Source organism: Myodes glareolus, chromosome 2 (genome assembly GCF_982192425.1).
Source record: "Myodes glareolus chromosome 2, mMyoGla1.1, whole genome shotgun sequence".
Lineage (NCBI taxonomy): Eukaryota > Metazoa > Chordata > Mammalia > Rodentia > Cricetidae > Myodes > Myodes glareolus.
Genome location: NC_142027.1, coordinates 83,091,255 through 83,163,343, shown reverse-complemented (window position 1 = coordinate 83,163,343; position 72,089 = coordinate 83,091,255). Strand labels below are relative to the sequence as shown.

The following is a 72,089-nucleotide window of genomic DNA, read 5'->3' as shown; positions in this document are numbered from 1 at the left end:
TAATTCATGATCCTAGAGAAACTAAATAAGAAGGTGAACCTGAAGAAAAACATATAGTTATCCTCTTGGATATTGGAAGTAGACCAGATTGCCAGGCAAACTTGGGTGCATGGGGAGGTGGGGGGTAGAAATAAGGGAGGATGGTTAGAGAGAAGGGAGAGGTTGAGGATTGGAGATGAATTTGGTGAATGGGATTGGGGGAGGGAGGAAGAATGGATATGGGAGCAGGGAGGTATATATATCAACTAAAGGAGCCATTTTAGGGATTGCAGGAGACTTGATTCTGGAGGGGTTCCCAGTCCCAAGGAGAGGTCTCCAGATTGTTCCCTGGGCATCTGAGGAGAGGGTGCCTGAACTGGCCGTGGTCATAACTACACTGATGAATATTTTCCATATTTTATTTATTTATTTATTAAAAATTTACACCTCGTCCCCTCCTCCCACTTCCCTCCCTTCCTCTCACTCCCTTCCTCCTCCCCCTAATTCTCCAGGAAAAATATGAAATACTTCATGAATTTGCATGTCATCCTTGTGCAGGGGCCATGCTAATCTCCTCTGTATCATTCCAATTTTAGTATATGTGCTGCCGAAGCAAGCACTGCATTGTTATTCTTTATTGTATGAATATGTGATATGTGTTGTTTTTTTGGTTAATGAATAAAGCTTCTTTGGCCTAAGGCAGGGCAGAATAATCTAAGTGGGAAAGCCAAACTGAATACAGGGATAAAGAAGATGGTGTCAAGGGAGATGCCAGCAGCTAATGGAGGAGTAAGATGCCAGAACATTACTCGTAAACCACAGGCCAAATGGTGATGCACAGATTAATAAAAATGAGTTAATTTGTATATAAAAACTAGTTAATAGTAAGCCTGAGCCATTGACCAAACAATTATAGTTAATATTAAGTCTCTGAGTGATTATTTTATAAGCACTACAGGAACAGGCAGGATGCAGAAAAGTCTACAAATACATTTGGCACCCAAGGTGGGGCACAAATTTCCACATGCTAGAAAAAAGTTTTAGAATGCATAAATGGAGCCAAAAACAGCTTCCGAATTGTGTCCTCATTTGGGGCCATGGTATAGATGCTACAGCATTTAGACTTGAACATAGCATGTGTGGTGAGTCCACAAGTAATATACAGCAAATGTGTAGCTCATAAAACAAATGACAGAGCCACGGGAAGTGTATTTGTACACTCCATATGAAAAACCCATTTAGCAGAGCTGTGGGAACATTTGTCTTTTGGATAAGACACTGTCAATTCCATAAAATCCAGAGAAATCATGGCATTTCTCCCTTCAAAATGGGGCTTATTCTGGAAATGTGTCAGCAGTGTAATTTCCTTTCCTCCTACACAGGCTATGGACTGATCTTCTCACATGTGATGCTGCCTTAGAGCAATAATATCCACTCTTTGTTTCAACAGCCAAATTTTCATAAAGGAAATTCCCCCACAGTTACCCTTACTAACAGACCTGGTAGGAATTTACAGAATAAAAAGGAAGACAAGCAGGTCTGGGCATGGGTGAGCCCAGGATTCAGAGAGGTTTAGTAACCTTATCAAATGGTTTGGAATGTGAGATATTTCCCCTTGCTTATCCTTCCTGGGTGCTGTCACTCTTTGCTGGAGCACTGATTTGTCAGATTCTACCTGATTTGTTATGATTCTGTAATGGACATTGATATCACTGTTTGTACCTATGGAATTTTTAACTATGTGTGTAAAAACTAAAAACACTATGTAGATAACCTTTTCTTTTTGTCTTTCACCCAAAGAATAAAGAACATGCAGTGGTATCCTACTGAGTTGATTTATTTCTTTTACACTGAGATCTGATTAGCCAGATTTTCACCTGCTATAGCAAATCTTAGCTGGATCATGAGAGGTTTAATGGGGATTAATCACGATAAGCATGGTGAATTCCTGCCACAGTACACAGAGGCATCTCCAAGCTACACAGTGCACTGTGTGGTGAATTTCACTTTTACTTCATAGACAACAAAGGTTTCTGGTTTGAGTGCATGCTATCTGGGGGCAGTATGGACTCGAGAGTTGGGTGGCTAAGCATGACTTTCTGTGCAACCTCTTCTATATTGTAAAGCTGAGCAAGGTTGAGCCAGCAGCCAAATTGGCCACTTTGGTTTTAGCCACACCCACTTAGCAGTTAAGCAATGATCAGGAAAAGATTGCAGATACAGAATAAAGACAGATTTTAAAACAAACAAAACATCTAAATGTGTCATAGTGTGTTTAAAAACTGTACATAGGCTTGGGAGAGATAGGAAAAAGAGTATGGTCAATTATAAAAAGAAGTAAACAATTTTAAAAGATAAAGTCTTTAAAGAAAAAGTAAAAGACCCATCAGAGAGCGTGCTCACAGCAACCCCTTCTCTTATTCGGGGATATAGGATCCCCCAACTCAGTCTGCTTTGGAGCTGAGGATATGGGGAAATAATGGGGAGTGCAAGAGTGCAGGGGTTCCTTTGTTTCACTGAGCTGTACTCTGCAAGCCCCCCTTTTGTCTGCAAAGTTTCTGGCTAGTGGCCCTGATTCTGTACCAGAATATCGATTACAGAGGTTCCAGGCTAGCAAGTGGCCCTAATTCTGTACCAGAAAGTCCATCAGAGAGCATTTAAAAAAAAGAGATGGGTAGGCGCCAATGCAAGAATTCCTTCAACAATCTGACAAGCAACATGATATCACCAGAACCCAGTGACATACAACAGGAAGACTTGAACACCCTATTCCAGAAGAAGTAGAAAAAAATTGACATTATGAAAGTGATAGAGTCCCTCAAACAGGAGGTAAAAAAACTTCCTTAAAAATGGATGAGAAGAATAACAAAAAGTTTGAAGAAATGAATAAATCCATAAGAGATACCCTAGGAAACCAAGAAATAACAATGAAACAGATAATGGAAACAGTTCAAGACTGGAAAACTGAAATGGAGGCAATGAAGAAAACACAAACTGAAGGCTGGCTAGATATGGAAAATTTAGATAAAAGAACAGAGATGACAGAGACAAGCATAACCAGCAGAATACAAGAGATTGAAGAAAGAATCTCAGATGCTGACGATACTATAGAGAAAAGAAATGCACTGATCAAAGAAAACAACAAATCCAGCAAATTCTCATCACAAAACTTCCAGTACATCTGGGACACAATAAAAAGATCAAACCTAAGAATAATAGGGGTGGAAGAAGGGGAAGAATTACAGCTCAAACGCCCAGAAAATATATTCAAAAAATTATAGAAGAAAATTTTCCTAACCTAAAGAAAGATATTCCTATGAAGGGTCATGAAACATACAGAACACCAAATAGACTGCATCAAAAGAATACATACCCTCACCATATAATTATCAAAACACAAAACATACAGAATAAAGAAAAAATATTAAGAGCTGCAAAGGAAAAAGGTCAAGTAATTTATCAGACTTATATTTGACTTCTCTATGGAAACCATGAAAGCCAGAAGGTCCTGGATAGATATGCTGCAGATACTAAGAGACCATGGATGCAAGCCCAGACTATTATACCCAGCCAAGCTTTCATTCATTATTAATGGAGAAAACAAAATATTCCAGGATAAAAACAAATTTAAACAATATGTAGTCACAAATCCAGGCTTACAGAAAGTAATAGAAGGAAAATCACAAACCAAGGAAGCCAACATGCACACAATAACTCAGACATCTAGAAACCCTTCACCAGCACAACTCAAAGGAGGAAAACACACAAACTCTACCACCAAAAATGATAAGACAAAATAACCGGAGTGAGCAATCACTGGTCATTAATATCATTAATATCAATGGAGTCAATTCACCTATAAAAAGTCACAGGCTAAGAGACTGGATGCAAAAACAGGATCCAACATTCTGCTGTTTACATGAAACACATCTCAACCACAAAGACAGTCATCTACTCAAAGTAAAGGGTTGATTTTTCAATCAAATGGACTTAAGAAACAAGTGGGTGTAGCCATACTAATTTCTAACAAAATTGACTTCAAATTAAAATTAATCAGAAGAGATGGAGATGGACATTTTATACTCATAACAAGAACAATTCATCAGGAGGAAGTCTCAATCCTGAATATCTATGCCCCTAATATAAAAGCACCCACTTATGTAAAAGAAACACTTCTAGAACTCAAGGCAGTCATCAAACTACACACACTAATAGTAGGAGACGTCAACACTTCTTTCTCACCAATGGACAGGTCAATCAGACAGAAACCTAACAAAGAAATAAAAGAATTAATGGAGGTAATGCATCAAATGGACTTACCAAACATCTATAGAACATTCCACCCAAATAGGAAAGAATATACTTTCCTCTCAGCATTTCATGGAACCTTCTCAAAAATTGACCACATACTTGGTAAGAAAACAAACTTCCACAGATACAAAAAATATTAATAACCACCTGTGTTTTACAGGATCACCATGGAATAAAATTAGAATTTAACAATAATTCTACCCCCAGAAAGCCTACAAATTCATGGAAGCTGAACAGTCAACTACTGAACCACCCCTGAGGCAGGAAAGAAATAAAGAAATTAAAGTCTTCATTGAATTCAATGAAAATAAAGACACAACATACTCAAACATATGGGACACTTAAGCAGTCCTAAGAGGAAAGTTCATAGGTCTAAGTGCCACATTGAAAAGACAGAGAAAGCTCACATTAGAGACATAACAGTTCTGCTGAAAGCTCTAGAAAAAAAAAGAATCAGACTCATCCAGGAGGAGTAGAAGACTGGGAATAATCAAACTGCGTGCTGAAATAAACAAAATCGAAACAGAGAAAACAATCCAAAGAATCAATGAAACAAAGACGTGGTTCTTTGAGAAAGTCAACAAGATTGACAAACCTTTATCCAAACTAATCAAAAAGCAGAGAGAGAACATGCAAATTAACAAGATCAGAAATGAAAAAGGGTACATAACAACAGACACTGAGAAAATTCAGAGAATCATTAGGTCTTACTACAAAAGCTTATATACCACAAAGTTGAAAAATGTGTAATAATTGGATTTGTTTTTAGATAAGTACCATTTACCAAAAATAAATCAAGACCAGGTGAATAATTTAAATAAACCTTTAAGTCTTGAGGAAATAAAAGCTGTCATAAAAACCCTTCCAACCAAAAGAAAAAAAAAGCCCAGGACCTGATGGCTTTATTGCTGAATTTTATTAGATCTTCCAAGAAGACCTGATACCTACACTCCTTAATGTGTTTCACATAATAGAAGCAGAAATGTCATTGCCAAACTCTTTTTATGAAGCTACAGTCACCCTGATTCCAAAACCATACAAAGACCCAACAAGGAAAGAGAATTACAGATCAATCTCACTCATGAACAACAATGCAAAAATTCTCAATAAGATTCTGGGAAAAGAATCCAAGAACACATTAAAAAAATTATCCAGTATGATCAAGTAAGCTTCATCCCAGAGAGGGGATGTAGGAGGTTCATCTGTCTGTATTACTTTCATTCTTTAAAAAAAGAGACTGCCTTGGCCTTTGATAGGGCAGCAGCTTAGATAGGCATAGTAGACAGAACAGAATGCTGGGAGAAAGAAGCAGAGTCAGAGACCACCCGCCATGAAGCTGCCATGTCAGACATGCTGAATCTTTCTCGGTAAGCCACGACCTTGTGGTGAGATACGGATTATTAGAAATTTGTTGAATCAATATGTGAGAGTTAGTCAATAAGAGTCTGGAGGTAATGGGCCAGGCAGTGTTTAAAAGAATACAGTTTTTATGTAATTATTTTGGGTGTAAAGCTAGCTGTGTGGGAGCCAGGATCCTGGCAAAAACACAACCCGCTGCTCCTTCTATGGAGTGGAGCCCCGTGTGGTAACTAACTTCATGTAAAACCTAAGAGGGCTTTAAAAGGAATTCTAGACACAAATATAGAGTTTAACACAGCTTTTTGCTGTTTGCTAGGATATGCCATAGAGAGATTTCCAGTAATAACGGCAGAAAAAAAGTTGCACCATTGTAAAATGAGGATTCCTGGGCCCTGCCACCAGTGCAAACTCTGGCTATGGAGCATTTCTGGGCCCGGATATTTGTGTGCCAACTTGGGTTTGGGAATCCAGTAGCTGAGACCATGCCCATGGCCTGGCTCTTCCTGCCTGAGTAGGCAGCAGGATCAGCTCTACTAGAAAGTGACAGTTTTGTAATACTTCACTCAACTGCTGACTAAGATGAATCTATCAGACAGGTTATACCATGAAAGACCTGATTAACAGCACCCCTTTAAAGCAGGAAGAAGTTTGGAGAGAAATAACTATGTCCATATTCTCAGATATTGTTTATAAATGTTCCTTTATATTTAAAGGGGGATATGATATAGATACGAATAATTTGCATTGGTATGGATTTCAAGGTCAATTTTGTTATATGTATTTCTGCTCTTGATTAAGGTAATATGATTATGTAGTTCATTTAAAAATGTAATCTATAATTAGGAAATATAGGTTGTTAAGGGATAATCATCAATAATAGTCAGGCTTGTAGTCATGTTAGTTAGATTTTCTAGATATGTAGAGACATATTTCAGTAAGATAGAAATTCTTCATATCTTTCAAAGACTACAGAATATGGAATTTTAAAGGTTTTAATAACTTAGGGCTATTCATGACAGTGAGACATGTCTGCTCCTGGCAGCATCAGCTACTTCAAGAGGAAGATGGGCATCAAAGAGGTTCCTTATGGAGTTGGTTAGCCATTTGGGCAAGAAACTGTTTTTCCCTGGACTGTTGCATAAACTGGACATAAAGAACCTGCAGAGACAGGACTGCTGAACTTGCCTAAAGGTGAGATGGTCTTTTGAGGTTCCTGATTCATGAAAGGGTCTGCAAGACATTCTGCAGGACACATCTGGTAGTAACTGAACTGCTTTTAAAATTTACTGCTTCATGGAAAAGTCTGCTGGATATTATGGGCCTGAAGGCTGAAGATGGATGCCCCAACAGTACAAAAGAACTTTGGGTGACTATATAGGCAGCGAGATGTCTCTGTCATTTCTAGAGTTTGGAAGTGGTTGACTTCTTGTTTACTTAGGTAATATTATATACTTCTTGTTTACTTAGGTAATATGATATCCTTCTGGAGTCTTTGATGGAGTTGAAGAATGGTTAGTTATAGTTATAGTTTTCCTTAGTTATGATAAAAGATAAAATACATATAAATATTTTAACTGTAATTCTTGCTTTATAACTGTAACTTTAATTCTTGCTTTATAGCTGTTTTGCTATATGTAATTTTATTATGTTAAAGTGAAAGCCTTTCTCTTTTGTTTAAACAGAAAAAGGGGAAATAAACTAGGAAGGTCAACTGTCTGTGTTTCTTTCATTGGTAAATAAAGAGACTGCCTTGGACTTTGATAGGGCAGCAACTTAGATAGATGGAGTAGACAGAACAGAATGCTGAGAGAAAGAAGCAGAGTCAGAGAGCCGCTCACCATAAAGCTGCCAGGTCAGACACGCTGAATCTTTCCTGGTAAACTACAACCTTGTGGTGAGATACAGGTTATTAGAAATTGGTTGAATCAATATGTGAGAGTTAGTCAATAAGAGTCTGGAGGTAATGGGACAGGCAGTGTTTAAAAGAATACAGTTTTTGTGTAATTATTTCAGATGTAAAGTTAGTCGTGTGGGAGTGGGGATCCTGGCAGGAACATGATCCGCTGCTCCTTCTACAGAGAGGCAGGTCTGGTTCAACATACAAAAATTCTATCAATGTAATCCATCATATAAATAAACTGAAGGGGAAAAAAACAAATAATCATTTTATTAGATGCGGAAAAAGCATTTGACAAATTTCAACACCCCTTTATGATAAAGGACTTGGAGATATTAGGGATACAAGGTGCATTCCTAAATATAATAAAAGCAAAATACAGCAAGCTAACATTAAATTAAATAGATTGAAACTCAAAACCATTCCACTAAAATAAGGAATGAAACAAGGCTGTCCACTTTCTCCATACCTCTTCAATATAGTGCTTGAAGACCTTGAGCTGTATCTCCCACCTTTCTTTTGTTTTGTGTTTTTTGAACATATTGATAACTATATGTATCTCTTGTAATTGTTTATTAATTTTCTGTATCATTTCTGGTTTTAATCAGTGAACTTCACTCTTCCTTCTTGGTTTGATTGGCATTTTTTGACTAAGCCAGGTACTGTGAATCTTCGTAGACATGGAATCTGCCAGATCTCTGTTTTTAAGGTGTGATATATTGGGCAGAACAGTACTTAGCCTTGTATGATTATCCACACCTTTGGACGTTACAGTCTCCAGAGCACTTTATGGGACTGGAGAGGTAGGTGGCTCGGTGATGAAAAGCATATGCTGCCCTTGTAGAGGACCTGGGTTTGGTTCCCAGCATCCACATCAGATGGCTCCTGTTATTCCAGTTTCATGAAAATCCTAAGCTCCCTGGAAATTGAAAGCTTGGGGCCCCTGTGATCACAAGTACCAGCACATGTCCACACATGGACTTGAAATACACATAATTAAAAGTAATAAGAATAATATGACAAAGGAGAGAATGCCACTCAATGAACTGAGAATTTCAAGGTTCTCCAGGTTGACTGATGGTCACAGTTAATGAGCAGCGATGGTGATGAGAATGGATGATGTCTTCTCTGATTCCTAAAGATTCTGACCCTGACCACAGAATGTTTCCTCATGCATGTATTGATCATCTCCTGAACACTCTGAACAATCTTAACACTGCAGATTTCCAGGGTTTGTACAGGGTTACCGGGTTTGTTTCTCCCTCCCCATTCTCTTTCTTATGTTTTGTTCTGTGTATGGACAACAGGTGAAGGTCAGAGGACAGTGTATGGGTGTCAACTTTCTTCCTCTACCACATGACTTCTGAGGATAATACTTGGGCCATCAGGTGCCATGCTTGGCTCCAAGTGCCTCTGCCTGCTGACCCATTTTGGTAAGCCCAAGAGCCACCATTTATTAACCTATTATTAGTCATGGATTCTAAGGCATGTGAGTTAAGAGAAAAAGGTGCTCAGGGGAAAAATGAGAATTTTCAAGCCTTGGTATGGGTTTCTCAAAGTTAGAGTGAATGAAAACTTTGCTGGTTATAATAGTCTGGGCTTGCATCCGTGGTCTCTAATTGTCTGCAGCACATCTATGCAGGACCTTCCATGTTTCCTTTGGGATGTTGGGTGTAATTCTGATAGGTTTATCTTTATATATTACTTGACTTTTTTCCTTTGTAGCAGAACAACTTCTTTATTACCAGCGGCAATAAATCCTAATCATAGGACACAGAGGGAAATCCCACATCATGCGTCCATCTCCTAAATACTGGAATTAAAGGCAATTGTCACCACACCTGACTCCCAGATACTTAATGTATACAAACCTATTATTTTCCAGAAACTTTCACAGCATGTCTTCTTTTTTTTTTGGCAAATACATTATTGGGGAATTCAAGTAACGTCTTGAGAACAGCTAGAATTCTGTCTAGTCTTGCACTCTGGGGAGAACCCTCTTCATGTCCTTAACATTGCTCAATAGTTCTATCACATGAAGCTTCTCGGTTGTATGTGGTCAGTTAAGGTCTTTGTTTAATATTTAATGAGAATTATGACAGCAAAGCAGTTCTGGTAAACATCAAATATGCCATCCTTGGCATGAAAATCCCTGCCTTTTAAGGTTCCTGTTGGGCAGCTGTGTTATTAGAAAATAGAGCCCATTCAAGAAGTGTCAGCATTTTTGATAGGTATGAGGACTGTTCCTAAGAGTATTTAATTCATAAAGTCTGGCAAATTGCTATTACTTGCCTAAAGATTTGTCTGAGTGTGGTCTGAACATTCTAAAGTTTATAAGGTCAATTGTGGTTTTAGGTTAAATATTTAACAAGCCAGGTTGTGATGAAACAACTCATGAGTGTCATCGTTGTTTTTGTCTTGTGAATCAGTCACTAGCTCTGCCTTCAGTTTATCTGCTCTGTCAACAATCTCAGAGGCTTTTGGGTCACAGAATTCTAGGAAACCACAGACCAAGCACTGATTTCTGAGTGCCAAGTCAGATAACAAAGAGTGTTAATGTCTTTCCACATTCAAGTGAGCTAAACTTGGGGCCTGGGGAGATGGATGAGACTTTAAGAGTACTTGCTTCTCTTCTAGAGGCTGCATGTTTGATTCGCAGCAAGTGCTTCCCATGCTCACAACTGGCTGTAATTCCAGCTTCTGGGGAATCTGATGTCTTATTCTAACCTTTGTGCAAAACAGTAGACACTCACACTCACATACAGAAACACATAAAAAATAAAAAGACTTAAAAGTAAAGAATGAGTTATGGATCTGGAATGGAGCCATGGGATCTGAACAGCTACTATGACTTTTTTTAAAATTTACTTATTTATTTATTTATAAAAATTTCAATTCCTTCCCTCCTCCAAATACCCTCCCATTCCCCCACACTCCCTCTCCAGTCCTAAGAGCAGACAGGGTTTCCTACCCTGTGGAAAGTTCAAGTTCCTCCACCCTCCCTCCAGGTCTAGGAAGATGAGCATGAAAAGAGACTAGGATCCCAAAAAAGCCAGTACATGCAGACGAGACAAGACCCAGTACCATTGTCAATGGCTTCTCAGTCAGCCCCCAGGTCAGCCACATTCAGAGAATCTGGTTTGATCACATGCTCGTTCAGTTCCAGTCCAGCTGGCCTTGGTGAGCTCTCATTAGATCAGTCCCCTTGTATCAGTGGGTGAACGTACCCATCATGGTCCTGACTACCTTTTTCATGTTCTCCCTCCTTCTACTCCTCAATTGGACCTTGGAGGCTAAGTCCAGTGCTCCAATGTGGGTCTCCGTCTCTATCTACATCCATCCTCGGAAGAAGGTTCCCTCTGATCCTGCCTTCCTTGCTCTCGTTCTCCCTCCTTCTGCTTCTCATTTGGACATAGGGAGTTAAGTCCAGTGTTCCAATATGTGTCTCTGTCTCTATCTCCATCCATCACCAGAGGAAGGTTCTATGGTGACATGCAAAATAATCATCAGTGTGGATATGGGCCAAGGCAAATTCAGGCACCCTCTTCTCTGCTGCCCAGGGAAAAATCTGGGGACCTCTCCTTGGGCCTGGGAACCCCTCCAGAATCAAGTCTCTTGCAAACCCTAAAATGGCAACCTTACTTGAGATATATACCTCCCTTCTCCCATATCCTTCCTTCCTCCCTCCCCGCCATCATATTCCCCAAAGTCATTCCCACTCCTCCACCTCTCCCTTCTCTCTAACCACCTTCCCTTACTTCTACCCCCCCATGCACCAATGTTTGCCTGGCAATCTTATCTACTTCCAATATGCAGGAGGATAAATATATGATTTTCGTCAGGTTCACCTTCTTATTTAGCTTCTCTAGGATCACGAATAATAGGCACAAAGACTTTTAACTATGGCTAGAATCCACTTATGAGTGAGAACATACCATATTCCTCTTTTTGGGTCTGGGGTACCTCACTCAGTAAAGCGTTTTCTATTTCCATCCATTTGCATGCAAAATTCAAGATGTCATTGTTTTTCACCGCTGAGTAGTACTCTAATATGTATATGTTCCACACTTTTTTAAACCATTCTTCTATTGAGGGGCACCTCGGTTCTTTCCAGGTTCTGGCTATTACAAATAGTGCAGCTATGAACATAGTTGAACAAATACTTTTGTAGTATGATAGGGCATCTCTTGGGTATATTCCCAAGAGTGGAATTGCTGGGTCCTTAGGGACGTAGACTCCCAGACTTCTGAGAAACCGCCACACTGATTTATTTCTACAGTTTGCATTCCCACCAACAATGGATAAGTGTTCCTCTCACTCCACATTCGCTCCAGCATAGGTTTTCATTGGTGTTTTTGAGTTCAGCTACTCGAACAGGTGTAAGATGGTACCTCAAAATTGTTTTGATTTTTATTTCCCTGATTGCTAAGGAGGTTGAGCATGACCTGAAGTGTATTTTTGGCCATTCGAAGTTCATCTGTTGTGAATTCTCTGTTCAGTTCAGAACCCCATTTTTTAATTGGGTTAATTAGAGTTTTAGTGTCTAGTTTCTTGAGTTCTTTTTATATTTTGGAGATCAGAACTTTGTCTGATAAGAGGTTTGTGAAGATCTTCTGTCAGTCTGAAGGTAGCATTTTGTCTTACTGAGAGTGTCCTTTGCTTTACAGAAGCTTCTCAGTTTCAGGAGGTCCCATTTATTTATAGATTCTCTTATTGTCTTTGCTGCTGGGATTCTACTTACAAAGTGGTCTCCGGTGCCTATGTCTTGTACACTACTTCCCACTTTCTCTTCTATCAGGTTCAAAGTGGTCAGATTAATGTTTATGTCTTTAGTCCATTTGGACTTGAGTTTTGTGCATGGTGATAGATATGAATCTACTTTCATTCTTCTACAGGTTGACATCCAGTTATGCCAGCACCATTTGTTAAAGATGCTTTCCTTCTTCCATCGTATACCTTTAGCTCCCTTGTCGAAAATCAGGTTTTTACAGGTTTATGGGTTAAGATCCGTGTCTTCTATTCGATTCCATAGGTAGACTTCTCTGTTTTTATGCCAATACCAAGCTGTTTTCTATACTGTAGCTTGGTAATAGAGTTTGAAGTCAGGGATAGTAATGCCTCCAGAAGTTCCTTTATTGTATAAGATTGTTTTGGCTATCCTGGGTTTTTTGTTTTGCCATACAAACTTAATTATTGTTCTCTTAAGGTCTGTGAAGAAGTTTAATGGGATTTTGATGGAGATTGCATTGAATCTATAGATTGCTATTGGTAGAATTGTCATTTATACTATGTTGATCCTCCCAATCCAAGAGCAAGGGAGATCTTTCCATTTTCTGGTATCCTCCTCAATTTCCTTATTCAAAGACTTAAAGTTCTTGTCAAATAGCACTTTCACTTCCTTGGTTAGAGTTACCCCAAGATATTTTATGCTATTTGTGTATATCATGAAGGGTGATGTTTCTCTGATTTCCCTCTCTGCTTATTTTCTCGTTGTGTATAGGAGGGCAACCGTTTTTTTGGAGTTGATCTAGTATCCTGCCACATTACTAAAGGTGTTTATCAGCTGTAGGAGTTCTTTGCTAGAGTTTTTGGGGTCGCTTATGTACACTATCATATCATCTGCAAATAATGAAAGTTTAACTTCATCATTTCCAGTTCGAATCCCCTTGATCCCCTTATGTTGTTTTATTGCTATTGCTAGAACTTCACTATATTGAAGAGGTTTGGAGAGAGTGGACAGCCTTGTCATGTTCCTGATTTTAGTGGAATGGCTTTGAATTTCTCTCCTTTCAATTTGATGTTTGCTATCAGCTTGCTGTAGATAGCTTTTATTATATTTAGATATGATTGTTTTATCCCCAATCTCTCCAACACCTCTATCATAAATGGGTGTTGATTTTTGTCAAATGCTTTTTCAGCATCCAATGAAATGATCATATGTTTTTTTTTTCTCTCACTTTATTTATATGATGGATTACATTGATAGATTTGCATATGTTGAGACAGCCCTGCATCTCTGGGATGAAGCCTACTTGATCATAATGGATGATTTTCTCTGCCTTTTGTCTCACCATAGGAGCACTGGGATTGTAGACTTCCACTACCATGCCTGTCTTTATATGGGCACTGAAGATTCAAACCCAGGTCTTCAGGAATGGCAACAAGCATCTTCCTACTAAGATATCTCCCCAGCCCATGATTTTTTCTCTCCTAGCTGGTTGTTATGGTTTGCATCTGAAACATCCCCCTCAAGCTCATGTGTTTGAACACTTGGTCTCCAACTGTTGGTGCTGTCTTGGACGGTCATGGAACCTTTGGGATGTAGAGACTAGCAAGTAGATGTAAGACATTAAGGGCTGACCTTGAACGTTGTAGCCAGTTCTGCTTCTAGTCTAACTCTCTGCTTCCTGATTCCATGATGCGACCAGGCACAAGCTCCTGTCACCATGAGCTAAGTTGTTCTAGTTGCTATGCTTTTCCATTATGGATTGTACCTTCTGGAACTGTGAGCCAAGCAGACCTGTCTTTCACTTAAGTAGCTTGCAGCCCCTTATTCTGTTATAGAGCTGGGAAAATTAGCTAAGCTAATAAAATGTTAGCTAGGGGCTGGAGAGATGTCTCAGAAACTAAGAACACTGGCTGCTCTTGAAGAGGACTCAGGTCCATTTTCCAGCACCCACATGTTACATATAGCTCCAGTTCCTGGGAATTCAATGCCCTCTTCTGACCTCTAAGGGCACCAGACATACACATGGTGCATAGACATACATGTTAAACTCCCAAAGCAGGCCCCAAAGTGGCAGTGCTTCTGGCAATGTTTCTACTCCCACATGAACTAGGAAACAAAACCCCAAAGCATTTCCCTGGAAGCCCTTAAAGGCTGACTGAACACTCTTAAACATCTATTGGCACCTCCTTCCTCTATCTGAAAAAGTCCCCAGTAACCACCTGGTTGTTCAAGTTTCTAAGCCCCCTCACCGTAATTCACCCATATAAAATCCAGCAGCAAGCTTTGCACTGGTATGGTCCAAGATATCTAGACAGTGAATATTTTGTTATTGTTATTATTATTGTTGTTATTTTAAGCTGTTTGGTAGTTTCTTGCTTACAACATTCAGGCACAACCCTAATACATATCAAATTAAAATCTAGCCAGGTGGTGGTGGTGCACACCTTTAATCCCAGCACTCCAGAGGAAAAGGCAGGAAAATCTCCGAGTTCGAGGCCAGACTGGCCTAAAGAGCAAGTTCCAGGGCAGCTAGGGGTACACAGGGAAATCCTGTTTCAGACAAAAATAAAATTTAAAAATCTAAAAAAAATGCTATTAAAATTACATTTGTTTCTTTATTTCTCTCTGTGTGAATGTGCAAGAAGGTACCTTGAAGGTCAGAGGACAACTTGTGGGTATCAGTTCTATCTTTCCACTTTGTGAGTGTGGTGGTTTGAAAGAAAAATGGCCACCCAAAGGAGTGACACTATTAGGAGACGTGGCTTTTTTTGGAGTAGGTGTGGTCTTGGTGAGGTATAGAGCTATTTTATTTGTGTTTTAATAAATAAAACTTGTCTGAATATCAGAGTGCACAGCTAAGACACTAGAGGCCAGGGAGTAGTGGCACACACTTTTAATCCCAGGACTCAAGGCCACCTTGGGCTTAGAAAAACAAAGGGGCAATCTGGTCCTTAGTGTGACTGCACACTGCAATGCTCTCCACCAAACCTTAGACTGCACTGAGCTTCTGTCTCCTCTGCCTTTTATTCCTCTCTCTGCCCTGCCATATCACTCCTGTTTCCACTTCCCTATTGCTGGGATTCAGGACATATAACTCGAGAGTGCTGGGAGCACCTTTGCCTGAGCTCTATTTTGCTTTTTTGACAGATTCAATCTCGTGTGGCAAAGAAACTGTAGTAATTAAAACACTACTTGGCCAATCACTTAGGTGTATTGCTAGCTATCTCTTGCATCTTAAATTAATCCATTCCTATTATTTTATATTTTACTATGAGGCTCATGGTTTACCAGCAAGGTTCCAGCACATCTGTCTCCTGAGGGTGGCTACATGACATCTTTCTGTTTTCACCTACTTTGTCCACATATTCAGCTTAGTTTTCCTGCCTAGGTTTTTTCTGCCTTATCACAGGTCAAAACAGCATTTTTATTCATTAGCTAATAAAACAACACATATACATAAGGGAATACCACATCGTATAACCTGAAAGGAAATCGAAGCAGTCATCAAAAGTCTCCCAACCAGAAAAAGCCCAGGGCTGGATGGATTTAGTGCAGAATTTTACCAAAACTTCAAAGAAGAGGTAACACCTATATTCTTTAAAGTGTTCCACACAGAGGCAGGGAGATTTCAGGCCAGCAAGGGGCACTGATCCTATAGTAGAAGATACAATGGAGGGGAAAGTGTGCTTCAGACCCGCCACAGAAGCCTGGTAAGGGAACACACAATTTTCCCGCCATCCTTCTCTCCCTGGGTATTCCGAAGGGGCAGTTTCCCCCAGCTAAGTCCTCTCTCTTCCTACCCCATCCCCGCTTTCAGCCAAGAACCCCTTCCATACCTCCCTCCCTTTTTTGGGGCATAATATCTCCCAGCCCAGTCTGTGTGGGCACTGGGACAGGGCTGTGAGTGCAACCCGGCAGGAGGGAGTTCCTTTGTTTTAATAGCCTGCCTGCTGCAAGGCAGGACTTCAGGCAGGGAGATTCCTGGCCAGCAAGGGGCACTGATCCTGTAGCAGAAGATCCAGCCAGAGGGAAGAGCCATTGGAGAGCATCTGAAGAAAGAGATGGGCAAGCGCCAAGGCAAGAATTCCTCCAACAATCTGGAAAACAAAATGAAAACACCAGATCCCAGCAATCTTACTGCAGAAGGAATTGAACACCCTATTCCAGAAGAAGTGAAAAACAGGGTCATTATGAAAGCAATAGAGTCCCTTAGACAGGGTATGAATAACTCACTTAAAGAACTGGAAGAGAAGTATAACAAAAAGATTGAAGAAATGAGTAAAGAATTGGAAGAGAAGTATAACAAAAAGTTTGAAGATATGAGTAAATCTTTAAATGACACCCTGAGAAACCAATAAAAAACAATCAAACAGGTAATAGAAACAGTTCAAGAATTAAAAACTGAAATGGAGGCAATGAAGAAAACACAAACCAAGGGCCAGTTGGATATGGAAAATGTGAATAAATGAACAGAGACTACAGAAACAAGCATAACCAATAGAATACAAGAGATAAAAGAACGAATCTCAGATTCTGAAGATACCATAGATAAAATAAATGCACTGATCAAAGAAAACAGCAAATCCAACAAATTCTCATCACAAAACACTCAAGAAATCTGAGACATAATCTTAGGACCAAACCTAAGAATAATAGGAGTAGAAGAAGGAGAATTGAGGATCAAAGTCCCAGAAAATATATTCAACAAAATTATAGAAGAAAACTTTCCCAACCTAAAGAACGATATTCCTATGAAGGTTCAAGAAGCATACAGAACCCTGAATAGACTGGATCAAAAAAAATCATCTCCTTGCCATATAATAATCAAAACACAAAACATACAGTTTAAAGAAAGATTATTAAGATCAGCAAAGGAAAAAGGTCAAGTAACTTATAAAGGTAAACCTATCAGACTTACACTGGACTTCTCTATGGAAACCATGAAAGCCAGAAGGTCCTGAATAGAGGTACTGCAGAAACTAAGGGACCATGGATGCAATCCCAGACTACTATACCCAGTAAAGCTATCATTCACTATCAACGGAGAAAAGAAAATATTCTAGGATAAAAACAAATTTAAACAACACATAGCTGCAAATTTAGCCTTACAGAAAGTATTAGAAGGAAAATCACAACCCAAGGAATCCAACATAGCCAACATTGCCTACAATAACTCAGACATCTAGAGACCCTTCACAAGCACAACTCAAAGAAGGAAAACACATACACTCTACTACTTAAAGAAGGGAAATACATACAATCTACTACCCCCCTCCCCAAAATAACTGGAGTAAAACCAATGGACATTAATAACACTTAATATCAATGGACTCAATGCTTCTATAAAAAGGAACAGACTTAGAGATTGGATACGTAAACAGGACCCAACATTCTGCTGTTTACAGGAAACATACCTCAACCACAAAGACAGACACCTACTCAGACTAAAGGGTTGGGAAAAGTTTTTTCAAGCAAATGGACCTTAGAAACAAGCAGGTGTGGCCATTCTAATATCTAACAAAATAAACTTCAAACTAAAATCAATCAAAAGCGATGGCCATTTCATACTCATAACAGGAACAATTCATAGGAAGAAGTCTCAATACTGAAAATCTATGCCCCTAATATAAAGCCACCCACTTATATAAAAGAAACACTTCTAGAACTCAAAGCAGTCATCAAACCACACACACTAATAGTTGGAGACTTCAACACTTCTCTCTCACCAATGGATAAGTCAATCAGACAGAAACCTAAGAGAGATATAAGAGAATTAATGGAGGTATTGAATCAAATGGACTTAACAGACATCTATAGAACATTCCACCCAAATAGGAAAGAATATACCTTCTTCTCTGCAGCTCATGGAACCTTCTCAAAAATTGACCACATACTCGGTAGAAAAGCAAACTTCCAGATACAAAAAAATATTTTTAACCACCTGTGTCTTGTCAGATCACCATGGATTAAAGTTAGAATTCAACAACAATGCTACTCTCAGGAAGCCAACAAACTCATGGAAGGTGAACAGTCAGCAACTAAATCACTCCTGGGTCAAGGGAGAAATAAAGAAAGAAACCAAAGTCTTCCTTGAATTTAATGAAAATAAAGACACAACATATTCAAACCCATGGGATACTATGAAAGCAATGCTAAGAGGAAAGTTCATAGTACTAAGTGCCCAATTAAAGAAAATGAAGAAAGCACACATTGGAGACTTAACAGCACACTTGAAAGTTCTAGAAAAAAAAAAGGAGATTCATCCAGGAGGAGTAGAAGACTGGAAATAATCAAACTGAGGGCTGAAATCAACAAAATAGAAACACAGAAAACAATCCAAAGAATCAAGGAAACAAAAAGCTGGTTCTTGGAGAAAATCAACAAGATTGACAAACCCCTATCCAAACAAATCAAACGGCAGAGAGAGAACATGCAAATTAATAAGTTCGAAATTAAAATTGGGACATAACCGAAGACACAGAAAATTCAGAGAATCATTAGATCTTATTACAAAAGCCTGTATGCCACAAAATTGGGAAATGTAAAAGAAATGGACAATTTTTTTAGATAAGTGCCATATAACAAAGTTGAACCAAGACCAGGTGAACAATCTAAATATACCTGTCAGTTGTAAATAATTAGAAGCTGTTATCAAAAATCATCCTACCAAAAAAAGCCCTGGACCAGATGGTTTCAATGCAGAATTCTACCAGAACTTCCAGGAAGAGCTAATACCTACACTCCTTAATGTATTTCACAATATAGAAACAGAAGAGTCATTCCCAAACTCTTTTTATGAAGCTATAGTTACCCTGACACAAAAACCACATAAAGACACAACCAAAAAAGCGAATTACAGGCCAATCTCACTCATGAATATTAAAACAAAAATTCTTAATAAAATACTGGCAAACTGAATTCAAGAACACATTAGAAAAATTATCCATTATGATCAACTGGACTTCATCCCAGAAATGCAGGGCTGGTTCAACATACACAAATCTATCAATGTAATCAATCATATAAATAAACTGAAAGAAAACAAAAGCATATGATCATTTCATTGGATGCTAAAAAAGCATTTGACAAAATTCAACACCCATTTATGATAAAGGTGTTGGAGAGATTGGGGATACAAAGATCATACCTAAATATAACAAAAGCAATATACAGCAAGCAGACAGCTAACATCAATTTGAATGGAGAGAAACTCAAAACCATACCACTAATATCAGTAACACAACAAGGCTGTCCACTCTCTCCATACCTCTTCAATATAGTGCTTGAAGTTCTAACAATAGCAATAAGACAACATAAGGGGATCAAGGGGATTCGAATTGGAAAGGATGAAGTTAAACTTTCGTTATTTGCAGATGATATAATAGTGTACATAAACGACCCCAAAAACTCTACCAAAGAACTCCTACAGCTGATAAACACCTTTAGTATTGTGGAAGGATACAAGAACAACTCCAAAAAATTGGTTCCCCTCCTATACACAAAGGATAAAGAAGCAGAGAGAAAAATCAGAGAAACATCACCTTTCACGATATCCACAAGTAGCATAAAATAACTTGGGTTAACTCTAACCAAGGAAGTGAAAGACCTCTTTGACAAGAACTTTAAGTCTTTGAAGAAAGAAATTGAGGAGGATACCAGAAAATGGAAAGATCTCCCCTGCTCTTGGATTGGGAGAATCAACATAGTATAAATGGCAATTCTACCAAAAGCAATCTATAGATTCAATGCAATCCCCATCAAAATCCCATCAAACTTCATCACAGACCATCAGAGAACAATAATCAAGTTTATATGGCAAAACAAAAAATCCTGGATAGCCAAAACAATCTTATACATTAAAGGAACTTCTGGAGGCATTACTTTCCCTGACTTCAAACTCTATTACCGAGCTACAGTATAGAAAACAGCTTGGTATTGGCATAAGAACAGAGACGTCGAACTTTGGAATCGAATAGAAAACCTGGATATTAACCCACAAACCTATGAACACTTAATTTTCAACAAGGGAGCTAAAGGTATGCATTGGAAGAAGGAAAGCATCTTTAACAAATGGTGCTGGTATAACTGGATGTCAACTTGTAGAACAATGAAAGTAGATCCTTATCTATCAGTATGCACAAAACTCACGTCCAAATGGACTAAAGACATAAACATTAATCTGACCACTTTGAACCTGATAGAAGAGAAAGTGGGATGTAGTCTACAAGATATAGGCACCAGAGACCACTTTCTAAGTAGAACCCCATCAGCACAGACAATAAGAGAATCTATGAATAAATGGGACCTCCTGAAACTGAGAAGCTTCTGTAAAGCAAAGGACATTGTCAATATGACAAAAAGTCTACCTTCGGACTGGGAGAAAATCTTCACAAACCCCTCATGAGACAAAGTTCTGATCTCCAAAATATACAAAGAACTCAAGAAACTATACACTAAAACTCTATTTAACCCAATTAAAGAATGGGGTACTGAACTGAATGGAGAATTCACAACAGATGACCTTCAAATGGCCAAAAGACACTTCAGATCATGCTCAACCTCCTTAGCAGTCAGGGAAATGCAAATCAAAACCACTTTGGGATACCATCTTACACCTGTCAGACTAGCTAATCTCAGAAACACCAATGATAGCCTATGTTGGAGAGGATGTGGAGTGAGGGGAACACTCATCCATTGTTGGTGGGAATGCAAACTTGTGCAGTCACTGTGGAAATCATTGTGGCAGTTTCTCAGGAAACTGGGAGTCAACCTCCCTCAGGACCCAGCAATTCCACTCTTGGGAATATACCCAAGAGATGCCCTATCATACTACAAAAGTATTTGTTCAACTATGTTCATTGCTGCACTATTTGTAATAGCCAGAAACTGGAAACAACCTAGGTGCCCCTCAATAGAAGAATGGTTAAAAAAGTTGTGGAACGTATACACATTAGAGTTTTACTCAGCGGTAAAAAACAATGACATCTTGAATTTTGCATGCAAATGATGGAAATAGAAAACGCTTTACTGAGTGAGGTAACCCAAACCCAAAAAGAGGAATATGGTATGTACTCACTCATAAGTGGATTCTAGCCGTAGTTAAATGTCTTTGAGCCTTTAATTAGTGATTCTAGAGAAGCTAAATAAGAAGGTGAACCTGAAGAACATCATGTAATTACCTTCCTGCATATTGGAATTAGACAAGATTGTCAGGCAAACTTGGGTGCACGGAAAGGGGGGGTGGAAGCAAGGGGAGTTGGTTAGGGAGAGGGGACAGGGGGAGGATTGGGGATAGCTTGCTGTAATGGGGTGGGGGGGAGGGAGCAAGGATGATTATGGGAGCAGGGAGGTATATATCTCAACTAAGGGAGCCATTTTCGGGTTTGCAAGAGACTTGATTCTGGAGGGGTTCCCAGACCCAAGGAGAGGTTCCTAGATTGTTCCCTGGGCAGCAGAGAAGAGAGTGCATGAACTGGCCTTGGCCCATAACCATACTGATGAATATCTTGCATGTCACCATAGAACCTTCATCTTGCAATGGATGGAGATAGAGACAGAGACACATATTGGAACACTGGCCTTCACTCCTTGGGTCCAAATGAGAAGCAGAGGGAGGGAGAACGTGAGCAAGGAAGGCAGAACCAGAGGGAAACTTCATTCGATGATGGATGGAGATAGAGACGGAGACCCACATTGTAGCACTGGACTGAGCACCCAAGGTACAAATGAGGAGCAGAAGGGGGGAATATGAAAAAGGAAGTCAGGACTGCGAGGGTTGCGTTCACCCACTGATAAAAGGGGACTGATGTATTGAGAGCTCACCAAGGCCAGCTGGACTGGGACTGAATGAGCATGTGATCAAACCGGATTCCCTGAATGTGGCTGTCATGGGGGTGACTGAGAAGCCATTGACAATGCCACTGGGTCTTGTTTTGTCTGCATGTACTGGCTTTTTGGGGTCCTGGTCTGTTTGGATACTCACCTTCCTGGACCTGGAGGGAGGGGGGAGGAACTTGGAATTCCCACAGGAAAGGAAACCCTGACTGCTCTTAGGACTGGAGAGGGAGGAAGAGAGGGAGTGGGGGGAGCAGCGGGAGGGTATTGGGAGGAGGCGAGGAAATGGAAATTTTTATAAATAAATAAATAATTAAATTAAAAAAAGTGTTCCACACAATAGAAACTGAAGGAACATTGCCGAACTCTTTTTATGAGGTATAGTTACCCTGAAACCCAAACCTCATACAAACTTAACCAAAAAAGAGAACTCTAGGCAATCTCACTCATGAAAATAGACTCAAAAATACTCGATAAAATACTGCTAAAAAGAATCCAAGAACACATCAAAAAATAAACCACCATGATAAGTTGGCTTCATTCCAAATATGCAGGAGTGGTTCAATATGCAAAAATCTATCAATGTAATCTGTCATGTAAACAAACTGAAAGAAAAAAAACATATGATGCTGTTTTAATATATATATTAATAATATAATAATATAATAACATTATTTGATGCTGAAATAATATAATAGTATAATAATATAATAACATTATTAGATGCTGAAAAAGCATTTGATAAAATCAAATACCCCTTCATGATAAAGGTCTTGGAGAGATCAAGGATACAAGGAATCTATTTAAACATAATAAAAACAATATACAGCAATCCAACAGCCAACACCAAATTAAATGGAGAGAAACTCAAAGCAATTCCACTAAAATCAGGAACAAGACAAGGCTGTCCACTCTCCATATCTCTTCAACATAGTTGTTGAAGTTGTAGCTAGAATAGTAAGAAAGCAAAAGGAGATCAAATGGATTCAAATTGGAGGGGAAAAAGTCAAACTTTCACTATTTGCAGATGACATTATAGTATATATAAACTCCAACAGCTGATTAATATCTTCAGTAATGTGGCAGGATGCAAGATCAACTAAAAAAAAACTGTAACCCTCCTGTATACACGTGATAAAGAAGCTGAGAAAGAAATCAGAGAAACACAACCTTCACAATAGCCACAAATAACAAAAAATATCTTGGAGAAACACTAACCAAAGAAGTGAAACATCTGTTCAACAAGAACTTTAACTCCTTGAAGAAAGAAATTGAAGAAGATACCAGAAAATGAAAAGATCTCCCATGTTCTTGGATGGGTAGAATCAATATAATAAAAATGGCAATTCTATAAAAAAACAATCTATAGATTCAATGCAATCACCATAAAAATCCCAGCACAATTTTTCACAGACCTTGAAAGGACAATAATCAATTTCATATGGAAAAACAAAAATCCAGGATAGCCAAAACTATCCGGTATAATAAAGGAACTTTCAGAGGCATCTCCATCCCAGACATCAAACTCTATTATAGAGCTACAGTAATGAAAACAGCTTTGTACTGCATAAAAACAGACAGGAAGACCTTTGGAATTAATTCGAAGATCTGGATATTAATCCACTCAACTATAAACACTTGATTTTTTACCAAGGAGCTAAAATTATACAATGGAAAAAAAGAAAACATCTTCAACAAATGTTGCTGGCATAATTGGATTTCAACATTTAGAAGAATTCAAATAGATCCATGTCTATCCCCATGCACAAAACTCAAGTTCAAATGGATTAAAGACATCAATATAAATCCAGCCACACTGAACCTGATAGAAGAGAAAGTGGGAATTTGCCTTCAATGCATGGGCACAGGAGACTACTTTCTAAATATAACCTCAGCAGCACAAACACTGAGAGCAACAACAAATAAATGGTACCTTCTAAAACTGAGAAGCTTCTGTAAAGCAAAGGACACACCCAGTAAGACAAAATGACAGCTTACTGAATGGTAAAATATCTTCACCAACCCCACATTAGAAAGAGGACTCATCTCCAAAATATATACAGAACTCAAGAAGTTAGACATCTAAATTTCAAATAATACAATTTTAAAATGGGGTACAGAACTAAACAGAAAATTCTCAACAGAAGAATATCAAATGGCAAAAAGATACTTAAGGAAATATTCAACATCCTTAGCCATCAGGGAAATGCAAATCAAAATGTCTCCAAGATACCATCATACACCAGTCAAAACACCAATGATAGCTTATCCTGGAAAGAATGTGGACTAAGGGGAACAACCCTCCCTCCATTCCTGGTGGGGTTGCAAACTTGCAGAACCACTCTGGAAACCAGTGTGGCATTTTCTCATACTACAAGGACATTTGTCCAACTTTGTTCATAGCAGCATTTTTTGTAATATCCAGAATCTGGAAACAGCCATAGGTGCCCTTCAATCAAATAATGGATAAAGAAAATGTGGCACATTTACCAATTGGAGTACTTCTCAGTAGTAAAAACAATGACATCTTGAAATTTGCAGATGAATGGAATGAGAAATAAACATCTTGAGTGAGGTAACCCAGATCCAGAATGATGAACATGGTATGTACTCACTCGAAAGTTGATACTAGTTGTAAAGCAAAGGATTTTGTGTCTCTAGTTCATAATCCTAGAGAAGCTAAGTAACAAGGTGAACCCCAAGAAAAACATGCATAGATCCACCTGGAAAGGGAAAATAGACATGATTGCCTGACAAAATTGGAAGCATGGGGATGGGGGAAAAAGAGAGGGTGGAAGAGGTAGAGGAGGGGGAGGATGGGAGAGGGAGGAGAACTTGAGGGAATGGGATAGTCAAGATAGAGGAAAGGCAGAGATAAGAACAAGAAAAGGGATATTTTGATTGAGGGAGTCATTATGGGGCTAGCAAAAAACTTGGCACTAGAGAAATTTCCAGGAATCCATAAGGATGATCTCAAGTAAGATTCTAAACAATATCTGAGTAGGTGCCCGGACTGGCCTTGCCCTGTTGACAGATTGGTGAATACCTTAAATGTCACCATAGAACTTTCATCTAACAACTGATAGAAACAGAAACAGAGAACCACAGTAGAGCACTGGGTTGAACTCCCGAAGTCCAGGTGAAGAGTGAGAAGAGTGAGAATATGAGCAAATGGTCAAGACCATGATGGGTACTCCCACTGAAACAGTTTATCTGAGCTAATTGGAGCTCGGAAACTCCAGCCAGACAGGGAAGCAACCAGCATAGGTCCAAACTAGTCCCTCTGAATGTGTGGGACAGTTTTATGGCTGGGCAGACTGCAGGGCCACTGGCAGTGGCACCAGAATTTATCCGTACTGCTTGTACTGGCTTTAGGGAACCTATTCTTTTTGGATGGATACCTTGCTCAGCCTAGATACAGTAGGGAGGGCCTTGGATCTTCCCCTAAGCAATGTGCCTTACCTTCTCTAAGGAGTGGAAGAGGGGTTGGGTGGGGGTTAGGTGAAAGAAATGGGAGGAAGGGAGGGAGTGGAAACTTGGATTGGTATGTAAAATGAAAAGGATAGTTTGTTTTCTTTTTAAAAAAATAAATAAAATAATTTTTTAAAGATTGTTCTCTTTTAAAAAATAAAATAAATTATTTAAAGAGGGTTGAATCTAGGAAACCATGTGTGCTGCTCATGTGCTTTACCACTGAGCTACATCCCCAGCAGCATTTGTGTTGTTTATGTTCATAGAATGGAATTATATAGAGAGAAAACATGTAGATGCAATACTTTTTATTAAAGTATACAACCATAAAAAACACTGTATATACTATTTATAACACTGTAATTTAAAAACCTGAAGTCTCTGTCTACTGATTTCCATATTACAGGATCATGTACTTTTTTAAAAAATACAGGGTCTAACACTGTAACCCAGGTTAGCCTCCAATTTGCTATATAGCCAAGAATGATCTTGAACTTATGATCTTCCTGTCTCTACCTCTGGAGTGCGGGGATTAGAACCACCACCTGGCCCTGTTCTGTGGTACTGATGATCCAGACTAGGGCTTTGTGAGTACTAGGCAAGAACTTTCTCAACTGAACTACATCCCCAACCAAGAGTACCGTACTATACTTATTTTTGATTAATAATTTTTGCAGTCTGACAACTTTACACGTATATATAATGTATTCTAGTTAATTTTTCCCACCTTCTCTCTTTTTTCCTTCCCACCCTTGTCTGCCTTACTTCTTACCTGCAAATCTCTTTTCTGTATTTGTGATTTCTTCGTGTCCTGCAGACTTTAACTAGTGTCATTGGTATGACGATGGGTTTAGAACTGTCCATTAGAGCCTGTGGGCTCACCACTCAACAGTGAGCTAACACACAAATACATACAATACCTCCCTCTCACCCAGAACCTGTTAGGGGTCAATAGTTCAGCAGTTAGTGGTAAGGTCTGTTTCTTCTCATGATCACTACTGTCAGGGAGGGCAGGTGTTGAATTTTGGTGGATAGAAGGAGAAGAAGAATTTGAGTTTTGTTGTTATATTTTTCCCCAGACAGGGTATCATGTGCCCGAGACTCGTCTCAAACTCCTTATGTAACTTTGAACTTCCTCTTTGAACTTGGGATCCCTCTGCCTCTACTCCCTGAGTTCTGGGATTACAGAAGTGCACCACCAATTACATGAAGCTGTGCGTGGAGCCCGGGCTTTGTGACTGCTGAGCTGTCACTCTCCCAGCTGATTTTTATTACTACTCCTAGACTTTTTTCACAAGCAAACAAACATCAGTGGTTTCAAATAAAAATGAAAATTTTAAGCAATATATCAGCTTTAATGGTATGCATATTCACACACTGCATCATTTATCCATCCACAGTGTAATTTTCTATGGTTTTAAACATGGTTCTATATGGTTAACAAACTACACAGTCAGCTAGTTTTAGAACATTCTCATCACTCTCCTCTCATCACTCCAAAACAGCTCCCCTAACATTTACTAGCAATGGATCAGACAGATTTTAATACACACACACACACACACACAGACACACACACACCACCACCACCACCACCACCACTTTCTAGTAGCTTTTCATACACTCTTTTTGTTACAGCCCATAGTGTTCAGGGCCACCTGCAGGCTTGAGTCTCATTTCCTCCCTCTGTAAAATTTGGCCTCATTGAACTGTGCCTAGCAACCTGTCCATTGGGATATACTAGATCCAAAAACCTGTTTCAACTCAACTCGGCTGATCTAAAATGACCACTCCATTACACTCTGTTACATAGAGGTGACTACTTCCAAAAAATATTCTCAAAATCTAGTAAGAGAGATAAACAGGAAGACCCTCAGTGCTGGGCTAGAGGGAAGAGGGTGCATGCTTGGGAGTCAAACCTTGGGAGAAGTGAGTTTATTTGTTAGGGGCACAGGTGGGGACAGATTCAAAGAGACTTCGTTTGTTTGTTTCTAATTTTTGTTAGGTTTTGTTTTGCTAAGTTGAAATGTGAAAAAGGATAAAGTGTCTTTCAGAGAGTCATCAAGACACTTTGTAAAGATCTGCATGCAGAATGAACAATGTTGGCTTTATTTTATGTATTTTTGAATGAAGTCAGTGGTGGTGAAGTCAGTTATGCCAATAAATTTATTTAATTTTTGTTGAAGAGAAAGAACCTTTGGTCTTCCTGAAATAAACATTGTTTATTGATTCTGCACAGAATGTTATCTCATTGGAGGTCAAAATAGTCTGTGATGAACTTCATGATCTGTCAAGGCTAAGAGGATACCAAAGTTCAGGTGATGCAGAGGTGAACCATCTATTGGCTGTATCCCTGGACCCACCCATCTTTCCAACGTATAAACACCATAAGCTCAACACCCTTCAGCACTATTGGTGGAAGGGAAGCCCTGCAAAGAGTAGCACACAGCTGGAGGGAGAACACAGCGGGGAACATTGCTGACAGACAAGCAATGATGGACCTGACTTCAGTTTTCTCACTGGAAACCTGGGTCCTCTTAGCTATCACCTTGGTTCTCCTATATAGGTGAGTAACCACTGAAGTTCCTCTTCCACTATTTACTTGGAATTAGGGTTGTATTCAGACCTCTATTCTGATATTGACTGTAAAGTCAAAAGTGACATATGAAGTAGGGGCTGGAGAGAGGGTTCAGAGGTTAAGAGCACTGACTACTCTTCTAGAGGACCCAGGTTTGAATTCTGTCAACACCTGTGGCTCACAATAATTAATTATCTGTTACTACAGTTTCAGGGAATCTGATAACCTCCATAGGCACTAGAATACAATTTTACAAAATGATATCAGAAGTTGAAATTAACCCTTGCAAAACACATTTTGAAATTTGAAATTACATGTTTTTATATATTGGGCTAGCAGAAGCACATAAGATAGACGTGTGTGTGTGTGTGTGTGTGTGTGTGTGTGTGTTTGTGTGTTTGAGTGTGGGGCAATCAGAAAAAAACCTTGGGGAGTCAGTCCTCTCATATTATATGGGGTCTTGAGGTTGAAACTAAGATTATCAATATTGGCAGCCAATGCCTTTACCTGTGCAGTCATCTTGAAGGCCCAAAATAAAATGACAGCTGAATTCATTTTGCATTTTTTTGGTGAAATGAGGGATCAAACTAGAGCCTATATGTGCTAGGCAAGCACTCTACTACTGAGCCATATCTCCAGTGACACTAGCTCTTGAAGTTCATACTGATGTAAAACAGATCTGCTGGTCACATACACACTCACTTTCAAATCACTCTTGCTGAGCTGAGGGGTTTTCTGAAAAGATTTACTTTTGTTATGACCTGACTGACTTTCAGGTTACCCCTAGATTCACCAGAACTCAGTAGAAATAGATATACAAAATGGACTGCCATGCACACTGGACCCCTCACGCTTTTTCTAAGCTCTCTGGGTACCAAGTTATTGGTATGTTTCATGTTTTGACTTTGATCATGTTATTCTCCTCTCTTCTGTATGTGTGGTCACAAGGCTTTCTGCTTCACTTTATAGATTTGGGACCCGTAAACATGATGTTTTTAAGAAACAGGGAATTCCTGGGCCGAAACCTCTGCCATTTTTAGGAACTCTGCTGAATTACTACAAGGTGAGTACTTGTTGCAAGGAGAGCCAGCTTGTTTGTCCCAGCCACCTGGCTAGCTTAGCCCCAAAATAATCACACAAAAATTGTATTCATTAAAATACTGCTTGGCCCGTTAGCTGTAAATTCTTAGTGGCTAATTCTTACATCTTAATTTAACCCATTTCTATTAATCTATGTATTGCCACATGGCATTGGCTTACAGAGTAAAATTCCCAGCATCTGTCTCTGGTGGATCCATGGCATCTCTCCCTCCACCTTCCCTCTCTCAGCATTCTGTCTAGCTTTCCCCACCTACTTAAGTTCTGCCTTATCAACAGGCAAAGGCAGTTTCTTTATTCATTAACCAAGAAAAGCAACACACAAACAGAAGGACCTCCTTCACCAAATGTTGATTCCTGAGAGCCAATAATTGTTTAGTTCCATCAAATGCTGTTTGGGAGGTAACTCTGAGACTTCAGGCCCTCATACCGTGTGTTCTTATGATACTAGAGACTGTCCAGTGGTTCTTTGGGGCTCTGTTGTCAACTTAAAACTATAAAATATTTGTGTGAATGCTTTTATAGTTTGTGTGTGTGCATATAATTGCATGTGTATGAGTGCCCATATGTATTAAGGTGAATATTCATGGATATGTGTATGCATGTGGAGGGCAGAGGTTGTTATTGGGTGTCTTATTGATTGCTCTTCACTTTATATTAGAGGTAGGTCTCTCAGTTGAATCCAGCTCTCTCTGACTTGACTAGTCTAGCTGGCCCGCTTGTTTCCAAGATCCTTTGTCTCTGCATCCTGCAAGTGTGTCTGAGCCAGCTCCAGCATAAACCATCTGGTGGTATACTGGGACAGGGCACTGAGACTGAGAAAATGTTAGATTAAGAGAAACAATGACAGAAATGTAGGATAGACTGGGAGAACTGAAGGTTGATACCAAACAGCCCTGAAATGATTTCTCAGCCAGCATATATATTAATTACAAGTAAAAGGCAGAACAAAGGGCAGTAGAGTCAGCTAACCTCCTCCCTGCACTGTCCTTGGGAAGAAACTAAAGCAGGTGTGTTATCTCAATACAAGAATTCAGTTAGTAGCAAGCAGCTACCAATAACTAAGAAGGTGTGCCTCCAACTGTCATACACCAGCCCAAATCTAAATGGATCATGTGTTCTTTCATCTGAGCAAAAATGCTCTTTCTCATTGGCTTAATCACATGTGGTAGCTCACGTATGATTCAATTTCCATCTGGAGTCATGTTTGACTTAGAGAAATAATTTGAGTTCAGTATTGCCTTCTCTGCTTGCTACAAATATCCTTTAGAACTGTGAGAAAGTTCTGATTAAGCCCATGAGGAAGAGCAAAACCACTGGGAAAAGGATGATTTAACAAAATAGAAACTTCACCAATGAGCATGCCATATGCCACACTTAAGTCTAGGTGGATCATTTGTGACAAACCTGCTTTGACACATGGCCCATGTTCCGTCCACAGCAGACACTCCCAAGCTCACATCCAGAGGGAAAGTGGCAAAACTTGCAAGGTGTCTGCTCAAGTTTTTGTCCTGCAGTTTCTATGCTTACCATGAACATTCTTTAAAACAATTTTATCATCATCTCATCATCATCATTATCATCATCATCATTATTATTACTATTAATATTTTGTGTGAGTGGTGTGTATCTGGTGATATGCACATGTACATGTCTAAGAATTTGCATGCAGAAGCCACAGGAAGCGTCAGGTGTCCTGCCCTATCACACTACTTTTTCCCACTGAGCCATCTTACTGACGCCAATAAACATTACTAAGGACTTTTCTCCATCAGAAACCGTAAACCTCACTTCATAGAATTTGAGAGTTTGGTTCCCTGGATTCAGAAGGGTTGGTATATACAGGACAGTAATGTATTTCATGCTTTTTCTTTTTCTAGGGTGTATGGAAATTTGATACTGAGTGCTATAAAAAGTATGGAAAAATGTGGGGGTGAGTATTCTGGAAAATCCCATGGAGTTGACTCTTTTTAGGAGAAGGTACTCTAATTGTTCAGGACAATGCCAGTCAAGAATTGTAGTAATAGCCTCTCTGTTGTAAAGGTATTGCCATGAGTCATTAAGTGCCAAGGTTCACAGGTCTAATTATCGTAAAAAAACAAAAAAAAAAAAAAAAAAAAAAACAAAAAACAAAAATCATTGCTTACTGTGCCTTTTTTTTGACAGACTTTGATGTTAGATGGACTCTGAACCTCATGTTTTTGTTGTTTTGTTTTGTTTTTGAGACAGTGCATCTCTGGGTAACAGTCTTGGTTGTCCCAGAACTCACTCTGTAGACCAGACTGACCTTGAACTCACAGTATCCACCTGCTTCTGCCTCTTGAGTTCTGGAACTGCAGTCATGCACCCCCCCACCACTCCTGCCAAGGTTTTGGATAGAAGTGTATATCATTGTGTTCTGTCTTATTGAACTGACTTTGGAGATCCAATTAAGTAACCAAAGGGTTTTTCCTTAGATCTATGTCCTTAATGGTTCTGTACAGCATCTGAGCCAGCAGCAGTAACTGTTCCCTGTCATTGCTACGGAGTTTAGTTAGAACTTTGGAGTAGGTGTCATCTTATACTATGAGACAGGAACAAGTGGGAGGAGGCTCTGGCTCTTCTTGCCTCTTCATCTCTTCTCATTCACTTAGAAACCACAGGCCAGAACAGGGATCTGCTGAGTTGGCAAAGTTCTTAAAGACCATGTCATTCAATGCCAACAGCAAACTTTCCTGTTTGTCCAGTAGCCCCCAGCATGTGAATATTTCTGTGCAATATTATTGATTGTCAGCACTTAATAGCCCTTTCAAATTTTCAGTGACATAATATCTAATTTATTTATTTTTTCATTTATTAGTATTTATTTATTTGGGTTAGGATCTCTTTATGTAGCCCTGACTATTGTAGAACTACATATGCAGATCAGCCTTGCTTGAAATCAGAGATTTGTTTGATTCAGCCTCCCAAGTCCTGGGATTACCACAATGCCTGGGCCTAATATTGTTTTTTAATTAATTTGCTATATGATACTGTAACATAATTACTTTTTTATTAATTTTAAGAAGCAGTTTTCTCTGCTCCCCTTCTTGCTTCTCCCTTCCCCTTCAACTCTCTCCCATGGTCCCCATGCTCCCAATTTTCTCAGGAAATCTTGTCGTTTTCTACTTACCATGTAGATTAGATCCATGTATGTCTCTCTTAGGCTCCTCATTGTTGTCTAGGTTCTCTGGGATTGTGATTTTTATGTTGTTTTTCTGTGCTTTATGCTTTAAAATCACTTATGAATGAGTATATATGATAATTGTCTTTTTGGGTCTGGGATACCTCACCCAATATGATGTTTTCTAGCTCCATTCATTTGCCTGCAAATTTCAAGATGTCATTATTAATTTCTGCTGTGTATTACTTTCTCCATTGTGTAAATGTATCACATTTTTCTTATCCATGCTTAGTTGAGGGGCATTTAGGTGGTTTCCAGGTTCTGGCTATGACAAACAATGCTGCTATGAACATAGTTGAGCACATATTCTCGTTGTACCATTTAGCATCTTTTGGATATATACCCAAAAGTTGTATTGCTGGATCTTGAGGTAGGTTGTTTCCTAATTTTTTTGAGAAATTGCCACACTGATATCCAAAGGGGATATACCAGCTTGCACTCCCACCAGCCATGCAGGAGTATTCCTTTTACGCCACAATTTCTTCAGCATAAGTTGTCATCAGTATTTTTGATCTTGGCCATTCTTATATGTATAAGATGCAATCTTAGAGTTGTTTTGATTTTTATTTATCTGATGACTAAGGATATTGGACATTTCCTTAAGTGTATTTCAACAATATTATGTTCCTCTGTAGAGAGTTCTCTGTTTAGGTCTGTACTCCATTTTATTGGATTATTTGTTCTTTTGATGACTAAATTTCTTGAGTTCTTTCAATAAGAAGTTGGGTACCATTATTTCGAGGTCTGTGAAGAATTTTGCTGGGATTTTGCTGGGCATTGCATTGAATCTGTAGATTGCTTTTGGTAAAATTTCCACTTTTACTATGTTAATTTTATCTACCCAAGAACATGGGAGATCTTTCAACTTTCTAATGTCTTCTTCAATTTCTATCTTCAAAGATTAAACGTTCTTGTCATATAAGTCTTCCATTTGTTTGGTTATAGCTCCTCAGAGGTATTTTATGCTATTTGTGGCTATTGTGAAGGGATATGTTTCTCTAATTTCTCTCTCAGGCCATTTATCATCTGTATACAGGAGTTTCCAGGTGTTCTGTTACATCATTAGTGTGGGATTTTCCCAGCTTCTTTATGTAGGCATTTAGTGCTATGAACATTCCTCTTAACACTGCTTTCATTGTGTCTCATAAATTTGGGTATGTTGTGTGGTCATTTTCACTGAATTTTAGGAAGTCTTCAATTTCTGCCTTAATATCTTCCTTGACCCATTGATGCTTAAGGTGATCATTATTTAATTTCCATGTGTTTGTGGGCTTTCTGATATTAGTATCACTGTTGAATTTTAATTTTAAGTCTTGGTGATCTGATAAGATACATTGGGTTTTTCCAATGATTTGCATTTGTTTTAGGATTGTTTTGTTACCAAGTACATGGTCAATTTTTGAAAAGGTTCCATGATTTGCTGCTGATAAGAAGGTATATTCTTTTATGTTAGGATGGAATGTTCTATATGTGTCTGTTAAGTCCATTTGAGTCATAACACTTATAAATTCCCTTATTTCTCTGTTAATTTTTTGTCAGACTGATCTATCTGTCCAGTGGTGAGATTGAAGTGTCCCACTATTTGTGTGTGTGGTTTAATGTATGACTAAAGAAGTGGTTTTTTTTTTAACATATGAGGGTGCCCTTGCATTTGGGGCATTATTGAGATTTCCTCTTGATGGATTTTTCCTGTAAATAATAAGAAATATCCTTCTTTGTCTTTTTTGATTGATTTTAATTTGGAGCCTATTTAGTTAGATATTAAGATACCTATACCAGCTTGTTTCTTAAGTCCATTTGATTGGAAAATTATTTCCCAACCCCTTTATTCTGAGACAATGTCTGTCTTTGAGCTTGAGGTGTGTTTCTGTTATGCAGCAGAAGGATGGATTCTGTTTTCATATTCAATCTGTTAACCTGTGTTTTTTTAATAGGTGAGTTGAGTGCATTTATATTAAGGGATATTAATGACCAGTGATTGTTATTTCATGTTAATTTAGTTTTCTCTGTTGCTGATTTTAATTTGTGTTTTCCCTTCTTTGGGATTTCCTGCTGTGACATCAGTTGTCTGTGATTTTATTGATGTAGCCAACTTCCTTGGGTTGGAGTTTTTCTTCTAGTACTTTGTGTATGCCTGGGTTTGTGGCTAGGTATTGATTAAATCTGGTTTTCTCATGGAATATCTTGTTTTGTCCTCCTATGGTGATTGAAAGTTTTGCTGGGTAAAGTAGTCTGGAATGGCATCTGTAGTCTTTCAATGCTTACATAACACTTGACCAGGACCTTCTGACTTTCATTGTCTCCATTGAGAAATCAGATGCAATTTTGATAGGTCTGCCTTATATGTTACTTGGCCTTTGGCCTTTGGCCTTTTCTGCTCTTATTATTCTTTCCTTACTCTGTATGTTTAATGTTTTGATTATTATGTGGCAAGGGAACTGCTTGTTTTTTTTTTGTTCCAATCTATTTGTTGTTCTCTAAGCTTTTTGTATCTTTATAGGTATATCTTTCTTTAGGTTGGAAAAGTTTTCTTCTATGATTGTGTTACATATATTTTCTGTGCTTTTGAATTGAACTTATCCTTCCTCTACACCTATTATTCTTATGCTTGGTTTTTTCATCATGTCCCATATTTCCTCAATATTTTATGTTAGCTTTTGTTAGATTTAATGTTTTCTTTAACTGGTGAGTCTATTTCTTTATTGTATCTTCAGCTCTTGAGATTCTCTCTTCCATTTCTTGTATTCTGCTTGCGTTTGTTGTTCATGATCATTTTCTCTTGATTTCTATTGTTATAATTCCCTCAGCTTGTGTTTTCTTTATTCCCTCTATTTCAGTTTTCAGGTCTTGGATGATTTCTTTCATATGTTTGATTGTTTTTTCGCTGTTGTAGGGCCACTATTTTTTACTGGTGTCATGATGTTCTTTGTGGTGTTGCCTATGTTCCTACCGTGTCCACTCTTCTTTTTCTCTAATTGGTGTAGTGGGGAACTCTCTGTGACTCTGTTGATCAATCTTTCAGATGCCAGTTAATCCAAGACTCAGATCGTTGCTCCTTATTGTGTAGTCAGTGCCACAGTTCCAGTCACTCCATTTGTCACTCTATGTTCCTGGAGGTAGCTCGACATTCCTAGGATTTGCCCTGCTTTTGTCAAGTTTGCTCTCTCAGGCCTGCTCTGGCCTAGGTTGCTGGCACAGTAATATTTCTGATCTAGATCTTCTTCTGCAGAGGTCCCTGGCTTGGGGTTGGTCCTGTGAAGGTCTCTGCCTCTGATCTACTCCCTCAGAAGTCCCAGACTCTCACTTGAACACACAGACGTCTCTGGTTCCTGCCTATTCCCTCGGAAGTCCCAGACTCACGCATGGACCTACAGAAGTCCTGGCTCAGGTCTACTTTTTTCAGATGTCTCAGACTCGTGCCCATACCTACAGAGGTCTCTGGTTCCCACCTACTCTCTTGGAGGTTCAATTTCATACCCAGACCAGAAGAGTTCCTGGCTCACGCCTAGTTCCTTGGAGGTCCCAGACCCATGCATGGACCTGCAGAGTTCTTGGCTCTGGCCCTCTCCCTCATAGTCCCAGACACATGTCCCAGACCCATAGAGATCTCTGGCTCTAGCTCACTACCTCAGTAGTTGTTTCCATGTACCTACTTCTGTGGAGTTCACTGTATCAGGCCTGCTCCAACCTAGGTCGCTGGCTCAGTCCTGTTTCTGTAAATGTCCTTGTTTGAATCCTCTCCTGTTCCTGTGTAGTTTGCTATTTCAGGCCTGCTCCAGTCTAGGTCACTGGCTCAGTTCAGGTCCCCCTAATATCATTTTTATATGAAACATTTTTTACATTTTTTATTAGTTTTGTGTGTCTGTGTGTGTGCCAATGAATTTAACTGGACTGACTTACAGAGCATGAGTGAGCAAGAGGTTATTTACAGGAGCGTGAGCAATACACCAGTGATTCACCACTGACATTGACTTCTTTCCAACTATTTTCTTTTTGATTTTTTATTATACTTTTTTACTTATCACAGAGGGACATGTGTTCCATGGTGAACATATAAACATCATATAAACGTCATATAAACATATTATATATATATATATATATATATATAAACATATAAACGTCAGACAGCAACTGTAGCAGTCAGTTCTCTCACTCTACCTTGTAGATCCCAGGCACTGAGCTCGTGTTCATTGTGCCATTTTGCTTTTCCATCCCAGGAACTAGCTTGTGTAAATCCTCACACAGTCTCAGGACCTTGAGCCTCCTGCTGCAATGTTCATAATCAAATCACTCACAGGGAGTGTTGTAACTGTAGTGAGTTCCAGAATATGGAAGACAGTATTTTGCAGGTCTCTTCTCCACCACATGACTCTCTTGTTCTTTCTGAGCTTTATAGAAGTTGTTACTGGTGCCTCATATAAATTGTGTATTTTCATTTGTGTTTTTCTGCTCGGTCTATCAAAACCAGGGCCTGGTATACTCTAGGCTGTCCTTAGGCAGTCCTTCTACCACAAAGCTACATCTCAAGCCAAGATGTTGAAATATTTTATTATTTTTAAGAATTTTAAATTTAATTTTAAAAGGGTTTATTTTCATTTTCAATTATTTAATATTGATATTAATGTTTATTTTAACATTTATTAATAATTTCACTTGAATATTTTATTTCTTTCTTTTAATTTAATTTTATTTTATATTCATTAATGTTTTGCCTGTATGTATTTCTAGATGAAGGTGTTTGAGGCCCTGGAACGGGAGGTACAGTCAGGTATAAATTGCCATGTGGGTGCATAGAATTGAACCTGAGTCTTCTGGAAGAGCTACTAGTGCTGTTAGCCACTGAGTCATCTCTCCAACCCCAATATTTTACTTTTAAACATCTATTTCTATTACTTTTAATTACATATATTGCATATGTGTTTGTGTTTCTGCACATTGAGCGCTGATGATCATGGAGATCAGAGGCTTTGGATTCTCCTGGAGCTGTAGCTATAATTGGTTGTGAGCCATCATATATGGGTGCTAAGGGTCAAACTCAGTTCCTCTGAAAAACAATATGTGTTTTAACTGTGGTGTCATTTCATTAGTCTCTTGCAATATTTAAAATATGCAAAATCACAAAGATGGTCTCAGCAGCTCCCACACATAAACATCCAGATTTAAAATTTCCGTTTTTAATTAAAATCCATTTAAAATTCCAATGGATTTTGTTATTTCTAATTATGATGTCTCTAGAAACTGATGATTTTTTTAATTTATTAAAAATCTCTGCCTCCTCCAATCCCCCCCATTTCCCTCCAACTCCCTGTCCCTCTCCAGTCCTAAGAGAAGTCAGGGTGCCCTGCCCTGTGGGAAGTCCAAGACCTTACCCCCTCCCTCTGGGTCTAGGAAGGTGTGCATCCAAACAGACTAGGCTCCCAAAAAGCCAATACATGCAATAGAATCAAATCCCAGTGCCATTATCATTGGCCTCTCAGTCCGCCCTCATTGTCAGCAACATTCAGAGTCCGGTTTGATCACGTGATCATTCAGTCCCAGTCCAGCTGGCCTTGGTGAGCTCCCATTAGATCAATCACACCGTCTCCATGGGTGGAAGCACCGCTCCCAGTCCTGACTGCATTGCTCACATTCTCCCTCATTCTGCTCTTCATCTGGGCCTTGGGAGCTCAGTCCAGTGCTCTAATATGGGTCTCTGTCTTTATCTCCATTCATCGTCAAATGAAGGTTCTATGATAATATGCAATTTATTCATCAGTGTGGCTATGGGACAAGGCCAGTTCGGGCACCCTCTACTCTGCTGTCAAAGGGCATAGCTGGGGGAATCCCCTTGGACCCTGGGAACCCCTCTAGAGCCAAGTCTCTTGCCAACCCTAAAATAGCTCCCTTAGATAATATATCCTCTTCCCTGATCTCATATCAAACCTTCTTCCATCACAAGCATCCCATTCCCCCAAGATTTCCCATTCCACCCCTTCTCCCTTCTCTCTCCCCATCTCACCATTCTCGTCACCCCCACCCCCGTGATCCCAACTTTTGCCTGGCGATCTTGTCTACTTCCAATTTCCAGGAGAATAAATAAATTTTCTTTGGATTCACCTTATTATTTATCTTCTCAAGGATCACAAACTATAGGCTCAATGTCCTTTGTTTATGGCTAGAATTCAGTTATGAGTGAGTACATACCATATTCCTTTTTTTGGGTCTGGGTTATCTCACTCAGTAAAGTATTTTCTATTTCCATTCATTTGCATGCAAAATTCAAGATGTCATTGTTTTTTACTGTTGAGTAGAACTCTAAAGTGTATATGTGCCACACCTTCTTTATCCATTTTTCTATTGAGGGGCACCTAGGTTGTTTCTAGTTTCTGGCTATTACAAATAGGGCTGCTATGAACATAGCTGAACAAATGCTTTTGTAGTATGATAGAGCATATCTTGGGTATATTCCCAAGAGTGGAAATGATGGATCCTTAGGTAGTTTGACCCCCAATTTCCTGAGAAACTGCCACACTGATTTACAAAGTAGTTGCACAAGTTTGCATTCCCACAAACAATGGATGAGTGTTCCCCTTACTCCACATCCTCTCCAGCAAAGGCTGTCATTAGTGTTTTAGATTTTAGCTATTCTGACAGGTGTAAGATGGTATCTCAAAGTTGTTTTGATTTGCATTTCCCTGATTGCTAAGGAGGTTGTGCATGACCTTAAGTGTCTTATGGCCATTTGAACTTCTATTGTGAATTCTCTGTTCAGTTCAGTATCCCATTTTTTAATTGGGTTAATTAATGTTTTAATGTCTAGTTTCTCGAGTTCTTTATATATTTTGAACATCAGACCTTTGTCTGATGTGGGGTTGGTGAAGATCTTCTCCCAGTCACTACGATGTCTTTTTGTCTTAATGACAGTGTCCTTTGCTCTACAAAAGCTTCTCAGTTTTAGGAGGTCCCATTTATTCATTGTTGCTCCTATTGACTGTGCTACTGGTGTTATATTTAGGAAGTGGTCTCCAGTGCCCATGTGTTGCAGACTATTTCCCCCTTTCTTTTCTATTAGGTTCAGTGTGGTCACATTTATATTGAGGTCTTTATTCCATTTGGACTTGAGTTTTGTGCATGGTGATAGATATGAATCTATTTTCATTCTTCTACAGGTTGATATCTAGTATGCCAGCACCATTTGTTAAAGATGCTTTCTTTCTTCCATTGTGTAATTTTAGCTCCTTTGTCAAAAATGAGTTGTTCATGGGTTTTTGGATTAATATCCGTGTTTTTGATTCAAATCTATTGGTCAACATCTCTATTTTTGTTCCAATACCAAGCTGTTTTCATTAGAGTTGCTCTGTAATAGAGTTTGAAGTCAGTGATGGTAATGCCCCTGAAAGTACTTTCATTGTATAGGATTGTTTTAGCTATTCGGGTTTTTTTTTTGTTTGTTTTTCCATATGAACTTGATTATTGTTCTCTCGAGGTCTGTGAAGAATTTTGTTGGGATTATCATGGGGATTGCATTGGATCTATAGATTGATTTTGGTAGAATTGCCATTTTTACTATGTTGTTTCTACCAATCCAAGAGCAAGGGAGATCCTTCTATTTTCTGGTATCCTCTTCAATTTTTTTCTTCAAAGACTTAAATTTCTTGTCAAATAGATCTTTCACTTCTTTGGTAAGAGTTACCCCAAGATACTTTATGCTATTTGTGGCTATCCTGAAAGGTGATATTTCTCAGATTTCTCTCTCTGTTTCTTTGTTCTTTGTGTATAGGAGGGCAACTGATTTTCTTTTTGAGTTGATTTTGTATCCTGCCACATTTCTAAAGGTGTTTATCAGGTTTAGGAGTTCTTTGGTATAGTTTTTTGGGTTGTTTATGTACACTTTCATATCATCTGCAAATAATGAAAGCTTGACTTCTTCCTTTCGAATTTAAATCCTCTTGATCACCTTATGCTGTCTTATTGCTATTGCTAGAACTTCTAGCACTATATTGAAGAAGTATGGTGAGAGTGGACAGCCTTGTCTTCTTCATTATTTTAGTGGAATGGCTTTGAGTTTTTCTCCATTTAATTTGATGCTAGCTGTTGGCTTGCTGTATTTTGCCTTTATTATATTTAGGAATGAACCTTGTATCCCTAATCTCTCCAAGACCTTTATCATAAAGGGGTGTTGAATTATGTCAAATGCATTTTCAGCATCTAATGAAATGATCATTTGTTTTTTTTCTTTTAATTTATTTATATGACGGATTACATTGATAGATTTGCATATGTTGAACCAGTCCTGCATCTCTGGATCAAGCCTACTTGATCTTAAAGTATAATTTTTTTGATGTATTCTTGGATTCGGTTTGCCAGTATTTTATTGAGAATTTTTGCATCCATTTTCATGAGTGTGATTGGTCTGTAATTCTCTTTCGTTTTTGAGACATTGTCTGGTTTTGGTATCCGGGTAACTGTAGCTTCATAAAAGGAGTTTGTCAATGACTCTTCTGTTTCTATTTTGTGAAGCACGTTAAGAAGTATAGCTCTCTTAGAAATTCTGGTAGAATTCTGCATTTCAACGTTAAGGAGTATTAGCTCTTCTTGGAAATTCTGGTAGAATTCTGCATTTCAACCATCTTGTCCAGGGCTTTTTTAGGTTGGGAGGTTTCTGATGACAGCTTCTAATTTTTCGCAACTTACAGGTCTAGTTAAATTGTTCACCTGGTCTTGATTTAATTTTGGTATGTGGTACTTATCTAAAAAAATGTGTATTTCTTTCACACTTTTCAATTTTGTGGCAAACAGGCTTTTGTAGTAAGATCTAATGATTCTCTGAATTTCCTCTGTGTCTGTAGTTATGTCCCCCCTTTCATTTCTGATCTTGTTAATTTGTGTTTTCTCTCTCTTCCTTTTGATTACTTTGGCAAGGGGGTTTGTTAATCTTGTTGAATTTCTCCAGGAACCGGCTTTTTGTTTCATTGATTCTTTGGATTGATTTCTGTGTTTCTATTTTGTTCACTTCATCTCTCCATTTGATTATTTCCAGTATTCTACTCTTCCTGAGTGAGTCTTTTTTTCAGAGCTTTCAGGTATGCTGTTAAGTCTCTAATGTGTGTTTTATCCATTTTCTTTATGTGGCACTTAGTGCTATGAACTTTCCTCTTAGTACTGCTTTCATAGTGTCCCATAGGTTTTGGTATGTTGTGTCTTTATTTTCTTTGAATTCAAGGAAGACTTTAATTTTTCCTTTATTTCTTCCTTTATACAGGGGTGGTTCAGTAGTTGACTACTCAGTTTGCATGAGTTTGTAGACTTTCTGGGGTTAGAATTGTTGTTGAATTCTAACTTTGTTCCATGGTGATTCGATAGTACACAGGTGCTTACTACAATTTCTTTGTGTCTAAGGATGTTTACTTTGTTACAATTATGTGATCAATTTTTGAAAAGTTCCATGAGATGCTGAGAAGAAGGTATATTCTTTTATGTTTGGGTGGAATGTTCTATACATGTATTTTAAGCCCATTTGGTTAATTACATTTGTTAGTTATCTTATTTCTCTGTTAAGTTTTTTCTAGTTGACCTCTCCATTCGTGAGAGAGGAGTGCTGAAATCTCTTACTATTAGAATGTGGAGTTTGATGTATGCTTTGAGTACTAGCAATTATTTTTACGTATGTGGGTGCATTTATATTAAGGGCATAGATATTCAGAATTGAGACTTCCTCCTCATAAATTGTTCCTGTTATGAGTATGAAGTGTCCTTCTCCATCTCTTTTGATTACTATTAGTTTGGGATTAATTTTGTTAAATATTACTATAGCTACACCCGCTTGTTTCTTTGGTCCATTTAATTGGAAAATCTTTTCCCAACCTTTTACTCTGAGGTAGTGTCTATCTTTCAGTTTGAGTTATGTTTATTGTAAACAACAGAATGTTGGATCCTGTTTTCATATCCAGTCTCTTAACCCGTGCCTTTTTATAGGTGAATTGAATCAATTGATATTGAAAGATATTAATGATCAGTGGTTGTTCACTCCAGTTATTTTTTTTGTTGGTAATGTTTGTGTGTGTCCCTTCTTTGAGTTGTGCTGGTGGAGGGTTGTCACATGCCTGTGTTATTATGGGTGTGGTTGGCTTTTTTGGTTTGTTACTTTCCTTCTAGTATTTTCTGTAAGGCTTGGTTTGTGGCTACGTGTTGTTTAAATCTGTTTTTGTCCTGGAATATCTTGTTTTCTCCATCGATGGTGAATGCAAGCTTTGCTGGGCTTGCATACATGGCCTCTTAGTGTCTGAAGCACATCTAGACAATACCTTCTGGCTTTCATGGTTTCCATTGAGAACTCAGGTGCAGTTCTGATAGGTTTCCCACTGTATGTTACTTGACCTTTTTCCCTTGCAGCTCTCAATATTCATTCTTTATTCTGTATGTTCAGTGTTTTGATTATTATATGGAAAGGGGATGCTTTTTTTGGTACAGTCTATTTGGTGTTCTGTATGCTTCTTGTACCTTCACAGGAATATCCTTCTTTAGGTTGGGAAAGTTTTCTTCTCTAATTTTTTGAATATATGTTCTGGGATTTTGAGCTGTAATTTTTCTTCTTCTTCTACCCCTATTATTCCTAGGTTTGGTCTTTTCATGGTGTCCTATATTTCCTGAATGTTTTGTGTTATGAATTTGTTGGATTTATTTTGTTCTTTAATCAATGAGTTTATTTCCTCTACAGTATCTTCAGCATCTGAGATTCTTTCTTCTATCTCTTGTATTCTGTTGATTTTACTTGTCTGTGTTGTCCCTGTTCATTTACCCCGATTTTCCATATTCTGCCTTCCTTTTGTTTGTGCTTCCTTCATTGCCCCCATTTCATTTTTCAAGTCTTGCACTGTTTGCATTACCTGTTTGATCACTTTATTTGGTTTTCTTGGATATCTTTGTGACATTTATTCATTTCTTCTACATTTTTGTTTGTCTTCTCCATTTCTTTAAAGTCTTTTTTCACATCCTGTTTAAGGTCCTCTATTATTTTCATAATGTTATGTTTAAAGTTGATTTCTTCTACTTCTTCTAAACTAGGGTGTTCAAGTCTTCTTGTTTCATGATTCCTGTATTCTGTTGTTTTCATGTTACTTTTCATTTGTTGTTGTTGGAGGAATTCTTTCAATGGTGCCTGCTCATCTCTTTCTTCAATTTCAGCCAGGAAAGTCTTGTTGTCTTGGTCCAATCTATGCTGTGACTGACACTCTGGGTGGATCTCCTCAGTGCAGGAGCAGGAACTGTTCCCCTCTGGGTGAAAAGTCTCAGTGCAGGAGCAGGAACTGTTCCTGGGCCAAGGATCTTGCAGACAATAGGGCAGGCTTGGGGTGGCAGGGGTCATGCGGAGCAAGGAAGGCCCTGTAGAAGGAGCTGTAGGGTCCCTATGCTCCCTTCCCTGACCATCTGCCCAGGGATGGCACACACTCACCAGTCTTATTTGATCTCTTCAGCACAGGAGCAGGGACACCTGGTAGTCTGAGGACCCTGCAGACAAAAGCGTGTACTTGGGGGGAGGGCAGGCGTAGGGAAGGCAGGCTGATGATGGATTTTTGTATTGTGCAAGACATTCAAATGAGGAGAGTCAATAGAGAGTTTAATTTTAGGCTCCTTGGCAGCAGGCAATGTTTCTCTATTCATAAACATATTTACCGGTTGTACAAAAAGGTTTGATTTGGGGTTTAACAAGTTCCTCTTATTAAAGCCCCTGTAATATACTCTATATGTTCTCTGAAGAAAATCATTTCACCCCTGCAATTTCAGTCCTTATTGTGCACTGTTTTTACTACCCAATGACTCAAGGCCTCCAAGCGGGACTGGATAGTATTTTGATTACAGTCATGTAACAGAAAAAAAAAAGAAAAAAAAAAACCCTTCAGAGAAACCACTCTATAAAGTCATAAAAAATATACACTGTTCTCTAGTATGATATCTTCAAGGTCTTGGAACCTTCAATAAACAACTAATACATTTTACCATTGCCTTGCATACAGTGAGAAATATCTTTTTCGTTCTAATGTTTACCCAAGATACAATGACTCTACTAGATTCCCACTATAAACTCTTTTGTCTTTAAGTGACTCATTGTTTATTGAATGACCTCACCTGTCACTTTGTAAAGACTCCATGGATCTGTGGTCAGACTCCCTAAGTTGGACTGGGAACTCCTGCCACAACATGTTGTATAATCAGAATGAAAATCATGCAACATTGGAGTCAAAGTGTTTATTTGGGGTTCCTCCTTCATAACTTGATGGTTTAATCAGCTGTTTTCCCCACACAGTTTGTTTGATGGTCAGACACCTGTGTTAGCTATCACGGACACAGAGATGATGAAGAATATGCTAGTGAAGGAATGTTACTCTGTGTTCACAAACCGACGGGTAGGTAATGTTTTTAAATTTAAAAAAAAAATTAAGGATTTACTTTTTGTTTTATATATATATATATATATATATATATATATATATATATATATATATAACTGTATATATGTGACTGAATATGTATATTTATGAGTGAATGCTATATGTGTGTAGGTTCCTATGGAGTTCAGAAAAGGGAATTAGATCCCCTGGAGCTGGTGTTCCAAGCAGTTGGAGGGGTCTGATATGGGTGGTTGGAACTGAACCTCTCTCCTCCAGAAGATCAACAAGCACCCTAAACTGATGAACCATCACTCAATCCTCCACCTTTTAATAATTCAAAACAGTATATTTTTCTTATTGAGTTTATTTTGATTGTTTATTTTGGTTTTTTAGAGACAGGGTTTCTCTGTGTAATCCTGACTGCCCTGGAATTCACACTAGAGACCAGGTGGTCCTTGAACTCACAGATATCTGCCTGACTCTGCCTCCTGAGTGATGGGATTAAGTACATGAATTGCCACCTCTTTATTACTTACTGAATTTAAAAATGAAGTAAATATAGATTCATGTGGTTTCCATGATAATATACATGCAGGGTCATCTATATTTCCTGTTTTGTGGGTCATTTCTTATGTCTGTGTGGATCAGTTTATCACAGATCTAGATTTGTGTGATAACAAACACTCATAATACAGAGTTGTCCGTTGACCCGATAAAGAATTAAGGAAAAAAGATTTCTATAGCATTGTTCCTAAACTTACAGCCAACCCTCAACCTAAACAGACTGGGGGCTACAGAGATGGTTTAAAGGCTGAAAGCTCTGAAAGAGGGTGGGGAATTGATTGCCTACATCTTCATCCAGTGTCTCACAACCACCTATAACTCCTGCTTTAGAAGACCCAACTCCCTCCTCTGACCTATGAATGCACTAAACACATATGTGCATACAGCCATACACATATAATACACACACATACATATATGCATACACATATACAACATACATACATACATACCACACATACGTACATACAGTACTAAAATAAATTTTGAAAAACGCAAGCATCAAATCCTTTAAGTATCTCTGGACTAGGGAGATGACTCAGTGGGTAAAGGACCCAAGTTTGCATCCCCAGAATCCACACAAAAGCTGAGCATAGCAGCAGGCATGTGTTGCTTCAGAACAGTATTTGGAAACAGGTAGATCCTAGGGGCTTGCTGACTAGATTCTCTAGCCAAAGCAGTACCTTCTAGTTTTAATTAGAACCTGTCACAAAAACATGCAGTAGAGGGTTATAGAGGAAGATGTCAGACCTCTGGTCTCCAAATGAATATTCATACCATCACTCTAGTCTACAAAGATACACACACACACACACACACACACACACACACACACACACCATATCAAGACATCCCTTTTCACATTGCTATTTTATAAATACAGACCGGAGAGCTTGTATGATGCAAAGTTAGCTTTCTATCTATCCCTAAGTCATTTGCCATATGCATAGCAATGGAGAATCTTCTGTTTATATTTCCCATCTTCTTCCCCACCCATGGAACTAATTTTCCAATCACAGAGTTCTGCATTTAGCAGGATCCTGGAATAAAAAAGTTTGAAAGCTCAGCAGGCATCCTAGTGAGCACTTGACGGTTTTTTTTGGGGGGAGCAGGGTTGAAACAGTATTTTTCTGTGTAGCTTTGAAACCTGTCCTGGAACTTACACTGTAGATCAGGCTGGTCTTGAACTCACAACGATCCTCTTTCCTCTGCCTCCTGAGTGCTGGGATTAACGGTGTGCACAATCGCTGCCTGGTTAGCATCTGATTTCTTACAGGTTGTGAGAAAATTCTTACTTTTTTGCATCTAGCATGATGCCTGATCCATCATGCTACACAGTCAGCAACTAATTGCTAACACCAATACATAATTAACACTTTATAACCATGGACTGTTCTGGAATTCAGAAAGCAATATTTGTAATTTTTTGGACTCTAGATTTCGGCCCAGCGGGGATAATGAGTAAAGCCATCTCCTTATCTAAGGATGAGGAGTGGAAGAGAATTCGAGCCTTGCTGTCTCCAACCTTCACCAGTGGAAAACTCAAAGAGGTGACTAAAAGATCTTTTAATTGAAATGTTTGTGTGACCTGAGTCTCCACACCTAACAACCATGGATGCCTTTGTGTTTTGTGCTTAGATGTTCCCCATCATTGAAGAGTATGGAGATATTTTGGTAAAATACTTGAGAAGAGAGGCAGAGAAAGGCAAGCCTCTCAACATGAAAGAGTGAGTAGTGGTACATCTGCTGTGGTTCAGGGAGAGGAAGGGCAGCAGGAGCAGAAGGTCATCCTTCTGTGTGTCTCACATGTCCAGCTGCTCATTCTTCCCTTTTAGACACTAGGTGACATTTGTATAGCTGAGAAAGAAACATGATAATATCAAGATCGCAAGGGTAAAGAGTAGGAGGGGAAAGTGGTTGATCAATACTGAGGTGGTTTAGCCTGTCTTGAATGAGAATATGAATTCTTTCAGGGTTCTTGCTGCATGTGTAATGTCTTTATCTCCTCAGAATATTTGGGGCCTACAGTATGGATGTCATCACGAGCGCAGCATTTGGTGTGAACGTCGATTCCCTCAACAACCCAAAGGACCTTTTTGTGGAAAAAACCAAGAAGATCATAAGATTTGATTTTTTTGATCCGTTATTCATGTCAGTAGGTATGTATGATAGTTCTTCTGCCTTTTGACCCACTGATCTTATGCATGACCATGCTTTTCAGCTTTCTTCAACACTTACCAAAAGTAGCAACTTTATTGTTATATAATTTACCTGACATGTAATTTACTATCTTGTTGAATTGTACTTAAAGGCACGATCCAATAGGTTCAGTGCATTCAAAGACAAGTACTTCCTTACTTGTTTTCAATATTCATATTTCTTTTAGACAAGGTCTCACTGTGTAGCTCTAACTGGCCTGGAAGCTGCTGTGCAGACCAGGCTGGCTTGAACTCACAATGATCTCCATACTCCTGCCTCCTGAGTACTGAAATTAAAGGTGTAAGCCACAATTCCTGGCTTTGATTTGGAATTCTTTTATTTATCCTTTGATAGTGTCTTGATTATACCCAACCCTAACTCTCACCTCCCATTTGCCTTACATACCCCAAGACATCTTTTACTCAACTTTGTCCCCCCATCTTTTTTGTCACCCAGTGAGTCCAAAGAGTGCTGCCTGCTAGGATGCTGATCAATATTATTGGCATGATCTCATGCAGGTGGTTAGTTCAGGAGTGGGCCATGCCTTGTCCTGGATATGGCATGTTGTATCACTACTCCATGCCTCCTACTTTACTCCCACATCTACTTGCATGATGTTTCTTGAGCCTGTAGTGGTAGGGGTGTTGATACAGATGCTCCATGCAGGGTTCAGCACTCAACTGTCTCTTATTCTCAGCTCTCTGATCACTCAGGGCTCTGCACTATCTGATGATCTACATGGCCAATTACCAATGTCAACTGCAGAGGAGTTTGTTCTAGCCATGCTGCACATTTGTACCATCTTCCTTCAAGCAGCCTTGACCTAAGAAACCACCAATTCACTTTCTCTATATTTGCATATTCTGATTATTTCCTATCAATGAGATCATCTCTGTGACAGGCCTCTGTCATTTAGCACATTATTAAAGAAAGTAAGCATTACTGTCTTCTATGTCTATGAACAATTAATATTCCATTTTAGTTAAAGGACTGAAATTTGTTTTACATGTTTGTTGTGAATTTTGCTGCTACGATAATTTGCATACAAGGTTGTATTTAAATATTTGTTTCTTTGTTTGGGGTTATATGTTCAGAAGTGTTGTTCCTGAGTTAAAAAGTAACCCCATTTTTAACATATTAAACTGCTGAGCATTCATTTTTCATAGTAGCTACAGCATTTTCTATATCTTCTAGAAATGCAGGAGAGTTCCAGATTCTCCATGTTTCACCCAACACTTGACTCTCCCATGACTTTGATCATTGCCACTTAGTGGACATGCTACAGGTTGAACCTGTAGTTTTGATTAGAATTTCCCCGGTCCTTATGCAATTAAAAAACTAGGCTAGATGTGTTAGTGTCTGCTTTTACATCATCTCTCATACATAATTGAATTACTTTAACATTTTTAAAAGATTTATTTATTTTTATTTTATGTGTATGGGTATTTGACCTGGACATATTGGGTCCTGGTAATCAAACCTGGGTCCTCTGCAGAACACCAGTGTTAACGTCGGAGCCATCTCTCCAGTCCATGTAGTATTTTTGTGTATGTTCTGGGTGCAGTTATCAGTGGTGCTTCATTTAGGGTTTAATACTTTCTCTGTTAATTATATTTCCATCCACAGCTCATGTGTCCTTTTGCCTATGTTCCACCCTTCCTTAACACCTAATATTATCTATTCCTGGTCTCCTTTTGAGCATTATCCCATATCTACACTCACATATTTGAATCTATTCGTCATAGGCTAGACACTGGAAGTGAGGGAGTTCATGTGATTTTCCTTTATTTCTGAGTTTGGGTCACCTGTCTTTGAGCTTGGCTTTATAAGGGTTATGAGTACCGAATTCAGCTCTTGTGCATGCACGGAAAGTATTTTATTAATAAGAAATCTCTCCTGCCCTGGAGCTAGTTGTTTTAAAATTGAATTTGATACTGTAAATTTTGGTTATTTGAGATTTTATAAATGAAGGTTTTAAGCCTATGGCTGGACTGTATTTGGACTGCCAGAACACAAATAATGACACAGAGACTTTTTATTAATTATGGAAGCTTGGTCTTAGTTCAACCTTTTTCCCAAATTGCTCTTTTTAGTTTGTTTATTTGCTTTTTCAAGTCAGGGTTTCTTGGTAGCTTTGGTACCTGTCTTGGGACCTAGTGCTTGTAGACCAGAATGGCCTCAAACTCATAGAGATCTGCCTGCCTCTGTCTCCTGAGTACTGGAATTAAAGGCCTGTACTATCACCTCCTGGCTTCCACTATCTCTTATAGCTTAAATTAACCTATGTCTGTTAATCAATGTTCTATCATGTGGCTCATTACCTTTACTCCTTATGTACGTCTGACACTCCATTCTTACTACCTCCCCCAATCTTTCTGGTGAATTACAACTCTCTTCTTCCCAAAGTGCCTCTCTCTGCCTGGAAGTCCAACCTGTTCTCTCCGGCCTAGTTATTGGCCATTCAGCTGTTTGTTAAACCAATCAAAAGGTCCTTTACAGAAACACATTTCCACAGTGGACAAAAAGATTATCCCACACCATAAGCCTCCCTGTATCCTTTCTCTACATGATCTTGGTTTGTCTTCATTTCATACTCAAGACTTTTTCCATTCTTTTGCTGATTGGAGGGGATCCCAAGATCTCATGCATGCTAGGAAAGTACTCCACCGTGAAACTACATCTCTACAAATTTTCCTGTATCCTGCTGGGGTTCATTAACCTATTGGTTATTTAGTAAGAGTGTATTATCAATATGCACAAACCTCTGACTTTCCAAATATCCTTTCTGGTGCTTGTTTTGTTTATATCACACCAGTTGAGAAACAAATGTTATCTTGGCTATTCTTTCGTTACTATTTATTCATTTATTTATTTATTTATTTATTCACTGATTGATTGACTTACTAGTTTAAAAAAAGAAATTAATTGATTTATTTGTCTGTGTTGCACACACGTGTTTTGGTGTTTTCTGGAATGTGCAGATTAGAGGACAACTCACAGTAGTTGGTTCTCTCCTTCTACAGCGTATGGTAAGTTTTCAAACTCAGGTTGTTAGGCTCTTCTGCAGGACCCTTTAGCTGTTGGACTATGTCAATGGCCATGTCTGTATTTTGAATCCACACAAACTACAGGAGCAGAGTTAAATTCAATAGTCAGATTTGTTCCTTTCAGTACCCAAGAGTGCAGAAAAAGCATTATGATGGTGATCCAGTGTGAGCAAGGTCACAGAGAGACCTTGGTCGGTTGACACCTTGGTGACTTATTCTTTGGATTGCTTCATGATTTCTCTAAATAAAACTTGCATCTCCACGAAAACTTATTTTTTTATCTTTCTTTTCCAGCACTCTTTCCATTCCTCACTCCAATATATGAGAGGTTAAATGTCTCCATGTTCCCTAAGGATTCAATAGCATTTTTCAAGAACTTTGTTGAAACAATAAAGAAAAATCGCCTAAATACTAAACAGAAGGTGAATTTTTTTTTTCATGAGAGATCCAGGGTTTGATATGTTGGGCTGTGAATATGTGAAGTGTGTGTTTCCCTTCATCACTCACTAAAGGTGGGTAAAGAAGACTAGATTTAGAGAGAGAAAAAGAGTATTTCTACTTCTGTGAGAGAAGTTAAAATTTTTAAAGAAATATTGAAAATACTGCATAAGAATTGAAATTAAAAAAAATGACAAGGGACAAGACCTGTGCAACATCAAGACCACAAAATCTCCACTTTAGATGAGAGAGGACATCTCTAAATTTCACCCCTTACTGAAGAAATATTGGCTGTTGATGACAGCAGAAGGAGGGTGTTGCCACCATTAGGTTTCCCATGCACCAGCAGATAGTCCAATAGTCAGGCACATATGCGTAGCATCATTTGAACTCAATGGATTTTTAAAAAGTAGAGGTCATGAAGTCTGGAGGAAGAAAAGCTACAAGGGATCTAGAAGGAATTGAATAGAGGAAATGGTGAAATGGATTTGACCATATCTCATTGTATACATCTATGAAATTCTTTGAGAAAAGATAAAAGTGATTAAAATAATGGAAATACTATTTTCTTCTTCTTCAAAAAGATTTTTTTCTTTCTTTTTTTTTGCTTTTAATTTTTCAAGACAGGGTTTCTCTGTAGCTTTAGATCCTGTCCTGGAACTAGCTTTTGTAAACCAGGCTGGTTTCCAACTCACAGAGATCTGCCTGCCTCTGCCTCCCGAGTGCTGGGATTAAAGGCGTGCAACACCACTGCCCAGTTTCTTCAAAAAGATTTTCAAAAAAAATCAGTTATTGTTTAAAATTGTATGTGCTGTAATTTATTGTAAAAGTGGTTGATAGGGTAACTGGATTGCTTCCTGGCTTAGCCACTGGTGCTTTTGTTCTATGATGACTCAAGCAACACTAACCATGTTTGTGAATTTAAGGGAGCCACATTCTCTGAAAGGAGGTTAAGCTTTTGCACTTCTGATCCACCTCTGACCTCTGACCTCACCATTGACCTTCTATTTTTTTTCCAACTTCTCTTTTGCTTCCAGCACCGAGTGGATTTTCTTCAGCTGATGATGAACTCTCATAACAATTCCAAAGACAACGAGTCTCACAAAGGTAACCAAGGACTCCCTAGTCTATGAACAAGAAAGCCCTCATGGAATGGTCAGGTTGCTCAGAAAATGTGTGGGAAGGTTGTTTAGCAGAAGAATACTTCTGTCCGGTTACTGAAAGGACCCAGCTATTATCTATATGGAATTTTCTAGAAGCACATTAACACAAGTTTGTTCCAAACATCAAGGGTAGCCATTATGGAAGTCTTCAATGGTCTCTGTGTCTACACAGGTGTTATTTCTGTCTTTCCCAGCATACTAAATGGGAACTCTGCCTAGACATTTGAGTCTAAACATCCAGTCAGCAGGCATGTACCCAAATGGTACTTATACTTTCTGGAGACCCTTGTGTACATCTGTTCTCTACATGAATCTCTAGTAAAGATTTACGCTTATGTGTTAAATAAGTGGAATCTTGGGAAAGCCTGCTTGTACAAATACACTGGTTCCCTTCATTCTTTTACACACTTAAAATTACTTCTATATTTTTATCTTCTTAAGGTATCATATGCATGTGTGTGCATGAGTGTGTTCACATATGTATACCTTTATGTGTGTATGGATTTCTGAGGAAGTCACCAAGTATTTTCCTCAATCAAACTCTGGCTTTTTTCCAGACAAAGTCTCTCATTAAACCTGTATCTAGTCTGGCAGCCAGCAGGTCCCTATGATCTAAGAGTTGGGGTTACACAGTTGTATTACCAGACTTGATTTTTGACATGAACACTATGAGGGTTCAAACTCAGGTCCTCATTCTTGTGAAGTAAATTCTCTTACCCATTGAGTCATCTCTCCAGCCTCCCATTTATGTTTAAGTTTTAGTTTAAAAGCATCATTACTATCATGGTTGCTAATTTATAGACTTTATTCTACATGTGTTTATCAGTAGCTAATGTAAAGGAAGTCTTCCATCCTTATCTATTTCGTTATTTCTAATACATACAATTGTTTGTGTATAGCAATATAATCTTCTGCATCCCCAAATTTGCTTTTCAAAGTCATCATGCATTTTGTGTTTGAATTCTCTCCAGTTTATCCACATGAAGCCCTTTCACATGATCAGCTAACTTCAAATTGATCTATCCTTTCTCCTCCTCCTTTTGATACAGGGTCTCATTTAGCCCAGGCTGTCCTCACATTCATGGTGTGCCTGACGATGACCTTTTAACTTCTATATTATCATGCTTATTTTATTCAGTGATGGAGATTCAACCCATGACTTTATGCACACCAGGTTAGCTCCCCACCTATGGAGCTACATATCCTCAGCCCTTCTGTTTCAATTTTGATTCCTAAAACAGATATTAATTTTTAAAATATCCACTGATTGTGGGTTTATATTCTAGTTTCAATTTAGTAGCAAGGATTTATACTAAATGGGAAAAACTTTACCAACAAAAGAATCACAGCACTCATGGCAAAAGGTTTACAACTGCCTGTAACTCCAGGTCATGGGCTCCAAAGCCATCTTCTTTTCTCCCTGGACACTTATACACATGTGAGTTCACATACACAAACAAATAAAAATTTAAAATCTTAAGCCCTAGCAGAGGACTGGAGTTCAGTACCCATGACCTACCTCTGAAAGTTCACAACCTTCTAAAACTTTATCTCTAGGAGATAAAGTACCCTCTTCTGGATTCATAATGGACACCTCTCCATACACAGAACCCCTGCACACACACAAATACACGTAAATAAAAATACAAATAAATAGTAAATTACATTTCTTAAAGTTGTGCACTGATGGTGATGGTTTATGAACATAGCATAAACCATGGGACATCCTGGCTGAATCAATCTTTTTGTTCTCTGGCTGTCACATGGATATCAGGGTGATAACAGTCCCAAAATGACAGAATGAATGGCTTCTCTATATTTATCTTTAGGGAAACAGGAGCCTCAATTTATTTTCTCCTTATCTCTTTTGTGTTTGTCCACCCTGACCTGACTTTCCTGAACTATTTTCTTCCTTTCAGCTCTATCTGACATGGAGATGCTGGCCCAGTCAGTTATGTTTATTTTTGCTGGCTATGAAACCACCAGCAGCACACTTGCCTTCACCCTGTATTCACTGGCCACTCACCCTGATATCCAGAAGAAGCTTCAGGAGGAGATTGATATGGCTCTGCCCAATAAGGTAAATAGTTAGTGGTTAGACTATGAGGAAAAAGAGACACCTTCTCATCAACTACAGTGGTGTGTGTATGGGGGGGTTATAGATCATAGTCCTACAGTGGGAATTTTTCTGAATCACTCTCCACCATATATTTTGAGACAGACTTTCAAACTGAACCTGGAGCTCATCAGTTTGGCTACGCAGTCTGGCCAATGATCAACAGGCATGCCCTGTCTCTGCCCACCCCTCTGCTAGAATTATAGATGTGAGCCACTATATCTGTCTTTATAAATGATGTGTATCTAAACTTAGGCTTGCAAACTAGACAATTTACTCCTTGAGACACTTTAAGGCCCAAGTGATAGTTATTCTAACCACTCTGGAAGAGGTTGGATAGATGGCTCAATGGTCAAGAGCACTGGTTGCTCTTTTAGAAGTTCCATTCAGGTTTGATTCCCAGTACCTTAAAGGTAGCCCTCAAATATCTGTCATACCAGTCATAAGGGATATGACTCCCTCTTCTGACTTCTGTGGGCACTGCACTCATGTGGTGCACAAAAACATATGTAGGCTGATGACAACATATACTGGAGAGGTTGTGGGGTAAAGGGAATACTCCTGCATTGCTGGTGGCAATGCAAGCTGGTACAGCCCCTTTGGATGTCAGTGTGGTGATTTCTCAGAAAATTAGGAAACAACCTTCCTCAAGACACAGTAATACCACTTTTCGGTATATATCAAAAGGATGCTCAAATGTGCCACAAGGACATGTGCTCAACTATGTTCATAGCAGCATTGTTTGCCATAGTCAGAATCTGGAAACAACCTAAATTCCCCTCAACTGAAGAATGGTACATTTATACAATGGAGTACAACACAGCAAAAAGAAAATGATTATCTTGAATTTTTCAGGCAAATGGATGGAACTAGAAAACATTATTTTGAGTGAGGTAACCCAGACACAGAAAAACAATTATCACATGTACTCACACATAAGTGGCTTTTAAACATAAATCAAAGAAAACCATCCCACAAATCAGAATCCCAGAGAGGCTAGACAACAATGAGGGCCCTAGAAGAGACATACATAGATCTAATCTATGTGGGTAGTAGAAAAAGACAAGACCTCCCGAGTAAATTTGTAGCATGGGGACCTTGGGAGAAGGTTGAGAAGGAGAGGAGAGTGGGGAGGGGAACAGAGAAAAATTTAGAGCTCAATAAAAATTAAAAAAATAAGAAAATGTAAGCAAAACACCTATACAAAATTAAAACAATTTAAAAACACTTTTAAAGGTGTTATAAGTACCCAGGACCATTGCATTGCTGAATTTAACTTTGAAGCTACTGAGAACTCAAAAATTCCATGTAGACCAATTGAAAGTTAATCTAAAATTCCAACTCAACTCTTTTTCTTTTTCCCAGGCACCTCCCAGTTACGATAAAGTGATGGAGATGGAGTATCTTGATATGGTGCTGAATGAAACCCTTAGATTATACCCAATTGCTAACAGACTTGAGAGAGTCTGTAAACAAGATGTGGAAATGGATGGTGTGTTTATTCCCAAAGGCTCCATAGTGATAGTACCACTTTATGCTCTTCACCATGACCCACAGTACTGGCCAGAGCCCAAGGAATTCCACCCTGAAAGGTACTAGAATCCCACGAGTGGGTATCTACTCTGAACTATGCTGGGCTGTATTTGCTATGGTGTCCCTTATGGGAAGTTGGTCTAAATGTGATTTTTATATCCATTTATATTCTCTGAGGAGAATGACAGAGAAAGGAAAGAAAAATAGGAGAGGGAAAGAGACAGAATTAAAAAAGATGAGAATTTAAATACAGAGTGTTTTTCTCATCTTTACACAAGTAACAAATGATCAACTAAAGTGTGAGGCAGGAACCCACTTTCCTTCAGTCTAAATGACATGTGCTTTTCAGAGATGCAACACAGCATTACCGTGATGGAACTTTGGAGTTCAGAGTTAAATCCCTCTGCTTTTATTTTTATTCTTTGACAATTGCATGTACGTATAATGTATTTTGGTCATTTTTACCTCACATTGTCCTGTCTCTTCTCTCTCATACACATCTTGAATCCCTCCATGTCCCCATCAAGTCTTCCTTCTATTTCATGTATTTTTGTTTTCTTGTGACTCATGGGTTTAATTAGGGTTGCTTTGTAAGTGTAGATATAGGAGTTATTTATTGGCAAATGGACAACTCACCAGTAGCTGCACAACTGAAGAGAGTATTCCCCCTACCCCAGGAACCATTAGTTGTCAGTAGCTCTTTAGGGAAATGGCAATTCAGGAACTCCTTCCCCCAACCATGATGGAATGTATCAACATGGTCCATCCTTGTGCAGGCAACCAGAGATGCATGGAGTTCATGAGGACAACGACGGTGTCAGGTCCAGAATATAGTGTTTCACAGCACCCTTTTCATTCCCTGGCTCTTATATCATTCTGCCCCTCTTCTGTGGTGTTCCCTGAGCCCTGGAGGGGATGATATAGATATTCCATTAAGTACCAAGTGATACACAATCACTCCTTCTCATCAATTTGACCAGTTATGAGTCTCTGCGTTAACTGGTTTCCACTGCCCTCAGGAGCATCTCTGACCAAGACTAAGAGCAGCACTAATTTGTGTGTATAAACATAAATATATAGAGAACAGTTTCATACCATGTACACTTAGTGAACTAACAATAGTACATTCTCCCCTAGAGCCTAGGTCCTCACTAGCCTTTGGATTTTGACCAGATTTACAGTAGTAGGCATTAACTCCCACTATAAATGGGAAGTCCAAAGCAATAAGATAATAGTTTTTTACCACTATCCCATAACACCACTATTGTATTACTGGACACATAGGTTGCTTTTTCTCTCAAACAGCATTTGTCTCATGTAGCATATGGAAAGTCATATAAGACAAGGGTGATAGAAAGGATTTTAGTATACAATTCTCATGGACAAATATCTGGAAGCAGAAGTTCAATGAACCTTTCCCAAATTACCTGTATGTTACTGGTTAGATGTGTAAAGGCAACTTCATGTATGTACTTCTTATGCTTCTATCCTTTGCTAACTTTTCATTACTGTGTGTCTCCAGGTTCAGCAAGGAGAACAAGGGAAGCATCAATCCTTATGTATACATGCCATTTGGGAATGGACCCAGGAACTGCATTGGCATGAGATTTGCTCTCATGAACATAAAACTTGCACTCACTAAAATCCTGCAGAACTTCTCGTTCCAGTCTTGTAAGGAAACACAGGTGAGGGAAAAAACTAATCCTGTAAATAATGTTTTATGGGAGACAGTTTTCAACTGAAGCTTCTGTGTATAAAACTAATTTGATTGTTTGAGGTTTGCTAATTCATTTTATGGCCTAATGAGTTATTTGTGAAGAGCTAATGGGCCATTGGTTCTTTGTCAGTATAGAGTACAACTGTAGCATTATGTAGAGTTAGTGCAGGCAGTATGACAGGATTTTGTGCATTCTATTTGATGTTCCAGTCATGTCCATTGGAGATTGGGTATGCCATGTGCCCTGAAGAGGTTCAGTGATCAGGTTTTCATGTGTTGTTGGGTGGTGAACTCTTCTTTCATAACTCTCAGAAGCCCTTTTCTGAGAGTCCTGTCAACCACTGGTTCTACATTGAAATCACTGAAGAGTTTTATAACTCATATATGAGGTCTGAGATGTTTCTCAAATAGAAAAGTGCTTACCTCACATGTACAAAGCCCTGGCTCCCATCCCAAGAATGGTGGCAGTAGCTCTGGTGAAGCATACTTGCAGTCCCTGTACTCAGGAAGTAGAGGAAATATGATCATAAAGTCAAGTAATCCTTGACCATGTAGTGAATTTGAAACCAGCAGAAGTTGCAAGACACCCCATATCAAAAACAAAAGCAGAAACTCATGATGCCTGGTTATTTCTGAAATCGTAAAATAATTTTTAGCTTTAAAAGCTTGACTCTGATTTCCCATGTGATGCCAAGTTAGGAGTCATTATTTTAAAATACAATTGCTGGGGTTCAAGAGATGGCTTAGTGTTTAAGAGCACAAGTTTCTCTTACAAAGAATCTGAGTTTAATTCTCAGCACCCACATGGTGCCTAGCAACCATTTGTAACTGCATTTTCAAGGTCTCTTATGACCTTCACTGACTTCCATTGAGACTGCACATATATACACATATGCAGGTAAAACACTCCTATACATACAATAAAAATAAATAAATCTTTACAAAGCTGCTGGTTGTGATAAACTCCAATCTTATGGGGCATCTTCATGGTTTTGCCTAACTTCTCAGGACCTCTGCTTCAGAAAACAAGTAGTTGTCATGTTTCCATAAATAGCAAATCCTTTATCCCCTACATACTGTGTTTTCATACTTCAAATTCTGGTTCATTTTCCCAAATGAATCTTCCTCCTGGGTTTATGACCTCATTGCTCTGCTTTTGTCTTCTGCAGGCTGTACTTATCTGCAGGCTGTACTTATTACCTGTGTTAATACTTTGACATTAAAACCTCCAGTTTGGTTGTGTTTTTTTTCTCAGTATTGAAGGATATCCCATATCTTTTTATATCACCTCATATAATTTCTTCCACAAACTCCAATGGTCCTTTGTGAAGAATTTGTGCATTGAAAGCCTTTGGTAAATGTTTTGAAGTAGAACCTACAATTATAATATTCTTTCACAAAAATTAAAGCTAATTAAAAATGACAGATCACACTTGTATATATATTTTATGTACATCTCTTTTTTATACCTCCATGGAAAACACATGTATACTACTTAAAATTTTAAAAGAATAAGATGGAACATTTAGAGAAAGCATTCACATTTTCTGAACAACTTGTTCCTGTTTCATGCAAAGAGATGGCTGAAATTTATGGTACTTGTGTATTTAGACTGTGGCTTCTCTTTGGCAAATAGATTTATTGGATGAATAGAGGGATAGTAATATTTATTTTGTAATTTCTGGTTCAAGGCAGTCATGTAGATTTATCAACACACAATCTCACTTCTTTTACTACTTTTTCACTAAAGCATTTAAAGCACAAGCATGTATAGAGATAACAGACAAAGAAAGGTTCAAGTTTTGAGAGTCAATGGCACACCTGTCAAGGGCAGATGCTCTGGTAAGCTCCCAGTCATCTTAAATTTCACAACTCTCTATCTCCATGACAACTTTGTTCCCCCTCCCTTCTCCTGTGACCAAAAGATTACTCCTTCATTCCCCTCCATCACTGAATAGCATGATGCTAAACCATTACTGAAAACACTGTAGGACTCAGAATTCTTCATTCATCCCATCACTGAAAGGCACAAATAGATGCCAAAAAGCAAGCAAATATCTGTCCTCCTAAAGACTTGTCCAGAATTGGCTCAACTGTGCAAGTGACATATGATCTAGGGTATGAGGACTGTTCATAGAGGTGAAATGTATCCTCTCAGGGTTAACTTGCAAATGTCAACAAACCAAAAATGACTTTTCAGGACTTAAGAAAAACAATATGACATAGTAACTAAGAATCAGGCTCAAATATGTTCTGCTGGCTGGACTTAGTAATGCTTGCATTTAGTTCCAACACTCAGGAGGCAAAAGCAGTTAGATAATAATGAGTTGCAGGACAGTCACAGCTACAAAGTGAGAACCTGTCAGAAAAAACAAAAGTAAAATTTATATTCGATAGTTTCACCTCAAAGTAGCATGGAAAAGAAATAACACAAACTGTCATGACTTCATAACAGACCTTGTTTACAGTAGAGTCTCAATAAATGTATTGCCTTATGCATATTTGGAAGCATGCTTTTACCATCTAATGGATACAGCTTAGAGGAGAAGGAAGTCCAACCATATGACCTCAATCAAATGCAGCTTAGATGTCCCTGAAAAGTATCACCATTCTGAACGGTTTTTACTTTTCATTATGGGTTGTTGTTGCCTCACTCATTGATTTTCAATATTACTTCTACTGTTGCAGATTCCCTTGAAATTAAACAGACAACCAATTCTTCAACCAGAAAAACCTGTTGTTCTGAAGGTTGTACCACGGGATGTAATAACTGGAGCATGACTTTCTCTCAAGGAGTCTGCAGTGTTCCTCTTCAGGTGGTGTCTAAGAACATTGGAATCTTTAATTTCCTTCATGAATAAAACCCACATCAAGATGAAGGTTAATCAACTGGACTTGGTGCATGTTTAGGATTCATTGCATCCATTGAGTTTTCTCATTGTCAATACACAGTACAATCTAATGTAAAGGAATTGACTAAATCAGCTGAGAGAACAAGAAATTCATCTTCTCTAATCTTCCTGAGACCACCTCCATCTACATCAAATTGTTTCCATCAATTTCTTTTGTGCTTTTTGGAGAGTAATCAGGTCTCTGTAATTAGAGCAATAAATTTTTAATTAAAATGTGAACTATTGTAACAGCTCTAGTTGTGAAATTGTTTTCATATGTTTTGGCTTCTAATGTGACACTGAAATAGTACACTAATGTTATACTGAAAATATAAATTAACATCTCTGTTAAAACCCCAATTAAAAAAATTTATAATTGGTAGTTGGGCAATAGTGTATTCAAGTTATGGCCCCTCTGTACTGAGCAACATTATTCAGGGTAGTTAAATTTCTAATTATTAAGACCATGTGACCGCTTGGAAAATGCTTTGTATAAAAAAACATAAACAATTAGGAACCCTGGTCTACAAAGCTGACCTTTTATGAATTGCTGACACTGAGATTAATGAGATTCATAAACCTAAGCTCTACAATCTTAAAAAAACAAGTAGTTGATTCTCCACTTTCTTGATAATTGTCAATCAAAATAACCACAGTCATTAGAGAGGATATTGTCATCAAAACTCTGGTAGAAGAGTAGATTAAACACTTGTGGCATAAGAGAGACTATTTACAAAATCCGTCATCATCCTTTCTCAGTAAAACCTATAAAAGGCCCTATGAAAATTTGACATGTTGACAATGGTCATTGCTAGTCTTATAATAAATATTAAGGCTTGTTAAATATTTCCCAAGTCCATTATATTACTAAGCAAAGTAAATGCCTTTAATATTTTCAAATATGAGCTTTGTGTGAATGAAAATGCTATTAAAGTTTTAAAATTTCTTAAAGACAAGAAAGCAAATTTAAACACATTTTTTGAAAGTAATTTTATTAAATTATAAAAGATTCCATTTCCGCCCCTCTTCCCAACACCCTCCCACTCCCCCCATTCCCTCTCCTCCTCCCTCTTCGTCCCTTAGGGCAGTCAGTTACCCTAATACCAAAATCACACAAAGACACAACCAAGAAAGAGAATTACAGGCCAATCTCACTCATGAACATCGACGCGAAAATTCTAAATAAAATACTGGCAAACCGAATCCAAGAACACATTAGAAAAATTATCCATTATGATCAAGTCGGCTTCATTCCAGAAATGCAGGGCTGGTTCAACATACAAAAATCTATCAATGTAATCCATCACATAAATAAACTGAAAGAAAAAAACCATATGATCATCTCACTAGATGCTGAAAAAGCATTTGACAAAATTCAACACTCATTTATGATAAAGGTATTGGAGAGACTGGGGATACAAGGATCATACCTAAATATAATAAAAGCAATATACAGCAAGCAGACAGCTAACATTAAACTGAATGGAGAGAAACTCAAAGCCTTTCCATTAAACACATTTTATATGCTTTTAGAGCTTACAGTATATTTTGGTCATAATAATTCCTTTCCTCTAACTTCTCCCTGATCTTTCCCCATCTCCCTTCTTACCCAGCTTTATTTTGTCTCCCACTATTTCAAAACAAAACTTAACAAAACATGCTGTGGAGTCCAGTACTTGCTAGATAAAAATTCTTGAGTGTGAGGCCTGCCCCGAAGTGTAGTTGACAAACCCAGTGTCACTCCACTGAAGAAAACTGGCCTTCCTTCTCTCAGGAACTACCAGTTGACAATATCTGCTTGGCTATGGGTAGGACTCTCTGCTTCTCTGCACTAAGATTTTGTCTGGTTTGAGCTTTTGCACTTCATGTGAATTGTGCCACAGTCTCTGGGAGTTCATATGTGCAGCTGCAATGCTGTGTCTGAAAATGCTGATTCCTTGAAGTCATACACTACCTCTGGCTGTTAGACTCTTTCTGCCTTCTATTCCATATGGATCCCTGAACCTTAAAGGAAGAGGTGTGACATAGACATCCTGGACAGAGCCAAGCATTTCAAAGTCTCTTCCTCACTTCATGTTGACAAGTTGTAGGTTTTCTTGTTAGTTACAGTCTACTATAAAAAGATGCTTTTCTGATGAGGGTTGGGTCAGTAGGAATCTTTTTACTGCTATATATATTCAGTATATTATCAGTAGTAGGTCTTCTCCTGGACTCATGATTTATCTCGTCTCAGGTTCTTGATCTCATTGACCTCATTGTTGGGTACGGGTCCCATTTTATCGAGTGGGCCTGAAATTCAATTAAAAAGTGATTGGTTACTCCCATAACATTTGTGTCACAGTTGCACCACAACTTCAACACTCTTGCATTCTATGGGTCTGCAATATCACACACCATGTAGATGCCCCCTTTTGCCATCCACATCAACTATGCTTAAGTCGTTTTGACTCATGTTTGCAACTGAGGAGCAGGAAGCTGAATCTCAAGGTTTCCCTTGGGTAAGACAGGAAATCACAGCTCAGGGACACACAGAGATGACCTCTCTTAGACTCTACCTCTTTCAAGGTCTTATTATCTCTTAATATCTTCAGATTTCATAAAAAACTTCTGATATATCAATTCTCATTAGGCAAAGTAAAGCCAAAACACAGTTTTAAATTTCAATGTTTAATACATATAAATTTTTCCTTTAAAAGTCATAAGTGTACATGAAAAGCAACAGTCTTCTATACACAATAAGAATACTTGGAACTCATGTGTAAAAGTGAGGCACTTTTTTTTTCAAACCCTTCCAGAATGCTAGGTATGCTGACTGAGCACAGAAAATGGGTTCTAAACAACAACACATTCCTCTCTCTCTCTCTCTCTCTCTCTTTCTCTCTCTCTCTCTTTCTCTCTCTCTCTCTCTCTCTCTCTCTCTCTCTCTCTCTCTCTCTCTCTATGTCTTTATTTGTGATTTGTTTTTTTGTTTGAGACAAAATTTCATTGTGTAGCCCTGGCTGACCTAGAACATGCTATGTAGACCAGGTTGACCTTGAAATCACACAGATGAGCCTGCCTCTGCGTTCTGAGTGATGGGGTTACAGATGTGTGCCAACAAACCTGAGCTTTCTTCTCTTTCTCACAGTGATCAGAAGAGTACAATATTTTTAATTATTTAGTTATTTAATTATTTAATATATCTATTTACCCATGTGAAGTGCTTTTTATTTATTTATTTTCTGTTCATTACTGTGAGGGTGTCTGTAACATCCCCTGGAACAGGACACACATAGAGTTATGCGCTGTCATGTGAATTCTGGGACATGAACCTGGATCTCCTGGAAGAGTAGTCAGTTTTCTTGACCACACAACCATCTCTACAGTCTTAGGCAGGCATAATTATGTGAATTAGCTCAGCCTTAGCATTTTCTGTCTGTGTTTGTCTTTTTTCAACAAAGGCCAGATGTGGGTTCATCTCTTTTTTACTTTCTGCTTATTAATGATTTTAGGTGACATTACGTTGGCAATCAAGATGAACCACCATCCTCTCTGTCTATCTCTGGCATGTATTCCTGTTGCTCCATCAAGTAGATAGACATGCTCCTTATTCATCTGCCACCTTCACTGTGAGTGCAATTTCTTTCTTCCTTTTTCAGTTTTTTTTTGAGACAGGGATTCTCTGTAGCTTAGAACCTGTCCTGAAACTAGCTTTTGTATACCAGGCTGGCCTCAAACTCACAGAGATCCACATGCCTCTGTCTCCCAAGTGTTGGTTGTTTTTAAGCTCTGAGTTTTACATCCATCCTCTGGAAAAATCATCTCAGACATGTATGGATGGCTCATGTCTGTAACCTCTGTACCTAGAAGACAGGAGAATCAGGAGTTCAAGCTCACCCTTACCTACGTGGCAAATTTGAGGGCAGACTAAACTGCATGAGGCTTTTTCTTCAAAAGCAAAAACAAACAAACAAACAAGAGTTGGTACTCTGGTAACTGTAGAATCCACTGATGTGTTGAGGGCCCTTTCCTAGTCCTAAGATTGCTGTTGACTATTCAGGGTCAGGTTTTTTAATGTCAATAGCACAAAACCTATAAACTCAGAGCTAGGGAAAGAATATATTTGGTACCCTGTGTGCCTTGTGAGTTTGTTAGATAACCCAAATCGACCAGAAAAAAAAATGATGATTGACTTAGTCAGGGTTTCTATTGCTGTGAAGGAATGACATGACCAAAAAGCAAGGTTTATCTGGCTTACACTTCTGCATCATAGTCCACCATTGAAGGAAACTAGAGCATGAACTCAAACAAGACAGGAATCTGGAGGCAGGAGCTTGTGCGGAAGTTATGGAGGGGTGCTGCTTACTGACTTGTTCCCCATGGCTTGCTCACCCTGTTTTCTTAAAGATCTCAGGACCGGGAGCACAGTCCCCCCTTCAGCTTCGGTGGCAGGGTATTCGGTGTTAAACTGGCCTCTTCCCTGCCCCCACTGTCACCCTTTTGTCTCCTGTGTCCTTGGATTACCAGCTGCCCCTAATTCAGTGCTTAGGAGTTCCAACCAGAGGGGTGAGTCTGAGCTATTCGGGGAAAACTGTAATGGAAGAGAGCACAGCCCCCCCTCAGCTTATGCTGCAGGGTCTTATGTGTTCCACTCGACGCTACCCTGCCACCATGGTCACCCTTTAGTCTTCTGTGTCCTTGGAACACCAACAATCCCTGTTTCAGTGTGGAGGAGTTCTATCCAGAGAGGTGAGTGTGTGCTAGCTGGGGCAGATTGTCCCAGAAGAGAGCACAGCCCCCCCAGCTTCTGCAGAAGGGTCTTCTGTGTTCCCCTGGACTCTACCCTGCCCCCACTGTAGTCCTTTTGTCTCCTGTGTCCTTGGAGTACCACCTGTTCCTATTTCAGTGCTAAGGAGTTCCAACCAGAGGGGTGAGACTGGGCTATCCAGGACAGACAGTCCCAGAAGAGAGCACAGCCTCCCCCCCTAAGCTTATGCTGCAAGGTCTTCTGTGTTCCACTCGAACCTACTCTGCCACCAAGGTCGCCCTTCTGTCTCTTGTATCCTTGGAATACCAATTATCCCTACACCAGTGCTGAGGAGTTCCATCCAGAGAGGAAGAGATGGGCAGGCACCAATGCAAGAATTCCTCCAAAAACCTGAAAGGCAACATGATATCACCAGGATCCAGGTATCACAAAACTAGAAGAATTGAACACCCTACTCCAGAAGAAATAGAAGAAAATGACTCTAAGCAGAACTATATGAAAATAATAGAGGAACTTGAAGAGGAGGTGAAAATCTGGAAGAGAACTATAACAAAAAGTTTGAATAAATGAGTAAAGAAATGGAAGAGAAGAATAACAAAAAGTTTGAAAAATGAGTAAATCTTTAAATGACACCCTGGGAAACCAAGAAAAAACAATCAAACAGGTAATGGAAACTGTTAAAGAACTGAAAACTGAAATGAATGCAATGAAGAAAACACAAACCGAGGGACGGCTGAATATGGAAAATCTAGGTAAATGAACAGAGACTTCAGAAACAAGCATAACCAATAGAATTCAAGAGATAGAAGAACGAATCTCAGACTCTGAAGATACCTTAGAGAAAATAAACGCTCTGACTAAAGAAAACAGCAAATTCAACATATTCTCATCACAAAACATTCAGGAAATGTGGGACACAATAAAAAACAAATCTAAGAATAATAGGGGTAGAAGAAGGAGAAGAATTGCAAATCAAAGGCCCAGAAAATATATTCAACAAAAAATATAGAAGAAAACTTTCCCAACCTGAAGAACTATATTCCTATGGAGGTTCAAGAAGCATACAGAACACCGAATAGACTGGATCAAAAAAAAATTCCCGAGCCATATAATAATCAAAACACAAAACATTCAGATTAAAGAAGGAATATTAAGAGCTGCAAAGGAAAAAGGTCAAGTAACTTATAAAGGTAAACAAATCAGACTTATACCAGACTTCTCTATGAAAACCATAAAAGCCAGAAGGTCCTGAATAGAGGTACTGCAGAAACTAAGAGACCATGGATGCAATCGCAGATGACTATACCCAGTCAATCTATCATTCACTGTCAATGGAGAAAACAAAATAGTCCAGGAAAAAAACAAATTTAAACTATACATAGCTACAACTCCAGCCTGTCCACTCTCTCCATACCTTTTCAATATAGTGCTTGAATTATAATAAGCAATAATAATTAAATTATTATTATTAAATAGTTAGAATTAAATTAATTCTATTATATTATTAATATTATATTAATATAATTAATATTTATATTAATTGAATATAGTTAGTTAGAATTAAACTAACAATAGCAATAAGACAGCATAAGGGGATCAAGGGGATTCAAATTGGAAAGGATGAACTTAAACTTTTGTTATTTGCAGATGATATGATAGTGTACATAAACGACCCCAAAAACTCTACCAAAGAACTCCTACAGCTGATAAACACCTTTAGTAATGTGGCAGGATACAAGATCAACTCGAAAAAAATCAGTTGTCCTCCTATACACAAAGGATAAAGAAGCAGAGAGGGAAATCAGAGAAACATCACCTTTCACGATATCCACAAATAGCATAAAATAACTTGGGGTAACTCTAACCAAGGAAGTGAAAGACCTATTTGACAAGAAATTTAAGTCCTAGAAGAAAGAAATTGAGGAGGTTACCAGAAAATGGAAAAACCTCCCCTGCCCTTGGATTGGGAGAATCAACATAGTATAAATGGCAATTTTCCCAAAAGCAATCAATAGATTCAATCCAATCCTCATCAGAATCCCATCAAAATTCTTCACAGATCTTGAGAGAACAATAATCAAGTTTATATGGAAAAACAAAAAACCCAGGATAGTCAAAACAATCTTATACAATAAAGGAACTTCTGGAGGCATTACAATTCTTGACTTCAAACACTATTACAGAGCTACAGTATTGAAAACAGCTTGGTATTGGCATAAGAACAGAAACATCGACCTATGGAATCAAATATAAGACCCGGATATTAACCCACAAACCTATGAACACCTGATTTATGACAAGGGAGATAAAGGTATACAATGGAAGAAGGAAAGCAATTTTTAACAGATGGTGCTGGCATAACTGGATGTCAACCTGTAGAAGAATGAAAATTGATCCATATCTATCATCGTGCACAAAACTCAAGTACAAATGGATTAAAGACATGAACTTTAATCTGACCACTTTGAACCTGATGGAAGAGAAAGTGGGAAGTAGTCTACAAGACATAAGCAAAAGAGACCACTTCCTAAGTAGAACCCCAGCAGCACAGACAATATGAGAATCAATGAATAAATGGGACCTCCTGAAACTGAGAAGCTTCTGTAAAGCAAAGGACACTATCAGTAAGATAAAAAGGCTACCTTCGGACAGGGAGAAGATCTTCACAAACCCCTCATCAGACAAAGGTCTGATCTCCAAAATATACAAAGAACTCAAGAAACTAGACACTAAAACTCTAATTAACCCAATTAAAAAATGGGGTACTGTACTGAACAGAGAATTCACAACAGATGAACTTCGAATGGCCAAAAGACACTTAAGGTCATGCTCAACCTCCTTAGCAATCAGGGAAATGCAAATCAAAACAACTTTGAGATACCATCTTACACCTCTCAGAATAGCTAAAATCAAAAACACCAATGTCAGCCTATGTTGGCGAGGATGTGGAGTGAGGGAAACACTCATCCATTGTTGGTGGGAATTCAAACTTGTGCAGCCACTGTGGAAATCAGTGTGGCAGTTTCTCAGGAAACTGGAAATGAACCTCTCTCAGGACCCAGCAATTCCACTCTTGGGAATATACCCAAGAGATGCCCTAACATACTACAAAAGCATTTGTTCAACTATGTTCATAGCTGCGCTATTTCAGCAGAACCTGGAAACAACCTAGGTGCCCCTCAATAGAGGACTGGTTAAAGAAGGTGCAGAACATATACAGTTTAGAGTTTTACTCAGCGGTAAAAGACAATGACATCTCAAATTTTGCATGAAAATGGATGGAAACAGAAAACACTTTACTGAGTGAGGTAATCCAGACCCTAAAAGAGGAATATGGTATGTACTCACTCATACGTAAATTCTAGCCATAATTAAAGGTCTTTGAGCCTGTAGTTCGTGATCCTAGAGAAGCTAAATTAGAAGGTGAACCTGAAGAAAATCATATAGTTATCCTCCTGGATATTGGAAGTAGACAAGATTGCCAGGCAACCTTGGGTGCACATGGGGTGGATGGTGGAAGTAAGGGGAAATGGTTAGAGAGAAGGGAGAGGGGAAGATTGGGGCTAGCTTGGGGGAATGGGATAGAGGGGAGGGAGGAAAGATATATATGGGAGCAGGAAAGTATATATCTCAACTAAGGGAGGCATTTTAGGGTTTGCAAAAGCCTTGATTCTGGAGGGGTTCCTAGGTCCAAGGAGAGGTCCCCAGATTGTTCCCTGGGCAGCAGAGAAGAGGGTGCCTGAACTGGCCTTGGCCCATAACCATACTGATGAATATTTTGCATTCACCATAGAACCTTCCTCTGGGGATGGTTGGAGATAGAGACAGAGACACACATTGGAACACTGGACTTAACTTCCTAGGTCCAAATGAGAAGCAGAAGTAGGGAGAATGTGAACAAGAAAGGCGGGATCAGAGGGAACCTCCATCCGACAATGGATGGAGATAGAGACAGAGACCCACATTGGAACACTGGACTTAACTCCCTAGGTCCAAATGAGAAGCAGAAGTAGGGAGAATGTGAGCAAGAAAGGCAGGATCAGAGGGAACCTCCTTCTGACGATGGATGGAGATAGAGACAGAGACCCACATTGGAGCACTGGACTGAACCCCCAAGGTCCAAATAAGGAGCAGAAGGAGGGAGAACATGAAAAAGTAAGTCAGGACCGCAAGGGGTGCATTCACCCTCTGATACAAGGGGACTGATCTAATGAGAGCTCACCAAGACCAGCTGGACTGGGACTGAATGAGCATGTGATCAAACCGGATCCTCTGAATGTGGCTGACATGGGGGCTGACTGAGAAGCCATTGACAGTGGCACTGGGTCTTGTTTCATTTGCATGTACTGGCTGTTTGGGGTCATAGTCTGTTTGGATGCTCACCTTCCTAGACCTGGAGGTAGGGGGGAGGAACGAAACCCTGACTACTCTTTGGACTGGAGAGGGAGGAGGAGAGGAAGTAGAGGGAGTGGAAGAGTATTGGGAGGAGGGGAGGAAGTGGAAATTTTTGTAAATAAATAAGTAAGTAAATTAAAAAAAAATAAAACCTTTGTACTTCAAACAAACAAACAAACAAAAAAAAGATCTCAGGATCGCCAACTCAGGAATGGCACAACCCACACTTCTACCCCATCAATGATTAGTTCTGAAAATGCCTTTCAGGTTTGCCTAAAACCCAGTCTCAGTGAGGTACTTTTATTTTATTTTATTTTAAAGAAAAACAACCTATTTCAATTTTATATAGGAATATCTGTTCCCACGCTCTATACCTTCTCCACCACCCCACCCCATCCCCATGTACTCCTCAGAGACGGTAAGGCATATTACTTTGGGGAAGGTCCAAGACCCTCCCTACTATTCATAGACTGACCAAGGTATCCATCCAAAGAGAATGGGTTCCCAAGAAGCCAGTACAAGCAGTTGAGACAAAATTGCAAGAAAATCCTGGTATTAGCTCCTTGGTAAATATAAAACAAGCAAAACTTCCTACACACCCATCCACTCAAGATCAATTAGGGGTTGTAGATAAAGCATTTGTGTGGAAACCTGAAGACCAAAATTTCAATCACCAGTATCCCCCTTACAAAGGTGTGCAGATATGACAGTTATTTGGTACATCCACAGGATCCCTGGGTTAAACTTGGCAACCGAGACTAGTTAGACTAGTTAGCTCTGGGTTCATTCAGAAATCACAGTTCAAGTGGGAACTATGAAGAAAGACACCAGACAGCAACCACTGACCTGCAAAAGCAAGCACCCACACATATTTGACCCTGTATGAGCATGTACCTCCACACCTACATATATAAAAAATCACTCCAATAATAAAACATTGAAACATAAAAACAAAAAACAGTGAAAAGTTCCCCAAGCAAACCAAGAACAAAAATAAAATGGAGGAAGCCAACTTCTACACCCATGATGATGTCTCCCTTCATTTGTGATACTGAGCCTATTTTATAATACTAGGGGATAATTTGTTTTCACTACAGAGAATGTTTTTCTTGTCTTGCTTTCATCCTCTCTCAATCTCAAGAGAAACAAACACCATTTTCTCTCATGAGCCACAGCCTATATGGCCTTCTGTCATTATGCACAGATACTTCCTTCCTTCTTTGTTCTCAATCCCTCTTTCCAGTGGAGTTTTCTATTATTTTCCCTATGAAGAACAACTAAAACATCCTTGTGCCATTTTCCACAGGTATCCCTGTCCTTCTTCCTTTGAAATATGTCTTTTCCATTTGTGCTCTACTGAATGTCTGTCCTATGCCATTATTACATCTTGGTGAAAGTCACTAATCCTGTCTGCTCTTTATAAATAAGTCGCCAGTCTAAAATAACTTGTGAGATCAATCTAAAATGAACCAAGATAACGTCTGTCATTAAACTGAGTTGTTATAACAGCCTTGAGATGCCTTCTTTATTTATCTTCTGGTCTACTATTCCATGATAGAGAATGAGAAGGGACATGTGGGTGACACTTGGCACTCTCAGGCCACATCAGATACTATTGTCTGTTGCTCCTCTGAGCTCCTGGTTCCTCTTAAAACATCGTACAGTGGAATATTCATATTCAGTATCTCCTTTTGACACAGGGTCTGTCTAAATACCCCTGGCTCTCTTGGAACTTACTATATAGACCCAGCTGGACTCAAACACAAAGAGATCTACTTGCATCTGCCTCCTGAGTACTGGAATTAAAGGCTTGCACCACCATGCCTGTCCCAGTGTATCTCATTTTGCTGGTTTGTTCACATGTCAACTTACTATCTATCCCACAATGGTGCATCCAACTTCAGGGTAAGTGAAGACTCAATTTGGATAAACAGAAGAGGCTCAAGGTTCTAGAGAGAATTACAAGGTATGACTACAGTACTGGGTCCTAATCTAGGATGGGAAGAACCCCTGGCAAAGTCACTGTTTATGGCAGGCACCATAGCCATTTGTTTCTTGGGCTCCCTGCACAATTGAATGCAAAGGAGGATAGAAACTAGGTGAGGTGACTATAGGCTATAATGCCAGCTCATGAGAGGTTGAGGGAAAGGACCACAAGTCTGAGACCAGCCTGGAATACAGAGTGGGTCTTATTCTGTAATAGCCCAGTGCTATTCTGGGCTATCATTCTGGTTTCCTTTCTATTAAAGTAATAAAACAATCTGAACAAAAGCAATTTTTGGAAGAAACAGGTTTTATTTCCACTTAAAGGTTACTACCCATCACTGAAGGAAGTCAAGGCAGGAACTCAAGCAAGAACTTCAGTTAAAACCATAGAGAAATGCTGCTTGCTGGAGGGCTCAGACTCTAATTTAGTTAGCTTTCTCATACAGCTCAGGACCATCTGCGAA

General features: G+C 38.8%; 1 protein-coding gene and 1 non-coding gene across 2 annotated transcripts; one reads left to right on the top strand and one right to left on the bottom strand.

Annotated features, from left to right (window-relative positions):
* Window positions 1-492: 492 nt before the first annotated feature.
* On the bottom strand, window positions 493-599 carry LOC125399879 (U6 spliceosomal RNA). Its single transcript, XR_007231804.1, has one exon. It is a non-coding gene; the product is annotated as a U6 spliceosomal RNA (small nuclear RNA).
* A 27,373-nt stretch (window positions 600-27,972) lies between these two features.
* Window positions 27,973-60,750, top strand: LOC125399843 (cytochrome P450 3A11-like). The gene is made up of 13 exons (XM_087902471.1): window positions 27,973-28,146; window positions 29,128-29,221; window positions 31,137-31,189; window positions 44,745-44,845; window positions 46,831-46,943; window positions 47,032-47,120; window positions 47,404-47,552; window positions 50,934-51,061; window positions 52,115-52,184; window positions 54,160-54,320; window positions 55,722-55,948; window positions 57,412-57,574; window positions 60,295-60,750. The coding sequence occupies exons 1-13, from the start codon at window positions 28,073-28,075 to the stop codon at window positions 60,385-60,387; spliced, it is 1,515 nt and encodes a 504-aa protein (XP_087758597.1). The 5' UTR covers window positions 27,973-28,072; the 3' UTR covers window positions 60,388-60,750.
* Window positions 60,751-72,089: the final 11,339 nt, after the last annotated feature.

What these genes read in the sequence shown, in the direction of transcription:
- LOC125399843 (XM_087902471.1), top strand. Translation starts at nt 28,073, where the DNA reads ATGATGGACCTGACTTCAGTTTTCTCACTGGAAACCTGGGTCCTCTTA. An exon ending in GCCTAAATACTAAACAGAAG is followed by an intron (nt 51,062 to 52,114) that starts GTGAATTTTTTT and finishes TTTTGCTTCCAG; the next exon opens with CACCGAGTGGATTTTCTTCA. An exon ending in AGACAACGAGTCTCACAAAG is followed by an intron (nt 52,185 to 54,159) that starts GTAACCAAGGAC and finishes TCTTCCTTTCAG; the next exon opens with CTCTATCTGACATGGAGATG.